This window comes from Podarcis bocagei (assembly GCF_964188305.1).
Source record: "Podarcis bocagei genome assembly, chromosome: 1".
Taxonomy (NCBI): Eukaryota; Metazoa; Chordata; class Lepidosauria; order Squamata; family Lacertidae; genus Podarcis; species Podarcis bocagei.
The window spans coordinates 10,955,294-11,027,138 of record NC_138125.1 but is presented as its reverse complement, the minus strand read 5'-3'; the positions used below and the strand labels follow the sequence as shown (position 1 = coordinate 11,027,138).

Genomic DNA, 71,845 nt, shown 5'->3' with positions numbered 1-71,845 from the left:
GCAGCAGCGGCCATGGATGCTCTCACAGGATGCTCTCTCGCTGCTCCCGCTTGGTACAAAGACTGGCTCCTCCTCGTCCTTTTCTGAATCTTTTCCAGCTCTACAATATCCTGCAATACCCAAAACTGTACATAACATTCCACATGCATTGAAACCATAGATTATCCCATTGGCAGTTTTATTTTCAGTCCCTTTCCTGCGGATCCTTAGCTCAGCCCGTAGAGCATAATAATAATAATAATAATAATAATAATAATAATAATAATAATAATAATAATAAAATTTATTTATACTCTGCCCTCCCCGGCCAGAGCTAGGCTCAGGGCAGCTAACACTGGTAAAATTACAATAAAAACATAATGGGGGGCAATTTAAAATACAGGTTAAAATGCAATTTAAAATGCAGCCTCATTTTAAAAGTAGCCCATAGATCAAAACCATAAGGGGAGGGAAACATAAGGGTCAGACTGAGCCCAAACCAAAGGCCAGGTGGAACAGCTCTGTCTTGCAGGCCCTGCGGAAAGATGTCAAGTCCTGCAAGGCCCTAGTCTCTTGTGACAGAGCATTCCACCCAGTCAGAGCCAGTACTGAAAAGGCCCTGGCCCTAGTTGAGACCAATCTAACCACCTTGCGACTTGGGGCCTCCTAAATGTTGTCATTTGTGGACCTTAAGGTCCTCTGTGGGACATACCAGGAGAGGCGGTCCCGTAGGTCAAAACCAGCACCTTAAACCTGACCCTGTACTCCACCAGGAGCCAGTGCAGTTGGTAAATCAAGTCAGAGAACTGCAATTGCAGCCGTGGAGAGCTCTTTCCTAGGTGTGGGGCTTGGCCGGAGTGCAGCAGTCACACCTGGCACCATCACTGCCACGTAGAGAGGCTTGGGGAGGCAAATTTGCCCCCTGGGTGTGAAGTTCCTAACCCCCTTAACCAACATACCCCAGGGCCCCACTGAAAAACTATGACCGATCCTGCAATGGGCCTCTTCCAACTGTCTTCAACGTTACAGCCAAGAGAAGATTCGGGAATGTGACTCACTTTCTGTGCTAGGAAGCAGCAGAGGTGGCTATGATCAGCGCTAGCTTTTCAAAACCCCGGAAATGCACGGTGGTTTTTGTTTTAATTGCGATTTGTCCAATAATTGTTCAGCGCTAAACGTTGGCCTGGATGGCAAGTTTTCCCAAGATGCTAACAAACGTCAGAAAGCAAACAGGCAAGGAATTAAACAGTCTGTTAATGTTACTGCTTGGGTGTTTAATGGATTGGGCTAAAAAAGATCGGCTGATTGAAAACACTTTCAATAGGCTCAAATTGTGCCAATGATTGTCAGGCAGCTGATCTTTAAAAAATAAATAAATGCAATATTATTATTATTATTAAAAATGGATATCATTGTTAATGCAATCGAAATTAAAAAATAGTCCAGTAGCACCTTAGATATCAACTAAGTTTGTTGCTTATTCCTAGAAGAAACTTAGTTGGTCTCTAAGGAGCTACTGGACTACCGTATTTTTCGCCCCATAGGACGCACTTTTTCCCCTCCAAAAATGAAGGGGAAATGTGTGTGCGTCCTGTGGGGCGAATGCAGGCTTTTGCTAAAGCCTGGAGAGCGAGAGGGGCCGGTGCGCACCGACCCCTCTCGCTCTCCAGGCTTCGTGCAGCTGTCCGCAAGGCGCGGGAGCCCGGTGCTGGGCTCCCACGGCTTGCGGAGAGTTGCCTGTTCTGGGGGCTGGGGTTTGGGGAAGCTTGGGCTTCCCCCCTTTATTTCCCCCCCAAAAAACTAGGTGCACCTTATGGGACGGTGGTGTCGTATAGGGCGAAAAATAGGGTATTTTTTAATTTTTTATTTCGACCAACTGCGTCAGACCAACACGGCTACCTACCTGAATTGTTAATGCAAGTGCTTATAAAAAGTGTTCCATTGGCAATCGGCATCTTACAAAGGATTATGCAGTCCATTTCATATGTCACGCTGCAGGAATGCCTCTCCTGGGACTCAGCCTACATGTCTCTACAAACAAAACTTGTGTCTTGCTTCAGAAACCCTCTTGTTGTTGTTAATTAAATTTGTATTTTCAACCGAAGATCACAGGGCCGATTGCAACATAAAAATACAAAGTGAGAACACAAAATACATAATGAAATACAAGCAATAATCCCCCTCTCACAAATGCATTGTATATTTTACCCATACGCAGATTTAATTCCTAGAGTAATCAGTTCATTATGTCCTTAGAGTAGGGTTACCAGACGTCCCCGTTTCCTGGGGACAGTCCCCCGGATTTGCGAATAAGTCCCCGGACAAATTCCATCCCTGGAATGTCCCCGGATTTCATCCAATGTCCCTGGGAAACACAGTAGCTGCAGTCTCAGCAGCCCGGAGCAGTTGGCTCTAGCTGGTTCCAGGAGCTGCTTGGAAGTCCCCATGTGATGGTGGTGCAGGGGCTCAAAGGTGCAGTTTCCAGGCTGCCTCCACCTTCCCTGACCCCAACAACTAAGCTGTGAAGGGAGGCTTCATGCTGCCTATCGGAGCAGCCTCCCAACTCTTACTTGCGTGCAAGCAGGAGTGGGGTGCGGATCTCTCAGGCAATGGGAAGCTTCCCTTCCCAGCTGAGGGATTCCCACCCCCTCCTGCTTGCACACAAGTAGGAATGGAATTGGGGCTGCTCCGATGTGAATGGAGGCCTCACGCTGCCCAAGCCTCACCACCACGCTCTCGGCCCTCCTCCACCTTCCATGCCTGACCCACTGCACACCACTTCCCCACCACCACCACCACTGAAGAATCAACAACTCAGGGTTCTGCCCAGGCTCACGGAGAAAGGAGATAGAAGCCTGGGAGGAAGGGGGAACGTGGTGGTTGAGGTCAAGGCAGTGGCCGCCTCTCTGCCACCACTGCCATCGCTACAGCATCAACGAATGTGTAGTAATTAATTAATTAATTAAAGTGTCCCCGGATTCATTGAAAAAAATCTGGTGACCTTACCTTAGAGCCCACATGTAGCCCTGGTATGAGACATAAAATAGGGCTCTGATAGAAGACCCTCTTTCCCAGGCAAACCTCTCCTTGGTGCAACCTTGCCCAGCCAAGTGCCTGTGTTGTTGTCGTTTAGTCGTGTCCGACTCTTTGTGAGCCCATGGACCAGAGCAGGCCAGGCACTTCTGTCTTCCACTGCCTCCCACAGTTTGGTCAAACTCATGCTGGTAGCTTTGAGAACACTGTCCCACCATCTCGTCCTCTGTCGTCCCCTTCTCCTTGTGCCCTCCATCTTTCCCAACATCAAGGTGTTTTCCAGGGAGTCTTCTCTTCTCATGAGGTGGCCAAATTACTGGAGTCTCAGCTTCAGGATCTGTCCTTCCAGTGAGCACTCAGGGCTGATTTCCTTAAGAATGGAGAGGTTTGATCTTCTTGCAGTCCATGGGACTCTCAAGAGTCTCCTCCAGCACCAGAATTCAAAAGCATCAATTCTTCGGCGATCAGCCTTCTTTATGGTCCAGCTCTCACTTCCATACATAACTACTGGGAAAACCATAGCCTGTGCCTGTAAGATGTATTATAAGCAGTCAAGTACATCACTTCCTGTTTGCCCAGAGTGGACACACAGGGGGATGTTACTTCAGCCAGGAGGACTTCCTGTCACACCTGGTCTGAAGCATCCTCCCGCTGCGTGTGACCAGGTAGATGGGCATGACCCTGGGAGACCCCACGAAAGGGCTGGTCATGCAGCCATCTCCCTCTTTGACTCTTTTGCTGCTCTCTTCTGATACTGAAGCTTTTGCTGTCTGCTGGCTCTCGGCCAGCAGTGCATGGGCTCAATCCCCATACGGGATGAACTCAAACTCTAATCTGTAACCATAAGCTAAAGCCTGCCTTCAGGGAACTTCCTGTGAACTGAATGTAAGTAAACTTATCAGTATTTTAAGGAAAGACTGTTGTGTCTTTATTCTTTTTAGGAGGGATAAAAGGGGACTTGCCAGGAACACAATCCAATCTGAACAAAGCCAGATTGGATTGCTTAAGTAAAGAGATTCAAACGAATCTACCAACTAGCTTTCTTCTATATACAGTGGTACCTCGGGTTAAGTACTTAATTCGTTCCAGAGGTCCGTACTTAACCTGAAACTGTTCTTAACCTGAAGCACCACTTTAGCTAATGGGGCCTCCTGCTGCTGCTGCGCCGCCAGAGCACAATTTCTGTTCTCATCCTGAAGCAAAGTTCTTAACCTGAAGCACTATTTCTGGGTTAGCGGAGTCTGTAACCTGAAGCGTATGTAACCCGAGGTACCACTGTACTGGGGAATATATTCTGCTATGCACTCACTAGCGTGAGTGAGGAAGGATAATATTTAATCAATCTATCCTACTATCCACAACATTCCCACAGTGCCAACTTCCACATGGCTTGGACTACAACTTCCATGAGTCCAAGCCATTTGGAAGTCGGCACCAGGGCTGGGGGAAGGCTGTATTGGAGACCCAAACCGCTGCTTTCCAATCTATAACAGCATGATGCCCTCCAGGGGCTGTTGGGACTACAGTTCCCATCATGCTTGACCACCGTCCATGCTGGCAGCATCACATTGGCTATCCCTGCCAACACATTGGCTATCTCTGACCTATAATCACAGCCAGGGCTGCGACCTATCACCCTCCACCAATTGTAAAAGCCCTTGCTGCCTCTTGACAAACTACAACTCCCAGGATTCTTTGCAGGGAGTGTGCGCTTTAGATTCATGGCGTGCATGTAGCCCTTAATGGCACAACCTCAATTTGCCAGTATGTGATTTAATCCCACCCAAAAATAGCAACAGTCTGGAAGTGAGTAGAGAGGGAGGAAATGGGGCAAGGCAAGCTGGGGCCTCTCGTTCTGGCTCGGCCACTGTTGCTTGTTTTTATTCTTTGCAGTCCAGTGGATATATTTAGCAACTGGCTATCTGTCCCATTTTGCCTAGGAACAGCTCCAGTGTATTTTAAGGCCGGTTTCGTCTTCTGCATGACTGGAGAATCTCTTGCAGAGCTTTCCAAGACGTTCCCACTGTGTCACATTAGCAAGGAGGTTCCTGAAGGATTTCACTGTATAAATGTCACCCAGACACGTTCAGGATGTAGTTTCTTAATGCAGTCAGGATGGATAAAGGTGTATTTTGTTTTTTTGTTTTGGTTTTACTTGGTTTTACTGAAGCAGCAGAAAGGGAAGGAAAACATGCTTTTGATAAGTTAAGGGTGCTAAGGTGGGGTTTTTTTGAGCTAGTTTCAGCAAAAAAAATTATTCTGGGACTTGCTTTGATTTTTTAAATGTATAATTTAACAAAGTAATAACAACAACAACAACAACAACAACAACAACAATAATATGCACCCCCACCCACAATACCATTCCATTGTAACTATCCCAGCTCCCAAAATTCCAACACCTCTTGCGATGGTTTGACCGCTTTCCATTTTAACAGTACAAATTGTACAAACACTTTCCATATCTCCTCAAAATCCTTCATGTTCTCCTTCCTACCTTAACAGCACATGTTAATTTATTATTAATGACTATATCCCACACATCTTTATACCAGTCTTCCATTTTATATTCAAGGATAAAGGGTTTTAATGAGGCTCTGGGTTAGCAAGCAGACCAGGAAAGCTGCTTTGAGGGTTTTTGGTTTTTTTCTACAATCAAGCGGAATATAAATTTAGTGAAACAAACAAATAATAAAACACAGCCTCTTGAGGATTGATGCAGATTTTGAAAACTGCAAATAAAATGTGGGAAGCTTAGCCATAGGCACCAATGCTTCTTCTTAAAAAATAATAATAATTAAGGTTTACAGAGAAAAAATACAAAACTTAATATCTCCCTCCCCCCTTTTTAAAAAAACCAAACCAAAACTTTTAAATACATACAATAAAAACACAAAGGGGGGAGGGGGGAGAAAGAAAAAGAAAGAAATATGAAAGAGTAGAAAAGAGGTTAAAAGAGAAAGATAGAAAAATAAGATTCAGAAAATAAAGAACTTCCAGTTATTTATCAGTCCGCTATATAAAAAAAAAATTCTGTCTGCTAGATAAAAATAATATTCACTTCATCCGATCCATTATAGCACCCAACAAAGTGGTGACACTTCTGAACGCCATTTGCAGGCTATGCCTCCATAATTGGAGGCAATAATATTTCTTAAGATCTTTTGCCTGGTTCCTTGTAACCTCACTTCCTGCAGGGAGGGAACTGACAGAAGGCCGTCAGAGACGGACCTCAGTGTCCAGGCTGAATGATGGGGGTGGAGACGCTCCTTCAGGTATACTGGGTCGAGGCCGTTTAGGGCTTTAAAGGTCAGCACCAACACTTTGAATTGTGCTTGGAAATGTACTGGGAGCCAGTGTAGGTCTTTCAGGTCCAGTGTTATATGGTCTTGGTGGCCGCTCCCAGTCGCCAGTCTAGCTGCCGCATTCTGGATTAGTTGTAGTTTACGGGTCACCTTCAAAGCATGTAGTCCAAGCGGGAGATAACCAGAGCATGCACCACTCTGGCGAGACATTCTGCGGGCAAGTAGGGTCTCAGCCTGTGTACCAGATGGAGGTGGTAGACAGCTGCCCTGGACACAGAATTGACCTGTGCCTCCATCACAGCTATGGGTCCAAAATGACTCCCAGGCTACACACATAGGAAGCGCTGTTCCCCTAATGCACTTCACAAGGAACTGTTGCTGGATTGATGCCTGGACCCGATGATACAAGGATCTGGAAGGCTTGCCATACTTGAAATGTAGTACCAGCTGCTCCTGCCCGACAGAGTGCCGCTAACCCTTTATTTAATTCATATCTTTTCCAGCAAAAATTGGCTCCCCAAACAACTTACAATGAAAATCCATATAAAGCTAAAATAGAAATGTTATGTGTTGGTGTGGGGGGGGGTTGCTGTTGCGGACACAAAACCGGCTTCCTGGTTCTTCCCTCTGGGAAAGGGGCAGAGCAGCAGATGGAGGTTGGAGCTGGTAGAGAAGGCAGTCCTTAGGAGCAGCCTTTCCTTCGATCTGCAGAGTCTCCTGCTCCCTGGCAACTGATGGCATCGTCCAGATGGCACTGGCTCTTCCCTGCAGAAGGAGCAGCAAGTGAAGATGCCAACTCACAAAGCAGTCCTCCTATTGATCTGCAGGCTCCTCTAACTTAGGGATGAATATATCAAGTACCGTATTTTTCGCTCCATAAGACACACTTTTTTCCTAAGGGGAAATGTCTGTGCGTCTCCCCAAATCAACACAGACTGTGGAAACTTCACACTGGACTTCAAGCATCTGGCATTGTGTGCCTCCCCATTCTTCCTCCAGACTCTGGGTCTTTGGTTTCCAAATGAGATGCAAAAGCTGCTCTCATCAGAAAAGAGATTTGGGGAGCCATGTCATCAGCTGGTGTTGGTCCACTGTGCTTCATTAAGTTCAGGGTCAACGCAGTCGTCTACCAGGAGATTTTGGAGCACTTCATGCTTCCTTCCGCAGTGTCAGACTAGGCCCTGGGGCTCAGCCTGGAAGCTCACTAGGTGCATATATGGGCCAGTCCCCATCTCTCAGCCTAACCCACCTCACAGGGTCATTGTGGGGGATTAAATGAGGAGGAGGAAAGCCACAAATGCCACTTTGAGCTCCTTGGAGAAACAGGTGGGATATAAATATATTAAAGAAATAAATGAAATTGAGATCCTACTCCCTAAGCGACAGATTCCACCTCCTGTCTTTGCCTCGAAGGTCGCTGAAATTGCCAAACCAATTTGTAGGCACAAATCGCCCACAAAATCAATCACTTGAACCAAAGTGGTTTGTTGATTTTGGAGCTCCTTCTAAGGCTTTCGAGGTCTTCCTTTCCCCTCTTGGCCAAGTTGGGTTAAAACTATCCAGGCTCTCGCCGCGATGGCAGCCAATGGGACTGTGTCACACCCATTGGCCAAAGATTGCTGTGATATCAGAGCAGTTTATCCAATAGCATTGGGGAGGTGGGGAAAGCAGCAAGGTCAGAGGTCAAGGAGAGCACTGCAACAGTGGTGTGGTCAGAGGAGTGCAAGGTGGAAATAAAAATGCATCTTGCAGTTTTCTGGAGTGACTTTAGAAGAAAGTTAATAGGAAACTGCCTTGTTTACTCTATGCAGACAATGCGGTTATATTGTCCCAGACTCAGATGGGCCTTAAAAGAGCTCTTAACAGCTTATCCCAATATTGTAGAGAAGAGAAACTAGCAGTGAACTACCAAAAAACAAAAATCATGGTTTTCTCTAACAAAAGGAAAATATACAGATGGAATTTAGACAATCAGGAGATTGAACAAGTGACATGCTTTAAATATCTAGGAGTGATATTCCAAGCATCAAGGAAGAAGTCTGCCCACATAAACTACAGCTCCTTTACAGCACAAAAAAGTACAACAGCAATCCTAAGATTCCATCGTACAACGGGAGGAAATTTCATTCCTGCTACAATTAAACTATTCGTGGCAAAACCAACAGCACAAATCCTATACGGCGCACCACTCGTCTCCCTCTCTAATCTAGACCCATATGAGAAGATACAATCAGGTTTCCTTAGATCACTCCTGCAAACACCTAAATGCGTCCCAAACGCCGCCCTACGACTGGAAGCGGGCTTATACAGCATTAAAGCCAAAGTATGGATAAGAACCTTATGCACTTGGCTAAGACTTAACAACTCGCCGGTTGGACTGCTTTCCCTGATGCTTCTCGACAAATTCCAGTCTAGCTGGTTGAAGGGCATCCTCAGAAAACTGGCCACATATGGTCTCTCCCCAGAGTATTTATTAAGTTTAGAAAGGGGAACGGCCAAGAACATAATCAAAGAAAGACTCAGGGACATTGAAACCCAAAATGACTTTAACCAACTTCCGATAACTTATAAACTTCTATACAATTCCCAAAGGCCCCATCTAGCAAACTATCTCAAAGTTCTAGATAACGCTAAACACCGATGGGCATTTTCCAGGGCCTGCTTCAATGCTCTCCCTTCAGCTCTTCTAGAGGGAAGATACAATAAAACACCGATTGAACAAAGATTATGTCCCTGTAACAGCAATGAAATCGAAACCATTGGGCATGTCATCTTATACTGCCCATTATATCGAGACTCAAGAAAAGAGCTGATCGAGCCGATTCTGAGGAAAATACCTTGTAGCACAGACGACACCTATATCAGACACCTCTTAGCTGACCAAGAACCCGAAATTAACAGGCCCGTGGCAAAGTACTGTTACATTGCAACAAGAATAAGATGAGCAATGATGTCTACAAAGGAGTCCAAACTGTAAACATCGAAGGAACGATATTAAACAGTAGCGACTCCTGAATTGAATTTTAAAAACTTAAAACTTGAAACCTGGCCATAAATATAAGCACCAACTCTGAGAATTGGCCATATTTTTACTGCTACTTCTAGCACAATATTACTCTTAATGTCATATTTTATAAATTGTTTCCTGGTCATTGACCGTATTAAAGATATTTGATTTGATTTGATTTGCCTTGTTTACACCATTGGCCCATCTAGTTCAGTACTGGCTACACTGACTGGCAGCAGCTAGTCAGGGTTTTAGCAGAAATATACCTAGGAGAAAAGGTAGATGTTTAATAGTACCCCACCCTTTTTGCAGTAGGAGCTGGTATGATCACCTCTTCATTACTCCTTCAAAGATGATCAGGCGGTGGAGATGAACTTCAGAGTCCTACAGAGAGAGCGGTACATATTTTGGGAGCAACAGTGACCTCTAGTGGGAAAACCTCTGAGCACATTACAATTACAGTGGTACCTCGGGTTACAGATGCTTCAGGTTACAGATGCTTCGGGTTACAGACTCCGCTAACCCAGAAATAGTACCTCAGGTTAAGAACTTTGCTTCAGGTTGAGAACAGAAATTGTGCTGTGGCAGCCCCATTATCTAAAGTGGTGCTTCAGGTTAAGAACAGTTTCAGGTTAAGAATGGACCTCCAGAACGAATTAAGTTCTTAACCCGAGGTACCACTGCACAGGGCTTAGGGGGATTTCCTAGACTTTAATGAGAATCTGGGATAAAATCATTTCCCCAAGCAGGAAGCAGAGCGTGCCCATTTTTAAAATGTTATTCTCGCAGGAATGCTGAGAAAACACACTGAAAACACAGCGCTGAGGTCTGCAACAACAGACTTTCTTCCTTGCTTATAATGAATTCATATCCAGGCCTTTTCCACATTAAAGCTTCGGTTGTGCGATAATAAATGTTCCTATTTGCGATCCGAAATGTGGTTATAAAATGCTTAACTGTCCTGATCCAAGAACAGATATTTGGATGGTGTCCAACTAAATAACGCTCAAGAATAATTGTCTCCATTATATTCTTTATTTAATAAAAGATATTTTTAAAAAATATACCATGGTGGCTTACAAGACTATAAAAGCATAAAACCATGCAATGAGTCTACTCAGAGTAGGGCTAACATTGAATGCAGCCCTTTAAAAACATCTGAAACTATGTGGGTAATTTAGTTGTGATTTGTCTAAAGCATGAACGACTGCCACAGGACTCGAGTGTGGATAGTTTTAGCTGGTTTGGGACAAATTGAGCTTTAGCCGGATTGGGACAAATGTGCTAAATTCGGGAACAGAGCAATCCAAACCCCCTTTGTGTAGGGAGATTCACCAGGGAATGTTGAGATTCAAAACAGGAGCAATTAATTGCATGTTTATTAGAAATTCCAATTAAAACAATTTCCTTTAATTCAACAGAACTGATAAACTTGTTCAGTGATACCAGCTTGTCAAAGTCTGATATTCATTTATAGCTCCAGTGTCCCACTGCCATACCCTTGCCGCGTAGCACCCGACTAAGTAATCCCCACGAGGGGACAGTACTGTCCATTTTGGCCACCACTGCCAGAAAATGACTCAAGCTCCAAATACCTGAAAGACCCTTGCAGGTGCTAGGACTGACAGAAGAGGCCCTCTTTGTTTTCCAGAAGCTCAGACACTCAGGGTGTGTTGGCATAAGACAGGGCCTTCTCTGTGACAGCCCCAAAGTTGTGGAACTCACTCCCCAGAGAGGTGCACCTGGCCTCTTCCTTGTACAGCTTTTGAAGAACATTGAAGACACACCTCTTTATTCTATCTTCAGACTAATAATAATAATAATAATAATAATAATAATAATAATTTATTTATTATTTATACCCCACCCATCTGGCTGGGTTTCCCCAGCTACTCGGGGCGGCTTCCAGCAAAATATTAAAATACAACTGTCAGGGGTACAGGGACAGAGGCACAGGGAAGGCAGGAGATGGAGAGCGATGGAGAGGAATCCCAGGACAGCGAGGAAGAGGATGACAATGACGCAAGGGATTCCATGAGTCTCTCCAGCGAATCAGAGGATTCCCAGAAAGGGGCGCCTGCGCTCAGGGCAAGGGGATCCCTAGGGGGAAAGTGTCAGGAGCGGGGGGCCAGCAGGGGACCCCAAAGCGGCAGCTGGGAATCAGGGCCAGCCTCCCCACCAGAGCGCAGCGAAGGGGGGGGAGGTTCCAGTGTGTCAGGGGAAACAGCTCCGGCAGCAGAGAAGGAGGAGGGGTCAGAGCAAGCCATTCTCCCGGAAGGGGAGGGGAGTAGTGAGGGGAGTAGCATAACTGTCAAAAGGAAAGTTAGAGGTTGGGCGCGCGCGCCAAGTTCAAATGTGGAGGCGCACGGAAGTACAGGGAGCCCGGAGGAGGAGCCAGGTCCCAAAGCCCGCAGGAGGGGGGAAGAGCAGTCTGAGGATTCAGCGTCAGGGGAATCCAGGAGGAGCGGGACCCCAGCGGGCAGAAGGACCCTGCGGAAAAGGAAAGAGAGAAAGAGGTGGAGCAGCGTAAGCCTCTTAAACTGGTGTAGGGGAGGGACTGATTCAGAGGGGACTTCTACCGTCTAAGGTTAACAGACGTGGGGGCTGCGCGCCTCGCTTGTGGAACTTACTATGAACTGCAATAAACATCCTTGTATATAAGAAGAACTTGGCGTTGGTCTTTGGTGACCTGAGACCTGAGGCAGCCCTGACAACAACAATTCATCATCATCTTAAAAGCTTTCCTAAACAGGGCTGCCTTTAGATGTCTTCTACAAATCAGATAGTTATTTACCGTATTTCTTTGACATCTGGTGGGAGAGTATTCCACGAGGGGGCGCCACTACCGAGAAGGCCCTCTGCCTGGCTCCCTGTAACTTCACTTTTCGCAGTGAGGGAACTGCCAGAAGCCCCTCGGCGCTGGACCTCAGTGTCCGGGCTGAATGATGGGGGTGGAGACACTCCTTCAGGTATATTGAAGGAAATATATTTATTTATGGTTCACCTTTTTCCCTGACAGGACTCAAGGCAGCTTACGGATAAGAGCAATAATCACTAGAAGCATGGGGGGGGGGGTAATTGGAATATTTTAGGACCCGTCTTAAAAAGCATCTTAAAAAGCAGAGACATCACCTTGCCAACAAAGGTCCATCTAGTTAAAGCTATGGTTTTCCCAGTAGTGATGTATGGAAGTGAGAGCTGGACCATAAAGAAGGCTGATCGCTGAAGAATTTATGCTTTTGAATTATGGTGCTGGAGGAGACTATTGAGAGTCCCATGGACTGCAAGAAGATCAAACCTCTCCATTCTGAAGGAAATCAGCCCTGAGTGCTCACTGGAAGGACAGACTGTGAAGCTGAGGCTCCAATACTTTGGCCACCTCATGAGAAGAGAAGACTCCCTGGAAAAGACCCTGATGCTGGGAAAGATGGAGGGCACAAGGAGAAGGGGATGACGAAGGACGAGATGGTGGGACAGTGTTCTCAAAGCTACCAGCATGAGTTTGACCAAACTGTGGGAGGCAGTGGAAGACAGGAGTGCCTGGCGTGCTCTGGTCCATGGGGTCACGAAGAGGCGGACACGACTAAACAACAACAACAGGACCCATCTTATTTTTGTAGTTTCAAGTTGTTTTAAACTTTTTAATATTGTGGCACCTTAGGGTAATAAATAAGAATAATCATAGTAATAATAATAATAAATGCATCGTGACTCGGAAGAAGGGGGTGCCATTTGCAGCTCCCCCTCGGGGAGCAAAAGGTGTTGAGTCAGCCCTTACAGAGGGAGAACTATTTTATTTATTAAATTTGTATCCTGCTCTTCATCCATAAATCTTGGGGCTGTTCACAGCATAATTGGGGAAGACTAAAGGGAATCATGGTCAGAACAAACCAAGGAAAGAGTGTTTTCCACCCATAGGCGCCGACTCCATGGGGCTTGAGGGGGCCCGAGCCCCCTCAAAAATTCGTTTGGGGGGCTCCGCCCCCCCAATAATCTCCGACGCCCCTCCAGCAGAGCGCCATCGCCGCCCCTCCCCCAGCCCAAAATGCACAGGGTCGGGCTGCATGCCTCCTGCCCTCCCTCCCGAGCAAAAGCTCCACCCAATTTCCGCTCCGGAGCTGATTAATAGGCGCAGCACGCTCTCCCCTATTCGCTCACGAGGAGGCGGCGCCACTTTATTTGCATATTCATGAGCTTATTTATTATTCATGAGCTTTCCCGGGGCCCCCCCCAATATTTTTTATAAGTCCGCGTCCGTGGGTGCTGCAGTGTCCAAGAAGGGGTGGTCTGGGTGTCACTGAGCTTGCATGATGATATAAAGGGCCTAAGCAGAGAGTCAGCAGGTATGGTTCTTCCGTAAATCATCATCAGAATTCTTCTTGTTAACCAACCACAAACCGCGTAGTTCTGTCTCTTTTCCTGATGGTTTTAAAACTGACTGGGTGTTTCTCTTCAGCCTCTGCACCACCACAGCTAGAAGCCACCAGCCATCCCACCCCTCGACTCAGATTTCCGTAAGCATCAGTTTCATTAAAAGAACTGGGCTGTATCTCTGTTCGTTGGTGGAAGGAAGATGAAATATACTCAGAGTCACAAAGTGATTTCATGCTCTTTATTCAGCTCATAGTGGTGAGGAAGAATGAATGAAAGTCATTCTGAAAGGCATTCTGAATCCTATTGTTCTAGGACCAATCAGACTGCTGCAATTTGGATCCTATTGTTCTAGGACCAATCAGACTGCTGCAGTTTGGATCCTATTCAACTCAGTACATAACAGAAGACATTGCCTCCCTCTCCTGTTCCGCCGACAGATTCCTCCCATGAACAGGCAGCTGTGAATTTCACCCAATATCTGTCACCTAGGTAAACAAAAGATTTAGAGAAACAGTCCTCTACAACTCTACAACTCAACAGTCATGGCAATGTATTCTAGCCTGCTGTAGATCTTTCATATTCCACCAGGGGGCTTTGCAGCACAATAAATATTTCTGCTTCGGAGATCACTGTCGGTGGGGCCAAATCTTAAAATCGACTGCTCACAAGTTTAAGCAGGAAATGGAAGCGTGGAAAGCAAAGTGCATGTAATTCCATGTGTATATTCTCTTATTAAGACTCTATCATAGCTGTCAACTTTTCCCTTTTCTTGCGAGGAATCCTATTCGGAATAAGGGAATTTCCCTTTAAAAAAGGGAAACATTGACAGCTATGGGCTCTATAAAGGACATGGTTACTCTGAAATCAGCATTTGAATTTTTACTTCAATATATATTAATTATATTCTAGCGAGGGAGGATAAACAGTGAAGATAAGAGCAAGGCTGCATACGCACCATAAATTTAAATCCGAACTACTCTTGCTGTCAGAAAGTTCTTGGTGTTTAGCTGGAATCTCCTTTCTTGTAACTTGAAGCCATTGGTTCGAGTCTTACCTTTCAAAGTAGGAGGAAACAAACCTGTTCCCTCTTCCATGTGACAGCCCTTTAGATATTTGAAGATGGCTATCATATCTCTCTCTCTCTCTCTCTCTCTCTCTCTCTCTCTCTCTCTCTCTCTCTTTCTTTCTCTCTCTCTCATAATACCATACTAAAGGTAAAGGACCCCTGGATGGTTAAGTCCAGTCAAAGGCAACTATAGGGTTGTGGTGCTCATCTCGCTTTTCAGGCTAAGGGAGCTGGCGTTTGTCCACAGACAGATTTCTGGGTCAAGTGGCCAGCGTGACTAAACCACTTCTGGTGCAACAGGACACTGTGACAGAAACCAGGGCGCACGGAAACGCTGTTCACCTTCCTGCCGGAGCGGTAGCTATTTATCTACGTGCACTGGCATGCTTTCGAACTGCTAGGTTGGCAGGAGCTGGGGCAGAGCAACGGGAGCTCACCCCGTCGCAGGGATTCAAACCGCCAACCTTCCGATCAGTGAGCCCAAGAGGCTCAGTGGTTTAGACCACAGCGCCACCCGCATCCCCAAACTATTCTCATGAAACCTATTGGAACATATGAAACAGCCATATGCATTCAGTTCGATATCGCCTACACTCTCTGCCAGCAACCCTCCAGGGTTTGCAGGCAGGAGACTTTCCCCAGACTTACCTGGAGATAGCAGGAATTGAACCTGGGACTTCTGGCATGCACAGTACACGCTCTGCTATTTAGCCGCAGCCCTGGGCCTTCGGAGCAAACTTTGACCTTCAGGCTATCAGTCCAAATTTGCTATCTTGCCTGATAACAATCTTTGCAACTGCTGGCTGTTCCTGCATTCCAGCTTTAATCACTCCAACACTGCTGGTGCATTCATTGTGACTCAACTCCACTGTCTCCTCCTCTCCTCCCCGTTGCAATCTCTCCCCTTTTACATCCCAATCCATCTTTGAATGTGGCTTCTGCTGCTCCGGCTCTGCCATCCGAAGACCTCTGACTCCCAGGAATGGCGCCATCATTTCTGCCTTGCTGCCCCCATTTGCTTGGGACTTAACTCCCAGAAAACCTGCACGGTGCCCACTTCCCTAAATGGTAAAGGTAAAGGACCCCTGACAGTTAAGTCCAGCCGCAGACGACTCTGGGGTTGTGGCGCTCATCTCACTCTATAGGCCAAGGGAGCTGGTGTTTGTCCGCAGACAGTTTTTCTGGGTCATGTGGCCAGCATGACTAAGCCGCTTCTGGTGAAACCAGAGCAGCGCACAGAAACGCCCTTTACCTTCCCGCCGGAGTGGCACCTATTTAACTACTTGCACTTTTGACGTGCTTTCAAACTGCTAGGTTGGCAGGAGCTGGGACTGAGCAATGGGAGCTCACCCCATCGCGGGGATTCGAACCGCCGACCTTCTGATCGGCAAGTCCTAGGCTCTGTGGTTTAACCCACAGCTCCACCCGCATCCGCCCACTTCCCTAAGTCCCTTCAAAACCCCTCTTAAAACCAACTTTTTCCATGGAGTCTTAAATACAAGCCTTTAGTTCTCCTGGTAGTGAGTTGGTAATTACAGCACCCACTCACCTCTGCTTCAACTTTCCTCTCCATCTTCTGCTGTCTCCCTGTGTCAGATTGCAGGCTGTAAGGTCTTGGGGGCAGAGACCTTCCCATGTGTACTAGGAAAAACCCCACGCATTCTGATGGTACTCTGTAAATAATAAACAATAACTGCTGTATGTATACAGCGCTCTAAGGACGACTCATTTATCCACAACCCTTTCCCCAATCAGAACAACGAGAACTCAAGAATCGTAGACTCTTGACCGGAAAAGTCCGTGACCAGAGGGAGGAGGAGCACCAAGAGGAATGGAAGAAATTCAAAGACTATATAGCTAAATATCTTAAGATAATATCATTAGAATTACTTGCAAGTACCAAATAGGCCTAGGATTTGAAAATGTGATGTGTAAAATATTATGTTAAAATTAAAAATGAAAAGAAAGTAAGATGTTAATTGACCAAGTAAAGTTTATGGGAAAATAGTTTTGGAAAACTGTTACAATGGTTTATGTGGAAACTCAGACAGGGGGATTTGAGGAAGTCAACTAACAATGTTGAAAAAAGTGGAATTATTATAATCAGGATAAATGTTTGTTTGTTTGTTTTGTTTTGTTTTTCTTTTTCCTATCTGTTTGTTATAAATTTGGAAAATTAATCAAATTTTTTTAGGGAAAAAAAAGAATCGTAGACTCTTGGAGCTGAAAGGGACGCTGGGGGTCATCTGTTCCAAGCTCGATGAGAGAGGCAAAGACAGCCCCCTTGATGAATGCCTTCCACCCAGTCTCTGCTTAAAGGAGCCCAACGTCTCCCAAGACAGTTTTGTTCTACTGTCACAGCAACTCTCCCTGCTATGACGTTCCCCCTAATGATTTTTTTTTTTTAGCTTTTTCGCTGACATCTTTTAGCTAAACATTTTCTTATCTGGCTGACCTTTCATTCTTGTCTCAGGGTTTGCAAAGCTCCCCCCCCCCCCGCCCATTTGATGTTCGCTTCATTTCATTTAGGAATCACCATACAATTTAGCAATAAAAACGTCACTAATAAAAACAGGTAAAAATAAAATAATAATAGTAAAGGCAGACCCGGACAAGATTCTCCACTTGTTGGAAAAGGAAGTTCCTGGGTCGTTGCTGGAAAGACAACAAACAAGGATTTTACTGAGAATCAATCTATGCCTAAATGAATACCTTAAAAGCCAAGGTTCGAGGACAGAAATCTGGCTGAGTCTGGAATAATCTTGTGAAGTGAAAGGATAAGAAAGAGGGATTTATAGATGCTAGGATAGAGATGATAAGGAAAACAGGAAGATACAATGAGAGGTAAAGGAGGTGCTGTGGGATTGGTGGAAGCCATTGTTTGTTTTCCTTTTTAGTGTTTATATTATTAATTTGTAAGATTTGGATTTGTTTTCTTATATGCTTGTTTTTGTGTTTTGTGTCTTGTTATTTTTCGGGGGGGGGTTGTGTTTGTGGAAAATACTAATAAAATTTATTATTATTATTATTATTATTATTATTATTATTATTATTATTATTATTATTATTATTATTATTTAAAAAAGAGAATCAATCTATTGAGACCACTCCCTTCTTTAGAAAGAAATCGTGGCTCTCAAAGAGCTCAGATGGTCCTGTAGGTGAAGCCACACTAAAGAAATGTCCACATTAGTGTCTCAAAACCCCCCCCAAAAAGCCCAACTCCTATTCATGCCATCTGCGCATGAGCTGTCATTGGAGCATGAGAACTGGCTGCCTCAGATCCAGCATTGCAGGGGGTTGTAATAGGAGTACTTGGGGATCCCTTCCAACACTACAATTCTATGAGTCTAGGTACAATGCCTGTCAGGGAGCTAGACAGTGATTAAATCACACTGAGTACATGAAGATAATGCTTTATCAGAAGAAACAAGGTGAAATATACTCGGAGTCGAGAGTGGATTTCATGCTCTTTATTCAGCTCATAGTGGTGAGGAGGAATGGAAGTTCCCCCAGAATGTCTGCCTTATATGCATTATTTACACAATGGGCCCCACGTGATTGGCTAATTCTGGGATTCTCCTGTAGGCCAAACAGGTTGCGGATTCACTTCCACCTGGAGCTGGATTGGGTGGCTCCTGTGGACCAATCAGACTGCTTCATTCTGGATCCTATTGTTCTAGGACCAATCAGACTGCTTCATTCTGGGTCCTATTGTTCTAGGACCAATCAGACTGCTGCATTCTGGATCCGATTGTTCTAGGACCAATCAGACTGCTGCATTCTGTATCCGATTGTTCTAGGACCAATCAGACTGCTGCATTCTGAATCCTATTGTTCTAGGACCAATCAGACTGCTGCATTTTGGATCCTATTCAACTCAGTACATAACACAAGGCCTGCACAGGGGAGTCAGTCCTAATGAGCACAGCAACTCTTCTCAGTAGGCACTGAGCCTGCGATGCAGTTGGGGAGGCTGACGTTCCCCGCCTTCCCACAGCTGCCTAAATCTCCTCCTCCTCTCCTGGGTCCTTCCCAGGCAATCTGAGACGACGCCGACACGCCTGTCGCTGCTTCTCCCCCTTCATGCCTGGTTCTGGGAGACTAGGGGAGAGGGGAGCTTGGAGACAGCCAGGCTTCTCCACCAGCCAGACCCATCTCTGCCTCTTGAACTCCCACCCCTCCTCTGTCTCCAGCCAGCGCATGACAATATAGTTGCCACAGTGTGTGCAAGATCCCATGATCTACGGATAAGAACTTTTATCCGTGAGTTCCTGCTTATTCTTCTACATGAACTGCTTCCCACAAATGTCTCAAAGCAATTGCACAATTGAAAAAAGCCAGCAGCAAGAACAGTTGCACTATTTCACATAGTAAAACGATTGCGACAGTTAAAAACATGTCTTTGCATGCAAAAACAATGTCAAGTGCAATAACGGGCTTGAATAAATAACTTCACTTCAACGGCTTCTTGAAAAAGGAAAATTTTCACTGGGCACCAAAAAGACAACACAAGAAGCACCTTTCTGATGTGCATTTTAGTTTGTCATTTGTTTTATTTAACACAATGCACATACTGCTTGATTTGTACTAAAACCTTTAAGCGGCTTACACAGATTCAAAAGCCAGCGGTGGGAGCACCTTGAAGCCAGAGTAAACCGCAATGTGTCCGCAACCTGACAGTGCACTGCAGTAGAGGGAACTACATTGTAAGGAAGGAAATGGAGAATGTGAAGATCAGCGAAGTCAGCAGACCACAGCAGTATCTGCACAAAAATCAGAAAACTACTCTGGTCTTCTTCAATGACCACGGTGCCAACCACATCGCTCCACTGTGCTTTTTGCAAATGCAGTTGATATTTATGATGGGGAAACCTGTGGCCCTCTGGACGTGACTGGATTACAGAGAGCCAGTGTGGCGTAGTGGTCAGGGGGTCGGTCTAGGGCCCAGGAGAGCAGGGTTCGAATCTCCACTCAGCCATGAAGTTCGCTGGGTGACCTTGGCCCTGTTCCTGCCTGGCTACCTTGCAGGGTCATTGGTGTGGATGCAACGAGGAGGGGAGAGAACCCTGGAGGAAAAGGCAGTAGGTACATAAATGCAAGAAAACAGATAAATAAAACCAGTGAGTCTGATCGATCCCTGACCATTGGCGATGCAACAGCAGGTGGGGAACTGTCATGATGGTGAAGAGAAGAAGAGTTTGGATTTGATATCCCGCTTTATCACTCCCCTTCAGGAGTCTCAAAGCGGCTAACATTCTCCTTTCCCTTCCTCCCCACAACAAACACTCTGTGAGGTGAGTGGGGCTGAGAGACTTCAGAGAAGCGTGACTGGCCCAAGGTCACCCAGCAGCTGCACGTGGAGGAGCGGGGAAGCGAACCCAGTTCACCAGATTACGAGTCTGCCGCTCTTAACCACTACACCACATTGGCTCTCCAGTGTGAAAAGGCAACATGGACAAATTAGCCGTCCCCTGAGGTTGAATTCATGTGAAAGAAAATCTGCCTCATAGCTTCTTCTGCCTCATGCGTTCCTTGGCCTGCTAAGCACTTAACCTCTGAAGGACAACATGCCTGGGACTCCCCCCCCCCACGCATCAACTGTGCCACATCGAAAGAGCCATTGTATACCTTTCAGAGCGTTAGAGTTGGCAGCATGCACAGTGACTCTGTTGCATGTGAATCCTGTCATACGCTTCAGCCGTTTCTACGGAACAGTTCACTGAGGGGCCACTTACAACTGAAGCACAGTCATATCATAGAATCTCAGAGTTTGAAGGGACGTGGGGGTCATCTAGTCCAACCCCCTGCAATGCAGAGATCTCAGCTGGAGCATCCATGACAGATGGCCATCCAACCTCTGCTTGAAAACCTCCAAGGAAGGAGAGTCCACCACTTCGTATGGGAGTCTGTTCCACTGCCGAACGGCTCTTACCGTCAGAAAGTTTTTCCAGATGTTTAGTTGGAATCTCCTTTCTTGCAACTTGAAGCCATTGGTTTGAGTCCTACCCTCCAGAGCAGGAAAAAACAAGCTTGTTCCCTCCTCCATGTGACAGCCCTTGAGATATTGGAAGATAGCTGTCCTATCTCCTCTCAGTCTCCTCTTTTCCAGGCTAAACATACCCAGCTCCTTCAACCGTTCATCATATGGCTTGGTTTCCAGACCCTTTATCATCTTGGTCGCCCTCCTCTGCACACGTTCCACCCTGTCAACATCCTTCTTAAATTGTGGTGCCCAGAATTGGACGCAGTATTCCAGGTGCGGTCTGACTAAGGCAGAATAGAGTGGTGCTATTACTTCCCTTGTTCTGGACACTTGACTTCCATTGATGCAGCCTAGAATAGCGTTAGCTTTTTTTGCTGCTGCATCACTGTGGATTCATGTCAAGCTTGCGGTCCACAAAGACCCCAAGATCCTTTTCACATGTACTGCTAGTAAGCCAGGTGCCCCCAATCTTATATTTGTGCATCTGGTTCTTCCTGCCTAAGTGCAGAACTTTACATTTGTCCCTGTTGAAATTCATCTTGTTAGCTTGCACCCAGTTCTCCGATCTGTTAAGGTCATTTTGAATTCTGATTCTGTCTTCTGTGGCATTAGGTACCCCTCCCAGTCTGGTGTCATCTGCAAATTTGATGAGCATCCCCTCAATTCCTTTATCCAAGTTATTTATAAAAACGTTGAACAACAACGGGCCCAGGACAGAGCCCTGCAGCACCCCACTTGTCACTTTTTCCCAGGATGACGAGGAACCATTAATGGGTTCAGACAGTCAACCAGCTACAAATCCAGCTAACAGTTACGTCATTCAACCCATATTTTACCAGCTTCCTCGCAAGAATATCATGGCGGATTTTGTCAAAAGCCTTACTGAAATCAAGATACACTATGTCCACAACACTTCTCAGATGCACCAAATTTGTAATTCCATCAAAAAAAAAAAGAGAAACAAATCAGATTGGTCTAGCATGACTTATTTTTGAGAAACCCGTGCTGGGTCTTACCAGATTTTTTTCAATGAATCCGGGGACACTTTTCAACTTCAATGGGTTTTGTATGGGGAATGATTTGTAAATCCAGGGACTGTCCCTGGGAAATGGGGACATCTGGTAACCTTACCCCAAATGTCTCTGCCTGATTATTGTCTTCCAAAGCAATTACTCTATTTCGAACTTAAAAATGGAGCGTAATGCTGGTGGTCAACAAAAGAGGTTTAAAGTCTGTCTCAAGGCAAATCTTTAAAAATGTAGTATAAACACCAACAATTGGGAAACACTGGCTTGTGAGCGCTCCAATTGGAGAACAGCCTTTACCAAAGGTTTCATGGACTTTGAAGATACTTGAACTCAGGACAAAAGGGAGAAACGCGCTAAGAGGAAGGCATGCTTGGCAAATCTGCCCCATGATCAACTCCTGCCCAGAAACCAATGTCCCCACTGTGGAAGGACGTGTGGATCCAGAATTGGCCTCCACAATCATGGACTCATTGTTAAAACCATGTTTAATGAAGACAATCTTACTCAGCTATGAGGGATCGCCAAAGAAGAAAGCATCCCTGGTGTTGCTCTCTGCACTTTCCTCTCCTAGCCAGTTTTTGAGAGATAACATATTTATCTAGCAGGATTTATGTTATGTACTGAAGTTCTCACCCTGGGCCAGCAGGGGGATACTGTAGATAGTTATGCAAATAAGGGATCGAAAGTGACGTTGAGTGATTGGATAGTTTTAGAAAGTTGTTACAGTTACGTTGTACTGGAGCTCTATATAAGCAGGCTGGCTGACGAAGGTGGGATGGATGGACAACAGAACACAGCCAGATGCAGCCACCCTCGGAGCGGAGCTGAATCACGGAGCTGAAACACCAAGCAAAATCACTGAACCGAACCAATTCAGAGCTGACTGTTCTGGCTAGAACACTGTGTTCCATCCATCGCCTCCACATTGGCATCGGAACCATGACTTCACTTGTGCCTCTACCGCCATTTGCACCAGCCTCTGAATCATGGGACCCCTACCTCACTCGGTTCGACTGCTACCTCCAAGCCAACAAGCTGACGGAAGTATCACAGGAGCGTAAGCAGATCCAGGGGACTTGGTTTCAACGCCACCTAGGGTCGCGCCACAGCCTCAGCAAGAATTGGGCGCCCCCCCCCGGACTTGGGTACCGGTCCCCGGCGGTCTGGCAGAGTTTCCAAGCGCCCAACTTATTTAAAGGACTATGTTGTTGGACATGTAACACTGTTGGTTTAATGGAAGTATGTGAAATGTAACCGATATGCTTTTGTGCCTAATTGAACCATTACGTGTAGTGCTTCATATAAGGAAACCATTATGATTGTAACTAATGCCTTATCTCAGTGGGGAGGGGTGTTATGTACTGAAGTTCTCACCCTGGGCCAGCAGGGGAATACTGTAGCTGGTTATGTATATAAGGGATCGAAAGTGACGTTCAGTGATTGGATAGTTTTAGAAAGCAGGCTGATTGAACCCTTCAGTTCAGTTCTGTTCTGGCCTGTGAATAAACAAGAGCTGTTTGAAGAATCGCTGTGTTGTCTGATATGTTCACCCACAACTTAACTATTTACATACAGCTTTAATCACAAAACGAAATGCCTAAGCAGTTTACATAAAATATTCATTTTAAAATAGTGCTCAAAGCAGAATTTTAAACAGTAGACATAACAAAACTATCAAAATGCAAATTACATAAACATTTTTAAAAGACAAATATACATGATAAAATCATATGTCTGGGCAGGGCTTGCCTAAACAGGTTTTTATCTTTTTTAGCAGGCAAGCCAAAGCAGTGCAGCAAAACCACCTGCCTAAAATTAATACTGAGGGCCATCACAGAGGGGTCAACAAATGCTTTTTTTATATAATTCTCTTGCTTGACAATCCACTTAATGCAAGGCAGTCCAGCCTCTCAAACCAAGTGGGCTTGCAAGGACCCTTTGATGTACAGAACCCGGGCGCCGCGCACTGAATTAAATCTCCATATCGTTAATCAAAGTGTTTGCAGTACAGTTAATAATAGCTAATATATGCAATTACTGTATTTCAGAGTAAGCACTGCCAAACATAACCAGTCCCACTGTGAGTATGTGCTGAATCAGGTTGCTAGGCTGTGATCCATTGAAGAGGATCAAAACTTTGTACGTGAGCTGGACCAGGGTTGAGACCTGCTCAGGTCAAAATGCAGGGCAAGCCTCATGTGTGCCTACTTGTGAGCAAGCGTCCAGTCGTGACCGACTCTGGGGTTGCAGTGCTCATCTCGCTTTATTGACCGAGGGAGCCGGCATATAGCTTCCGGGTCATGACTAAGCCGGTTCTGGTGAACCAGAGCAGCGCACGGAAACACCGTTTACCTTCCCGACAGAGCGGTACCTATTTATCTACTTGCAGTTTGACGTGCTTTCGAACTGCTGGGTTGGCAGGAGCAGAGACGAGCAATGGGAGCTCACCCCATTGCGGGGATTCGAACCGCGACCTCCTGATTGGCAAATCCTAGGCTCTGTGGTTTAACCCACAGCGCCACCTGCGTCCCTCACCAAGACTTACTCCTGAGTAAATGCATCCCAGTGTAAAGGCTGTCCACCAGGAGCCTCTGAGGGAAAGTACTGTTGAAGGAGCGTCTCCACCCCCATCGTCCGGCCTGGACACTGAGGTCCAGCTCCGAGAGCCTTCTGGCGGTTTCCTCACCACAAGAAGTGAGGTTACAGGGAAGCAAGCAGAGGGCCTTCTCGGTAGTGGTGCCCTCCCTGTGAAACGCCCTCCCTTCAGATGTCAAGGAAATAAACAACTATCTGACTTTAAGAAGACATCTGAAGGCAGCCTTGTTTAGGGAAGTTTTTAATGTTTGATGTTTTATTGTGTTTTTAAAATTCTGTTGGGAGCTGCCCAGAGTGGCTTGGGAGGCCCAGCCAAATGGGCAGGGTATAAATAATAAAGTATTATTATTATTATTATTATTATTATTATTATTATTAGTCAAAATTTCCTTCCTTGTAAGTTGAAAGGTGTTAACGCATCTTAGATAAAGGTAAAGGGACCCCTGACCATTAGGTCCAGTCGTGGCCGACTCTGGGGTTGCGGTGCTCATCTTGCTTTACTGGCCGAGGGAGCCGGCGTACAGCTTCCGGGTCATGTGGCCAGCATGACTAAGCTGCTTCTGGCGAACCAGAGCAGTGCACGGAAATGCCATTTACCTTCCCACCGGAGCAGTACCTATTTATCTACTTGCACTTTGACATGCTTTCGAACTGCTAGGTTGGCAGGAGGAGGGACTGAGCAATGGGAGCTCACCCCGTTGCGGGGATTCGAACCGCCAACCTTCTGATTGGCAAGCCCTAGGCTCTGTGGTTTAACCCACAGCGCCACCTGCGTCCCTTAACGCATCTTAGAGTGGCACATTAACTTTTATGCCACACTGCTTCTCTTATGAGGCTTCTGGTCTCTTGTGATGCTTTAGTTAGACATAGAACCATAGACTAATGGAGGTATTGTATTTAATGAGGCTTTGGGAACAACAGGTTGCTGTTCCCTGCCCCCACGGTGATGGAACGGCTCTTATTGCCTAACTCACCCTTCGCAGCAGGAATTTCTGCATGTAGCCGCCTGTAATGTATACTTTGGTGGGGGGGGGTCATGTGAGGAGATGGCTTTCTTTGACTCACAAATGTTGAAAGGTCCCTGAAAATGAGTTGCCACATGTCCGAAGGGAAAATCATGTGAAAATCAACATCTCTCCCTTGCGGTTCCCAGTTCCTGTTCTTTCTCTAAGGAGTTCAAGTTGGCATGCAGTAAGTTGTCCCGCTGACTCGTAAAAATGTATCTTTGGGGTCGGTTAGGCTGAAAGAGAAGGACTTGCTGAAAGCTGCCCAAGAAGTCTCCACCATACATTTAAAGCAAATAGCTTCCCCTCCAACAACTGCCGGAACTGTAGTTTGTTAAGGGTCCTGGGAATTGTAGTTCCATGAAGGTGTACTACAGTTCCCAGGTGCTGGAAAGGGTCTTGAATCCAACTCTCCCTGGTCCAAATTCACACTATGTTCACTTCTAACAGTTGTCTTCAACCTTTTAAGACTCAGCCAGGGCTCATCTTTAACTTCAACCTGCTACAAAGATCCCGTTTTATTTTTTAACCTCTTTGCCCCATCTTTCTATGCTTTCCCTCTGTCTCTCTGCTCTGCTCTGTTGTTGTTTTTTTTATTATTATTTCTTCTTTCTCTTAAACGGAAAATATATTACAGTCGTACCTCGGATCCCAAACGCCTCGGTACGCGGACATTTTGGTTCCCGAACGCCGCAAACCTGGGAGTGTTCCAGTTTGTGAACGTTCTTTGGAACCTGAATGTCCAGTGGGACTTCTGTGGCTTCCAATTGGCTGCAGGAGCTTCCTGCAGCTAACCAGAAGCCGCGCTTTGGTTTCCGGACGTTTTGGAAGTCGAATGGACTTCCGGAATGGATTCCGTTCGACTTCCAAGGTACAACTGTAATAGACATGACTGATGTGCCATTAGTGTACAAGCTAGCCAGTGTCCTAGTTTTGGCTCTCACTAAATACTAGCATAGGGACGCGGGTGACGCTGTGGGTTAAACCACAGAGCCTAGGACTTGCCGATCAGAAGGTCGGCGGTTCGAATCCCCGCAATGGGGTGAGCTCCCACGACTGGACCTAACGGTCAGGGGTCCCTTTACCTTTAAAAACCAGCATACACACCAAAATTGCAAGGATATTCCAACTTAGGTTATTGCATTTATTTACACATATATGCAACCTGAGCCTACAATGGAGGGGTGCACAGGATTCACGCCCCAGGGAGGTCTGGCTCCCTCCGTAAGTGCCACACTGGATTCAAACAGACATCAGCCACTGCTCTGGTTCTGCTTTTGCCTTTGTGCTTGCCACATCACTCCTGCTCCTGACCCACATTATCACAGAATCACAGAACTGTAGAATCAGAAGGGACCCGGGGTCATCTAGTCCAGCCCCCTGCCGTGCAGGAATCTTTTGCCCAACGTGGGGCTCGAACCCACAACTGTGGAGCGACAGGACCCCACCTCTTTGCAATCTTTCCCTTTCATGTTCTCCTGCCCTAATGGGTCATTTACCCCCAGGCAGACACTTCACACCAAAGGCAAGTCCGGGCATAATGAGCTTTTGATACATCGCTGGAAGCACCAGCTTGGCTTAATTAGCTATTGACATGTTGACCACATGATTTGGAAGTATCTAGTACACAGCTTAAATGCGCACAGTTCTGACCTAATCTTCTTTGGCGATCCCTTGTAGCTGAGTAAGATTGTCTTCCATGAACACGGTCTTAACAGTGAGTCCGTAAGTGACTGTGGAGGCCAATTCTGGATCCACATGTCCATCCATGGGGGGGACGTAGGTTTCCAGGCGGGAGTTGATCACGGTGTGTATTTGCCAAATGTGTCTTCCTCTTAGCACGTTTCTCCCTTGAGTCCTGAGTCTGAGCGTCTTCAAAACCCATGACACCTTTGGTAAAGGCTGTTCTCCAACTGGAACGCTTGCAGGCCAGTGTTTCCCAATTGTTGGTGTTTATACTACATTTTTAAAGATTTGCCTTGAGAGAGGCTTCAAACCTCTTTTGTTGACCACCAGCATTACACTTTCCATTTTTCATTTCGGAATAGAGTAGTTGCAGTGGAAGACGATCATCAGGCATCCGCACAACATGACCAGTCCTAATACACAGGGTCTCGATATGTTTCCACATTCCTAGGTAAAGGTAAAGGGACCGCTGACCATTAGGTCCAGTCATGGCCGACTCTGGGGTTGCAGCACTCATCTCGCTTTATTGGCCGAGGGAGCCGGCGTACAGCTTCCGGGTCATGTGGCCAGCATGACTAAGCCGCTTCTGGCGAACCAGAGCAGCGCACGGAAATGCCGTTTACCTTCCCACCAGAGCGGTACCTGTTTATCTACTTGCACTTTTTGACGTGCTTTCAAACTGCTAGGTAGGCAGGAGCTGGGACTGAGCAACGGGAGCTCACCCCGTCGCGGGGATTTGAACAGCCGACCTTCTGATCGGCAAATCCTAGGCTCTGTGGTTTAACCCACAGCGCCACCCGCGTCCCTTTTCCGCATTCCTAGCCTTAATTAAATTCTAGCCCCAAGGACAGCCCTGGAATTTCGAAAGCCATCCTGGCTTCTGATTTGATCCCAGAATGTCCCTATTTCCCCTGCCAGTGTTGTGGAGCTCAGGGAGGAGGAAGAGCAGTACTTGTGCGGAGTTGTGACATCGGCAGCAGTGGAAACTGTGAGGCAACATTCCATGGCCTTTCCACAGCTGCCGCCGCCGTCCTTTTCCCTTGGGCAGCCCAAAGCGGCTGCTGGAGAGCAGGCGAGGAGGAGGGGAGGCTGCAGCCACCAAGACCCAGCCCCATGGGATGTGCCGGCTCTGAGGTGGAGGCAGAAGGCAGGCCACCCTGGGCAGGAAGAAAGGGGGAGAAGAGCTCAAGGAGTCTTGATTTTTTAAAAAAAGAAATGCTTTGTGCATCCTTGGGTGGATCTACGCACAGAAAAAGAACACTATATACAGTCAGAAATTAAATCGGTATAACAAAAGGAAGAAAAAAAACACTGGGAAGTTGCTTAGGAAATTTTCTTTGCTCTCTGGCGCCATCTGGTGTTGCATGTTTATCACGCATTCAACTAATGCGTGATATTCAACTAGTTTCTTAACTAATGTGAGTTCCGGGTCTGATCTTGACCCTTTCTGGAAATTATTTATTGGTGCATGCTTTTCTTAAAGGATTAAAGGGTTTTCTCAGGACAACGGAGGGCTTGTGTTCTGTTGGTGTGGTGCTCGTGACACTTGCCATTCTTCTGACAGGAAATGCTCTGTGGGGGGCGGGGCGCAAAAAAGGGGGAGGATCAAGAGGGCCAGTTGAGGGGAGTGAGAAACGTCCCTATTTTCTTTTCTTTTTTTAAAAAGATATTTATTGCAATTTTTAAACACCAAACATATAAAATACCATCACCACAATATAACAGACAAGAAAAAACAAAGAAAAAAGAAAAGTACAACAAAGACAACAGTCCGTAAATCATATTTCCATAACCTTTGGACTTCCTCACATCTCCCTTTCCTGCGTTCTCAATAATAAAATTATAAACAGCAATTTATTACCTTGTTTCAATTCTTATTTTGTAATTCTCAAATATTATGTCCCAAACTTTAAATATTTTTATCAGAGTACTAAACTGCTTAGTTTAAACATAATATTACTTCAAATTTCAACATTTTCTTAACCATCACTTATTCTCATATATCTTTCCACTAAATTGCTGATGCCATGTTGTTTACTATCGTGCATTTTCTCAACATTCATACAGCTTATAATGCTTTTGTAGATAGTCTTTAAACTTTTACCAGTCCTCTTCCACTGTCTCTTCTCCCAGGTCTCGAATTATGCCAGTCATTTCAGCCAACTCCATGTAGTCTATCAGTTGCGTTTGCCATTCTTCCAGTGTGGGCAAATCTTGGGTCGAGAAACGTTTCTATTTTCATCTGAGGACTGTTGGAGGGTATGCCACTGGACCCAGGAATTTAAGGGTGTCTAGCCCCCTCAACTCATAATTGCATTACCCACCTGTGAGTTCCATTATTACTGAGAATAAAGGTTCCATATAGGCTCAGACGAGCCAGACATTTGCTTACACTGGTGGCAGTGGGAGACCGTACGCCTCAATATTTGTATAAGAAATAAAATCCTGCCCTATGTCGACGGTGGTGATGTGGGCATCCAAACTCTGCCCTTTAGATACGTTGAGTTTATGAGGTAACTTTTGAAGAGGGGCAATTGGCAAAACCCTTGAATACCCGCACTCCAAATTATTATGTGTTCCTCCACCTTTTTGTGCGGGAATAATGAACCAACAGGGAAGCACAGATTCTGGCCCCTCTGAAGAAAAAACCCACACCAAATAAAATTGGCAAATAAATTGGAGGCCTGAATGGAAGACCTGTAGCACGGCTGTCAGCCAAAAGCAGGAGCAAGTCTTGAAGCCGTCTTCAAAGGAAGGGAGTGACGAGAGCATGAATGAGAGGCAACAGGAGAAGGCTTTCCCAGCTGCAGCTGCGGCCTCGCTTGCTACCCATAAATCCTCTCTTTTTGTAATGTTCTAATAACTACCCTCGCGGGTGCCGCTAATTTAAGTAAAACTGCTTAAATTGAGGCCTGGAAGACCAGCGAGATAATGGCGCTTAGTGATGCCTCATTGACCTGGTGTGATATGAGCAGCGCTTAGGGGGCCTGTTTATGGGAACGGTGTTCGCCATGGCAACTATGCGCACCCATGCGCGCGCATGGAGAAAGAGCAAATATTTCTCACGTTTGCCTCTTGTCCCCCTTCCTCTCAGGGAGGCCTCCAAGGGATTGACCCACCTCATCCTCAACCCTGCAGGGCAGGGCAGCAGATGACCTAACCTGGGGAGAAAACAGTAAAGATCTGATGAAGAGAGCACAGCAGAGGTTATATTTTCTGAGAATCCTCTGGAAAAATAATCTCTCAAAGGACCTGTTGATGGCTTTTTACCATTGTGCAGTTGAGACTGTATTAACTTATGGTCTCCGTGTGTGGTTTGGGAGCTGCACGGTCAGGGAAAAAACAAGGCTGTCCAGGGTTATAAAGACTGCAGAGAGAATAATTGGGTGCGCTCTTCCCACTTTGGATCAAATCTATGCTTCCAGGTGTCATAAGAAAGCTGCAGAGATAGTGCAGGATAGTGCGCACCCCGGAAATGATCTCTTTCAGCTTCTGCCTTCTGGAAGAAGGTACAGGGTTATAAAGACTAGGACTAGCTGCCTGAGAAACAGTTTTTATCCAAATGCGATTTTGGTTTTAAATGCAGTGTAAGGTAGTCTCTATGGGAGTATATTGTATTTATTTATGGGGTATCGGAGTTTTTAGGGAGTTAACCAGGCTGGGATAGCTGGGATAGCAGGCTTGTTGGTTTTTGAATGTCTGATGTAGATTTTTTTCAATTTCGTTGTTCTGTATGGGACAATGACAATAAAGATTATCGTATCGTATCAAAAGGGAGAGGTTTTTCATGCAGGGCCACACCAGGTTGAGTCAGGATTTGAACTCAGGTCTCACACAATCCTAGAGTGGAATCCTAGAGCTGAAAGGGATCCTTAGCCTCATCTAGTCCAACCCCACCGCAAGGCAGGCATCCCGTCCCTGGGTGGGCTCAAGCCACCAAACTTCTGGTTAACAGCCAGACGCGCTGACGCCTTCACCACAGTCACAGAAGCACTTCCCTTTCATCCGCCAACTGCAGAAAGAAAGAGGATACATCGCTGAAAAAAAGAGGATGTGTATTTGCGCAAGAATCACATACCCTGATTTATAATCAATCCGTGCTCAGTTGCCCAAACGGCTTGTGCTTAGGGCATGAGCGAAACAGGGGCACAACGAGAAAAAGCGAGAGAAATTTCTGAAATAATTTGTAATATTGCAGAGTTGGAAGAGAACACGAAGGCCAACTAATCCAACCCCCTGCAATGCTGGACTCTTTCACCTATATGAACTCATGAGTCTGAGATTTAGAGTCTCATGCTCTACCAACTGAGCTATAATAATACTACTACTCAGTGGTGTAGCGTGGGTTGTCAGCACCCGGGGCAAGGCAAGTAATTTGCACCCCCTAACCCGTGGATTTGCGCCCCCTAATCCTAACCCCCAGATGTTGCGCCCGGTGCGGCCGCCCCCCCCCTGCACCCCCACGCTACGCCACTGCTACTACTACTAATAATAATTTATTATTTATACCCCGCCCATCTGGCTGGGCTTCCCCAGCCACTCTGGGCAGCTCCCAACAGAACATTAAAAACACGATAAAAGATCAAACATTAAAAACTTCCCTAAACAGGGCTGCCTTCAGATGTCTTCTAAAAGTCAGCCAATTGTTTATTTCCTTGACATCTGGTAGAAGGGTGTTCCACAGGGCAGGTGCCGCTAAAGAGAAGGCCCTCTGTCTGGTTCCCTGTAACCTCACTTCTCATAGAGGGGAACCGCCTGAAGGCCCTCAGAGATGGACCTCAGTATCCGAGCTGAACGATGGGGGTGGAGATGCTGCTAGCATGACATTTGATATTTAAAAAAACACCACCATGAAAAAAACAACAAAACGGATCTCTTTTAGGCTTCCTTACACACCTTAATCCACACCCTTGTCCCACTGAAGCATTGAGTCTTTAACATCAACTTCGTTGGACTGGTCATGTTGTTCGGATGCCTGATGATCGTCTTCCAAAGCAACTACTATATTCCAAACTTAAAAATGGAAAACGTAATGCTGGTGGTCAACAAAAGAGATGTCTCTAAGCAAATCTTTAAAAATGTAGTATAAACACTGACAACTGGGAAACACTGGTCTGCGAGTGCTCCAATTGGAGAACAGCCTTTACCAAAGGTGTCATGGGTTTTGAAGACGCTCAAACTCAGGACGAAAGGGAGAAATGTGGTAAGAGGAAGGCACGCTTGGCAAACCCTCACCGTGATCAACTCCCGACTGGAAACCAAGGTCCCCACTGTGGACGGACATGTGGATCCAGAATTGGCCTCCACTGTCACTTACTGACTCATTGTTAAAACAGTGTTTATGGAAGACAATCTTACTCGGCTACGAGTGATCGCCAAAGTAGATCTCCTGCCCTCTGTTTTTATTACTTATCCCCACCGAAAACAGGAGATAAGTAATAGCCAGGAGGATATACTAACATATTTTGAAAAAACATACTAACATACATAAAAAAAATGTCCTATGCTGCCGTTTCATGGTCCCGGTACAAATTCTGTTCAAAGCTTAGTTAGGGGAAATGTAAAGGGCACCCTACAATTCTGAATTTGACTTCGGACCTGAAGCTTGAGATTTTTTCTTTCTTTTGTAATGCTTGGCCCACCCCTGGAATATGTGAAGAAATAAGCAAGCACCTCTGAGCATGTACAGAGTGTTTTTCTTTCCCTACCACTATATGGTTGTTGCACACACTTAAGGGTGCCTTTGGAATATGCTTGACACCCGATGAAGAAAAGGATGAGACTGGTGTAGCTGTGTGGGTGGCTGGAAGAGTCTTATCAGCTCTTTCCCAAGCTTCATAGCAGAAGTGAGCTTCAAGTTGCAAAGTGACTTTGCGGATCACGTGATCCCCCAAACTCCTCTGAACAAAACTTTTCCAGTAAGCTCTGTTCTCCTCGCCTTCAGATGTAGACACACCCTGGACTGGGGGAGCTTGGCTTTGAGCCTTCGCCATAAAACGGTTTTGCATTTCATCTAGATATCAAAGCTCCCGATTGTATCTATGCACATAGCACATAGCAGAAGAGTGGCGTTTAAGAGGCAACTCTGACTTTCACCAGCTAAAAAACCAACAAACAAAATCTTCTCTGAGGTCTGGAAGCGTGAGAAATGGAATCTGATGCTTATCTATAAGTTAAGCCATATCACGCATCTTTGGGAAGGTGAGAGGAGTTATTTTCTTTATGCCGCTCTTATAATTTTTTGGCATTTAGCTCTTTCTTTCTTTCTTTCTTTCTTTCTTTCTTTCTTTCTTTCTTTCTTTCTTGTTCCTTTTAATTGTTTCAGTTATCTTGTAAACAGCCCAGGAAATATGATCAGAGGGCAGTATTAAAAACAAATAGTTACAATAAATAATACTTTTGGCACAGTGGATGCCTTTTTGGAAGAGAAATACTCCAACAGAGAATGTCTACGTGGAGGAACCCGAGATTGTTTGAGAAGTACAGGATTTGCCGTTCATGTTTATACATATAACTTTTGCATTATTTTTTCCTTTATTGTAGTATTTTTTCCTGCTTAAGAAAACTTTGAAATTCATTTTATTTTTTCTACTTACTAATTTTTTACTTTTTTTAAAAAACCCACACACAGACACAAAACCCTGCTTTGTTGGCATCTGTTATTATTATTGCATCTCACGCAGTAGCCCATATTCTCCTTGCTTATCCCTGCACCTCTCCCCTTCCTCTGTATTTTCTCTGTGTCAAAATTATGACTGTAAACCCTTTGGGGCAGGGACCATTTAAGAACCTATTGATGGCACCTTATACATACATGCATGTATACATAAAATACTGCCCCCCCACCGCCGCCGCTTTCATTATGTAGCAACCAAAGGTGAAGTTTGGTCTTTCAGTGGCACTCAGTGTGAGTCCAAAATTTGCCCCTCCCTCCTCTTCTTGCCTCCCATTCTGTACATGCACTGCATTATACTGCGGCAAATCAGGATGAATGGTCAATGGGTTGTCTGCAGGCCATTTTTCCAGCAGGAACTTGCAGAAACTCAGCTCCGGCACGTCTCAGGTGGGCGCCATTGCCATCATTAGAAAACAATGGAGGTGTTCACAGTGAGCTCCGACACCTCTTTTCTCTAGAAAAATAGCACTGGTTGTCTGGAAGCGCTCTCATTCCACACAGTTCCCACAAAGAGCAATTAATGCACAATTTTGGGGAACAACAGCTGCAAAGTGTAGGGCAAGTGGTTATTCAAGGCACTGACAAACAAAAACACCTGCAAGCCGAGAAGAAGAAGAACAGGTGCAAAATACTGCACTTTGTTTCATGGGCAACAGTGACGTCTCCACAACCTTTGAGGAGAAATCTGCAGACGGTGTGCAACGAAGGGCATGCGCTGCACAATGAACAAGGTCATAGTGACAGTGTGCAAGGTGGGGGCAGCAAGAAGCAGCTGGTCTTTGAGGCATATTGATCCCAGGCTGTTTGAAGCTGGAGTTGAGGATTAAATGACTCTCTGATGTTATTTTCCACTCAGCTACCACCTTTGTGTTTAGCAAAGCATAGCGCAGGTGGGGAACATTTTTCAGGCTGAGGTCCATGGCCCTTTGGGTCAAGGACCGCAATACCTCAAGGACCACCTCTTTCCGTATGAACCCACCCGGACCCCGACATCATGTTTTGAGAGCGCATTAAATGACAGTATGGACGAGCGTTATGTTTGTGCATTAAAGTCGCAACATGCGCATAGGGAGACGCAACATACGCACAAAACCTATTGAGACCACAGGTGTCATGATTGCCAAGGAGACAAGCCGCTTCTCAAACTGAAACTTACTACCAAAGGAAGCTTGCTATCCACATTAAACAACAGAATGGGATGTGCCTGTTCTTGGAGTTCAAAGACATATTCCAGCAAGGCAAAAACATTCAAGGAGGGAGCAAGATACCGTATTTTTTGCTTTATAAGACTCACTTTTTCCCTCCTAAAAAGTAAGGGGAAATGTGTGTGTGTCTTATAGAGTGAATGCAGGCTGCGCAGCTATCCCAGAAGCCAGAACAGCAAGAGGGATTGCTGCTTTCACTGCACAGCGATCCCTCTTGCTGTTCTGGCTTCTGAGATTCAGAATATATTTTTTTTCTTGTTTTCCTCCTCCAAAAACTAGGTGTGTCTTGTGGTCTGGTGCGTCTTATAGAGTGAAAAATACGGTAGGTGTGGGGGTGTTTAGGGGCGGTGGCTTGGAGAGGATGGTGAGGGTGCTAGCCTGCTAGGGGTCCTAAGGGCCAAGTACGGGAAGGAGCCTGGGAACTGTGGTTTTGCAATTGTAGCAGAGTGCCCAGCGTCCCATTGCACAAAATTATCAGTCCTAATGCAATGGCCAACAAATCACCTTGCCAACAAAGGTCCGTATAGTTAAAGCTATGCTTTTCCCAGTAGTGATGTATGGAAGTGAGAGCTGGACCATAAAGAAGGCTGATCGCCGAAGAATTGATGCTTTTGAATTCTGGTGCTGGAGGAGACTCTTGAGAGTCCCATGGACTGCAAGAAGATCAAACCTATCCATTCTGAAGGAAATCAGCCCTGAGTGCTCACTGGAAGGACAGATCCTGAAGCTGAGGCTCCAATACTTTGGCCACCTCATGAGAAGAGAAGACTCCCTGGAAAAGACCCTCGAAGCTACGAACATGAGTTTGACCAAACTGCGGGAGGCAGTGGAAGACAGGAGTGCCTGGCGTGCTCTGGTCCATGGGGTCACAAAGAGTTGGACACGACTAAACAACAATGCAATGGCTTAAATCAGCTCTAAGTTTGTAGTGTTAACGAGGTCCTGGTTTTATTGCCGCTTTCCAGGCATGCATCTTCTGATTAGGCAACGCTGCCGGCATCGTAACTATAGATTGTAAAAGGGATTTGTGGCGGTGTGGCCTGATTCAATAACAACCAGAAAGGAAATGGATGCAAATATCACTTGGAAATTTAAACAAAGAGATTCGTTATGGATTGCCAAATATCAAGTTAACCAAGTTAACCTTTCTACCTTTATTTTCACCCTATACTTAAGAATTATTTGAGAGGCAGACTGGTATTACCGTCTTACGATATGGTTAAAGGTACAGTGGTGCCCCGCAAGACGAATGCCTCGCAAGACGGAAAACCCGCTAGACGAAAGGGTTTTCCGTTTTTGAGCTGCTTCGCAAGACGATTTTCCCTATGGGCTTGCTTTGCAAGACAAAAACGTCTTGCAAGTGTTCCGATTTTTTTCGCTCCCCCCCCCTTTTCTAAGCCGCTAAGCCGCTAATAGCCTTTTAGCCGCTAATCTGCTAAGCCTTTAATAGCCGCTAAGCCTTTAATAGCCGCTAATCCTTTAATAGCCGCTAATCCGCTAATAGCGCTAATCCGCTAAGCCGCTAATAGGGTTGCTTCGCAAGACGAAAAAACCGCTAGACGAAGAGGCTCGCGGAACGGATTAATTTCATTTTGCGAGGCACCACTGTAAAGGGACCCCTGACCATTAGCTCCAGTCGTGACCGACTCTGGGGTTGCGGTGCTCATCTCGCTTTATTGGCCGAGGGAGCCGGCGTATAGCTTCTGGGTCATGTGGCCAGCATGACTAAGCCGCTTCTGGCGAACCAGAGCAGCGCACAGAAACGCCGTTTACCTTCCTGCTGGAGTGGTACCTATTTATCTACTTGCACTTTGACGTGCTTTCGAACTGCTAGGTTGGCAGGAGCAGGGACCGAGCAACAGGTGCTCACCCCGTGGCGGGAATTCGAACTGCCAACCTTCTGATCGGCAAGCCCTAGGGTCTGTGGTTTAGACCACAGTGCCACCCACATCTGCCCACTTCCCTAAGTCCCTTCAAAACCCCTCTTAAAACCAACTTCTTCCATGGAGTCTTTAGTACAAGCCTTTAGTTCCCCTGGTAGTGAGTTGGTAATGCTTTCGAACTGCTAGGTTGGCAGGAGCAGGGACCGAGCAACGGAAGCTCACCCTGTCATGGGGATTTGAACCGCCGACCTTCTGATCGGCAAGTCCTAGACTCTGTGGTTTAACCCACAGCGCCACCCGCGTCCCTTTTAAGGGAAGTAATAGTAGCTCTCTATTCTGCCTTAGCCAGACCACACTTGGAATACTGTATCCAATTCTGGGCACCACAATTTACGAAGGATATTGATAAACTGGAAAGTGTGCAGAGGAGGGCGACCTCATAGGGTGATACCTGTCTATGTCCTACTCAGCACTCAACATCTGCTGCCTGGAGTAGCTGTCTCAGATTACCCAACAAAAGGACCTTCTTTCTATATGGCGCCTTCTTTCTATGTGGCGCCTTCCCTGTGGAACACCCTCCCACCAGATGTCAAAGAGAACAACAACTACCAGGCTTTTAGAAGACATCTGAAGGCAGCCCTGTTTCGGGAAGCTTTTAATGTTTGATGTATTATAGTATTTTAATATTCTTTTGGAAGCCGCCCAGAGTGGCTGGGGAAGCCCAGCCAGATGGGCGGGGTATAAATAATTAATAATAATAATAATAATAATAATAATAATAATAATAATATTTTGACAGCCTTCTTAAGACAGAGTCCTGATCTTATTGCAGGCTGCAGTATTGTTTCAGCAAAGTTCATGTTACAACTTGATCCTGTGCGTATTTACCTGGAAGTAAGCCCCACTGTGCCCAGTGGGGCTTACTCCCAAGTCAATACAAGCAAGTTTGCACCTTTAATCCTCTTAACTAAGGGCTTTTCCAAAGGACGTTGACTTTGGGCTAGGAACGCACACAAGATACCAGGCTTGTGTGGAACCCAGACAGCATTCTTCAAAGAGCTTGCAATGTGGGGCTATCCAAGCACTTGTAATCCAAGCTTCTGTTTCTACTACAAGGGCATTAAATTTCCCTAGCGTTAATGCTGCAGTCATTCGCCTCCTGGACTTGTGAGCAAAGCGTGTTTAAATAAATGAGACTTATTCCAAGGAAGCAAGCATAGGATTCTGCAGTGCATTGAGCAAATGCACTGTTCCACTAACCAGCATATATGTCAGGGCAGATGTTGGGAGCAAGTCAGCCATAACTCACAAGGTGCCAGTGAACTTAACTTTGTGTTCAAAGAAACTAAATAGTTCAGGCCTAGTGAGCACAGCAACTCTTTCCAGCAGGTCTAACCCCAATGAGGTAGTTGCAAGGACTGAAGGTCCCTGGCTTCCCACAGCTCTCTAAGTCTCCTCCCACCCCCTGTACATTCCCAAGCAATCTGAGACTCTGTCGCCTTGCCTGTCTTTGCTTCGCCCTCTTCATACCTCTTTGGGTCTGGGCGACCAGGGAGGAGGGGAGCTAGTTGCAGCAGGAGGGGGAGACCTCTTGCCTTCTTGACCACCCTGATTCATCTTGGCCTCTTGGTCCCCCTCCTCTCCAGCCTCTGCTTCTGTCTCTGATTCTGGACCACTCTCTGCCACAACCTCTTCCTGCTCACTAAACCCTGTTACCACTTCATCTTCCAACACCAACACCTCCCTGTCTGCTCCCTCTTCTCACTCCGACCATTCATCGTCCCACCACCACTCCCTGGGCTCCGAGCTGTCTTCCCATGGGGGTTTCCCAACTGGTGCCTCCCACTCCTCCTCTGTCTCCAGCCAAAGCATGACATTATAGTTGCATCAGTGTCTGCAAGATCCCATAATCTACAGACAAGAATTCATTTCTGTGAGTGCCTGCTTATTTTCCTACATGAATTGCTTCCCACAAATGTCTTGAAGTGATCGCACAATTTAAAAAAGCCAACAGCAAGAAGAGTTGCGCTATTTCATATAGTAAAACAATTGTGACAATTTAAAACACATGTAAAGGTACCCCTGACCATTGGGTCCAGTTGCAGATAACTCTGGGGTTGCAGCGCTCATCTCGCTCTATAGGCCGAGGGAGCCGGCGTTTGTCCACAGACAGCTTCCGGGTCATGTGGCCAGCATGACTAAGCCACTTCTGGCAAACCAGAGCAGTGCACGGAAATGCCGTTTACCTTCCCGCCCGAGCGGTATCTATTTATCTACTTGCACTGGTGTGCTTTCGAACTGCTAGGTGGGCAGGAGCTGGGACCGAGCAACGGGAGCTCACCCTGTTGCGGGGATTCAAACCACCAACCTTCCGATCGGCAAGCCCTAGGCTCAGTGGTTTAGACCACAGCACCACCTGCGTCCACCCCCCAAAATGTACACATAAGTAAAGTTATGTTTTATTATCACATTTCTGTATTGCAATAGATTGTTATAAGGTGTACACTCCTTGTTTCTTCAGCTTGTAAACCACCTTGGCTATTGTAAGATAGAAAGACGGTATACGAATTAAAAGCGATGATGATTTTTGTGTGCGAAAACAGTGTCAAATCCAATGACAGGCAACAGGCTAGAATAAATATCTCCACTTCAAAGTCTTCTTGAAAAAAAAGGAAGATCTTCACTGGACATCAAAAAGACAACAGAGGCAGCACCTTTCTGATATGCATTTTTTGTTATTGGTTTTATTTAACACAATGTATGTACCACATGATTGTTGTAAAACCTCTAAGTGGTTTACAATTGATATTAAAATTATAAATAAAAATAGTAAAACAGCATTTCAAAATAATTAACAATATGAGGTACTAATGAAACACATTGATATCTCTTGCCCAAACAGAAATGTTTTAAGCAGGTGATGAAAAGAGCACAACAAAGGCACCCGCTTAATGTCAATAGGCAGGGAGTTCCACTGTCCTAAAAGATTGTTTTCAGAGCTGTGAATTAGGTGGTACAGTATTAGTTCCACAGATCGAAGCCGTAAGCTGAACATTTTTTTGGTGAAGGGCGTTATAGAAATATGTTGAACAAACAAACCAGCAAAGTAACTTTTAACTAAAGCGAGCCACGAAAGGCAGGGAACTAAGGCTATGCACACATTAGTGGCTCGAAAGACAGCGAGGTGATGTCTCCTTCCAGTTTCTTAAACTTCTGTACATGCCAGGGAAGGGGCAGAGATAACTTCGCCAGTTGCCCATTACCTGATTTGTTTCCCTCCAATTCACTGCAGCTGTCATCGGGGCAAGTCGCCGGCTGCCTGAAATGCACGCAGCTCGGGCTGACCTCTGCTTCCGAGGGCGGAAGCTGATTTGAAGGAAAGGGCATCAGACAGGAGAGACAGGATCCAGATGGATCGAGGCTCATGTCATGCGTACTTTGGCTTCAACCACCAGTTGTGGGAGCGGAATGAAGCTGGAACGAACATTGACCTGTGTGCATAGGCCAAGCAAAGAAAAGGGGTTGGGTGGGCATTTGTTGATTTTCAAAGTGGAAAACATTTGCCAATTGACTGAATTGTAGGCTGTCTGATACAGTGGTACCTCAGGTTACATACACTTCGGGTTACATATGCTTCAGGTTACACACTCCGCTAACCCAGAAATAGTGTTTTAGGTTAAGAACTTTGCTTCAGGATGAGAACAGAAATCGTGCTCTGGCAGTGCGGCGGCAGCAGGAGGCCCCATTAGCTAAAGTGGTGCTTCAGGTTAAGAACAGTTTCAGGTTAAGTACGGACCTCCAAAACGAATTAAGTACTTAATCTGAGGTACCACGGTATATGATTTGTGGATTTGCAAAAAAGAAAAATGGGGGGGGGGGGGAAGGTCCCTAGGTAAGAAGCAATGCCAAAAGTTTGCCTCTTCCATATGCAGAAACCGAATATGCAAGACTGAGTAATAATAGTAATAGGAAGATTTTTTTTTTTTATTTGCACCCTGCCCACCTGACTGGGTTTTCCCAGCCACTCTGGAGTGTCAACAGATGCCGAGATGCTAACATTTCCTGTACCTTGCCCTCAGCCACAACTAGGCCGGGCTGCTGGGAGGGAGGCAGACACTATATCCTAGTCATAGTCTTACAACAGCTGGGCAAAGTCCTCAGGCAGTCTCAGGAAATGGAGGTTCACCTTTTACACTGAGGCAGAGAAAGCTTACGCCGTGTTCAAAACCTTTCATATACACTATTTGTGCATTAAACACACACACACACGATTGGTCTTCAAAACAGCTTATAATTAAAAGCCACACAAAGGTAATTTATAATTACACTAGTATTATCATAATTCATAATGTCAGAAACATATTTGTTCTGCCAAGCATTTTTACAGAATTCATTTGACTCTGTGTTCATCATTTGTTTGGGATTTCATGATTTTATAATCTTACATTATTTTAAATTATTTTATTGTTCTCCTGGTCTTGTGGGCCACGTTCTTTGCTGTCCCTGACTTGTGGAAGGCAGAAACAGGATTGAAGAGGACCTTAACAGATTGGAGAACTAGGCGCAACCTAACAAAATGAATTTAAATAGGGACAAATGTAAAGTTCTGCGCTTAGGCAGGAAGAACCAGATGCACAAATATAGGATGGGGGGCACCTGGCTTACTAGCCGTACATGTAAAAAAAGGATCTAGGGGTCTTGGTGGACCGACCACAAGCTTAACATGAGTCCACAATGTGATGCAGCAGCAAAAAAAAAAGCTAATGCTATTCTAGGCTGCATCAACAGAAGTACAGTGGTACCTTGGGTTACATACGCTTCAGGTTACAGACTCTGCTAACCCAGAAATAGTACCTCGGGTTAAGAACTTTGCTCCAGGATGAGAACAGAAATCGTGCGCCAGCGACGGCAGCAGGAGGCCCCATTAGCTAAAGTGGTGCTTCAGGTTAAGAACAGTTTCAGGTTAAGAACGGACCTCCGGAACGAATTAAGTACCGTATTTTTCGCTCTATAACACGCACCCGACCATAACACGCACATAGTTTTTAGAGGAGGAAAATCCGTAGGCATGCCACCCGTAGGCATTCCCTCCATAACACGCACAGACATTTCCTCTTACTTTTTAGGAGGAAAAAAGTGAGTGTTATGGTGCAAAAAATACGGTACTTAACCCAAGGTACCACTGTATAGTGTTTAGATCAAGGGAAGTAATAGTAGTTCTCTAGGTAAAGGTAAAGGTACTGGTATTTGTCCGCACTTTGATGTGCTTTCAAACTGCTAGGTTGGCAGGAGCTGGGACAGAGCAACGGGAGCTCACCCTGTCGCAGGGATTTGAACCGCCAACCTTCTGATTGGCAAGCCCTAGGCTCTGTGGTTTAGACCACAGCGCCACCCACATTCCTATTTTGCCGTAATTAGCTCTCTATTTTGCCGTAATTAGACCACACTTGTAATACTGTGTCCAATTCTGAGCGTCACAAGTTGGAACATGTGCAGAGGAAGATGACCAAGATGAAGAAGGGTCTGGAAACCAAGCTTTATGAGGAACAGTTGAAGGAGCTGGGTATGTTTAGGTTAGAAAAGAGGAGACTGAGAGGAGATATGATAGCTATCTTCAAATACAGTGGTGCCTCACAAGACGAAAAGAATCCGTTCTGTGATTCTCTTCGTCTAGCGGTTTTTTCGTCTTGCGAAGCAAGCCCATTGACGGATTAGCGGATTAGCGCTATTAGAGGCTTTTAGCGGCTTATCTGCTGATCAGATCAGCTGATAAGCGGCTTAACGGCTTAGAAAAAAGTGGGGAAAAGGAAAAAAAAAACAGCAGGAACTCGCAGGACATTGTCGTCTTGCGAAGCAAGCCCATAGGAAATTCGTTTTGCGAAGCACCTCCAAAACGGAAAACTCTTTCGTCTAGTGAGTTTTCCGTCTTGCGAGGCATTCGTCTTGCGGGGCACCACTGTATCTGAATGGCTGTCACATGGAGGAGGGAATAAGCTTGTCTTCTCCTGCTCTGGAGGGTAGGACTCGAACCAATGGCTTCAGAATCTCCTTTCTTGCAAGGAGATTCTAACTAAGCATCAGGAAGAACTTTATGACAGTAAGAGCTGTTGTGGAGCGGACTTCCACAAGAGGTGGACTTCCCTTCCTTGGAGGTTTTCAAGCAGAGGTTGGATGGCCATCTGTCATGCATGTTTTAGCTGAGTTCCCTGCATGGCAGGGGGTTGGACTAGATGACCCTTGGGGGAACCTCCCAACTCTAAGATTCCATTATTCATTCTAGGACCTGGGAGACAATTCCATAATTACAGTATTGTTGTTGTTGTTTAGTCATTTAGTCGTGTCCAACTCTTCGTGACTCCATGGACCAGAGCACGCCAGGCACTCCTGTCTTCCACTGCCTCCCGCAGTTTGGTCAGACTCATGTTTGTAGCTTCGAGAACACTGTCCCACCATCTCGTCCTCTGTCGTCCCCTTCTCCTTGTGCCTTCAATCTTTCCCAACATCAGGGTCTTTTCCAGGGAGTCTTCTCTTCTCATGAGGTGGCCAAAGTATTGGAGCCTCAGCTTCACGATCTGTCCTTCCAGTGAACACTCAGGGCTGATTTCCGTAAGAATGGATAGGTTTGATCTTCTTGCAGTCCATGGGACTCTAAAGATGTTGCGCTTCAGACCATATTTTGCAATCTCCTCTTTCACCCCCATTAAAAGGTTCTTTAATTTCTCCTCACTTTCTGCCATCAAGGTTGTATCATCTGCATATCTGAGACTGTTGATATTTCTTCCAGCAATCTTAATTCCGGCTTGGGATTCATCCAGCCCAGCCTTTCGCATGATGAATTCTGCATATAAGTTAAATAAGCAGGGAGACAATATACAGCCTTGTGGTACTCCTTTCCCAATTTTGAACCAATTGGTTGTTCCATATCCAGTTCTAACTGTAGCTTACAGTATAGGAAACAGCTATTTACCTATTCCCCCCATTTTTTTTTAAAAAAAAACACTTTAAATTCTATTTGATTTATTTATTTTTAAATCTCCTTTAGCCCTGCTTTAATCAATCAATCAATCAATCAATCAATCAATCAATCAATATGTGGTGGGAGGGGAGAAGGGTAAGGAGCTAGCGAAGGGCTTCTGTCCTTCTGCGCATGCGCGGCAGGCGCGCCGCCGCCGCGCGCTCCCGATCTCTCCCCTCCCTCCCATCCTCGGCGGCTCCTTTCTCCTTCTCTCTCTTCCCTCGCGCCCACGTTCCAGCGGCTCCAACCGCCTCTCCGGCGGGAGGGGTGGGAGGGGAACGAGGCCACTGCGCGTGCGCGCTCCGCCTGAGTGGCGGCGCCTCCTCGGGCGGCAGGCGGGACTTGGGCGCTGGAGCCGAGGGAGGGAGAGCGGAGAGGACCGGCGGACGGAGCAACGGACTGACGCGACGCCGGGACGGAATGACGGGTAGAGCAGCCCTGGCCGAGCGCCCCCTCCCCTCGACGCCCTCCCCGTCAGGACCGCGCCCCCACCCCACATTTCTTCTCCCCCCCACCCGCCCGTCGCCTCTCCCCCCCTACCCCCCCACCGAGGCGTTTTCCCAGCGCCTGAGGTAACCCCCGATACCAAAGTCAGGGCCTCCCCCCACCCCACATCCTCAGCCCCATCGCCTGCCCTGCCCTCCCCCAGCCCCACTTTCCTCGTAAAACCCCACTAATCTCCCTCTTTCTCGCCTCCCCCCCCCAGTTTCTATGGCTTTGGGGGGAGGAGGCAGCCAAAGTCCTTTGGAGCAGGAACCCCCCATAAGCCCAAGCCCCCCCCCCCCAATTTCTCCTCTCCTCCACCCCCAGGGGATGGGCTCCTGACTTCTTCCCTGGACCCCCCCCCCAAACCTTTTTTTTTAAAAAGGGTTATCTGTTTTTTTTAAATAGGTGCTTGTATATATGCATGATGTATGTATGAAACCTCTCTTGACGCTCTTCCGAATCTCTCTCCCCCCCAGTGCAGCACCCCTGATTTTGGACTCGCCTTCCTAAGCCAACAGCTGCCTCCTCCTGGCCGGAGCCCTTCAGGATGTCCTCCTTGCGCCGCCTGGCCGACTGCCTGCAGGATTCGGAGAAGGTCGCCGCTTTCCAGAGGCTGTGCGGCGTGCAAGCGCCCCCAGAGTGGGGGGCTGCCCTTCCTCTCCCCCGGCCCCTGGAGCCCGGGGCCCCTGTGGCCAACGGCAACTGCCCGGCCACCCAGCCGGATGGCGCGAGCGACGGGAGGTGCCGCTTCCAAGGCCCCTGCAACGTGGGCGAGAAGGGTGACGTGTGGCACTCGAACGGGGTGCTCTCCGGGGGAGCCTGCGGCGGGGTGGAAGCCCAGATCAAGCCTCCGAAGAAAGAGGAGAAGCCTGGGCTCGGGGTTCCCAAAAAGCAGCCTCGTCGCAACTCTCTGACTGGGGAAATGATATGCCAGGATTTCACCATCCGCAGCCCCTTCCTCTATTACCTGTTCAGCCTGGGCACGGAGCTGGGCAACGAGCTCTTCTACATCCTCTTTTTCCCCTTCTGCATCTGGAACCTGGATGCTTGGCTGGGCAGGAGGCTCATCATCGTTTGGGTCTGGGTCATGTACCTGGGCCAGTGTACCAAGGACCTTATCCGTTGGCCCAGACCTGCATCCCCACCCGTGGTCAAGCTGGAGGTTTTCTACAACTCCGAGTACAGCATGCCCTCTACGCATGCCATGTCGGGCACTGCCATCCCAGTGACATTACTGTTGTTCAGCTATGGACGGTGGCAGGTAAGAGAGCCCCCCCCCCCCCCCGTGTTTAAGGTGTTCAGTCAAGGTTGCTGTCTTATCGGTGGAAATACAAAATAGTACTCTTTTAAAAAATCATTTTATTCAGTAAGTGTTAAAACAAAAGCATTGCTTTACAAAAATTATCCAGTAGGTGTTTAGATAGTTGGGAGGCTTGATCTTTATATAGTACTTCCAGGATTAGAACGCTGACAAACTTGGTAGGTTTTTTTTAATGGGGACAGTATGCCCTGCTGAGTTACAAACAGCAGGATCTCTTGTTAAAGTTTCATTTTGTTAACTGTGAGTTATTGTATCTTCTGGCACTAGCATGCTTTTACTCTGTGGGAGTTAGGCTGGAAGTCAGGTGATTTATATAGGCCACAGAAGGATTTGAAAATAGAAATGTGTGTTTGAAGTCATTTTCGATTTCTTCAGTTAGCAAAGTAAATATACTTTCCACAAGGCCTATCTGTATTAGAATCTTATAGCCATTTACAGACTTGCGTAGACTAATAAAACGCCCCAGTGTTCCTCCTACTTCCTCTAAATATCTCTAGTTTTGAACTACATTTCTAGACTGACATGCAGTAACTTCTGATTTTAATTGTAGATGAAGGCTGCAGCCCTTTGCAAAATTACTTGGAAATAAACTGCCTTGAATTCCAGTTAGATTCCTAGCTTAAAGAAGCCCTGATTTGAAACTACAAAATGGAGAGTGCAAATTTAACAATTCTATCCTATTTTTTGGATGTAAATCTCGCATCCAGTGGGGCTTCTAGGTGAGTGTGCATGGGGTTGTATCCTGCTTCCAAGTAAACCGCTACATGAGTGCACTGCAAGTAGTTTGCAAACTTTCGCTATGGTGTCACTCCAGTCACCACTAACCAGTCACATGAAACAGCTAGTGGCCCTGGATGAGAAAATTCACATATGTATCTCTGTCAAAAGATTGATTTTGGCAGTTCACTGGTGCATTGATAAGCATCTGTTGCAGGTATGATTGTGTTTCCGGATGCATACATGCTTTTGCATCAGCTGATTTCCTTTAGGTTTTGAAGCTTTTGAGTTTCTGCCTCCTTCAGAATACAGTGGTACCTCGGGTTAAGAACTTAATTTGTTCTGGAGGTCCGTTCTTAACCTAAAACTGTTCTTAACCTGAAGCACCACTTTAGCTAATGGGGCCTCCCGCTGCTGCTGCGCCGCTGCTGCGTGATTTCTGTTCTCATCCTGAAGCAAAGTTCTTAATCTGAGGTTCTATTTCTAGGTTAGTGGAGTCTGTAACCTGAAGCGTCTGTAACCCGAGGTACCACTGTGCACTACAAAATTTGCGCTTCATTTTTATGTTGCCTTTCATGCTATGGGTCCATAAAGTAACTGTAAATTATTGGTAACCATCTGCTGGAGTTGGCCAAGCAGTGTACCAGCTGGAGAACATCTTGGAATAGAGATTATGCCATTTTCTTGCTACTAATTGTGTCACATTTCTGGACAAAGTTCTTCTTTTCAGCCATCACGATGTTCCTTAAGCCCTTTGCACTCATGTTTGTTAATTTTCCCAAGGTTTTCTATCTGGTGTATTCTGGTACTGTTAATATATATATATATATATATGCTTCCTTAAAAAAAAACCTAGCACCCCTATCTGTGCTGGTCATATCCTGTTGTTATCTAAGACAATAAGAAGCTCAGCGAGTGATGACTGAAAACATGCAAACCTATTGTGAAGACCTGTTCTGTGGAGGCTATTTCTTTCACAGATGTGCAACTCCTATAATATTGGTTAGTGTAAAAAACCCTCAAACCTTTCCCCTTCTTCCACCTGTGTTGCCCACTAGTTGTATACTATTTTGAGTAACTGGGTTTTCTACCCAGCTATAGTAGGGTTATCTTGCACAGTACGCGTGAAAACAGTCTGAGAAATATCCAGAATAAGGAAGGATTATGGCAATTGGAATAGAAGATACTGTACTTTGATGCCACATAATGCATTTTAAATTTTAAATTTATTTAGTTACTTGGTTGTTTACATTTATATAGCATTCTTTCCATCATGAAACCCAAGGTGACACACACATTGTTCCCAGGAGGTCTCCCATCTGGCAAATATGGACCAGCAAAACTAAAATGTTAAAGTGAATAAAGGATTTGGGTCGTTACTCTTCCCTAAACTGGACTGTCTGTTAATTTTGTCTAATCTTCCGGGGAAATGCTCTTAAAGGGAAGGTTCTTTGATAGAAAGTGAAAGGTTTTAGTTTTGGATTATATGGTTAATAGTTCATGAAATCCTGACGTGTTTCCATTGTCCATGAGTACCTACTTCATGAGGATTTCAAGCTGTACAAGGAAAGGAGTGCATGTGAGACATGAATCTGATGTGAGCAAACTTTAGAGAGGTGATTATGTTTACATTTATAAAGTACTAAATATATTCTAAGCACCATGCAGATATTAAAAGACTATATAGTATCTACTGCAAGCTCACTACTGAATAGGCACAATAGAAGAGGAAAGCAAGCAGGTGCTCTTTTTCTGGCCAGTGGATGGGGCCAGATTGGTTTCTCCCTTCTGAGTATGTTCTTTCTGAGAGCAGGGGGTGCAGCTCCTCAGTGGCCTACTGTTTACATAATATAGTATAATACAATACAATACAATACAATACAATATAATAAATTCCCTCTATTTTCGAAGTCCAAGTGTAAGTGCTGTTGCTTGCATACCCAAATTGGCGCCACTCACGCACAAGATGAAGATTATCAACATACTTTGGGAGACCTCCAGGTTTACAGAAATACAAAAGATTGTCAAGGAAAACACTGCAGGATTTTATAGCCAGTGATCCTTGACCCTACAAGTTACTAATTTTTCATTTCTGTGCTGGGCAATTTAACAGATGCTGTAGATTGGCTTAAGCACAGTCAAAGGAAGTCAGGTCACGATTGGCACTTGTGCTGTTGAAAGCTGTCCAATTTGTTGTTTTATTTATTATAGCAATTTATATCTCACCTTCCCTGCAGGGAGATCAAAGTGGGGTATAAGTTTTTCTCCCTCCCCATACCATCCTCATAACAACCATGTTGTTATGGTTGGACAGGTAGGTTGGACTGAGAAATGGTGACTGACCAGCTGTGCTTCATGGGTGACAAGGGGTTTGAACCTGTGTCTCCCATGTGCCAGTTCAACATGTTAAACACTACACATTGCACTGCCACTATGAATAAAATGATCCGGTATTGGGCTACCCCAATAATTTTAAGGGGATGCGTACTTCTTAACCTTTTTTTCCTCGTTTACGTGTTTGAGGATTCCAGACAATTGAGCTCAATACTTTTGAAAATTACATAAAAGATATAGAAAATTCTGCTCCAAAATAGTTGATTTTAAATGCAACATTTTGAGAGTTTTTTGATGACTACTTAAGTAGACAGTGATATCTTCCATTATTTATCTGATCCTATTCTAATTTAGATAGAACTATAGAGGAAGTTTGTAGTCCCATGCAATGATTTGCCCGGCTCTAATGCCAATCTAGAGTTTATTCCCAGCTAGTCAGATTGGGTTTTCTCATTACATGTTGTTTTGCTCTATAACTTGGGTGTCAGCTGTGCTCATGTTTGCAACATGAACGGTTGGCACAAAAAAGTTGAAAGCACTTGGATTTAATTCTTGATTTTTTTATTTTTTAAAAAAGTCTGACCCTGGGTCATAAACATTTGAGATGAAGTGTTTCCTTAGGAATACTTCTGAAACTATTGTTCTGTTATTAAAAGCTGTTGGCAGTAGCTCAGCCTAGAAAAAGAGGAACTCTTCAGGGAAGCTTTTCTTCTGTGCCTCCAATCAAGATTGCAAGAGGATGTAATACACAAGGAATTTCCTAACTACAAATGGTCTAATTGGCAACATGTTTGTTAAAAGGGGAGGGGGAAATACCACTCCAATCAATGGCTTGATGAAGAAACTTACAATTAGACTATTTTCCACTTGAGCTCTCTTAGTCAAGATTTCTGTGAATGCTGCCAAGTTGCAGCTTCCTGTTAAAATGTTTTAAAATGTTGATCTCAAACATAATTGAATAAAAAAGCAAATGCCAATAATCTTTTAAGTAACTGAGACTGCAATCCTAAGCACACTTTACTGGTGGTAAGCCTCAAATGAACATAGTGGGACATACTTCTGAGTGCATGTGTAAGATTGTGCTGTAAAATAAGTTTCAACTTTTTCTGATTCTGATCTATAGAGCTTCTCACTAGTCTCACTCCATGTGCACGTGGGGATTACACCACAACTGTCCTTTCACCACAGTAGTCATGCACCTGCATACATTAGTATGCACACTATATGCAAAAAAACCCATAAGGATTGCCTCCAAAACAGGTTTCTATTAATTTATTTTATTATTGTATTTTGAGGTATTTATATACCAGGTATCATAGAGTCATACAATTGGAAGGGACCCAAGGGTAATCTAGTCCAACCCCCTGCAATGCAGGAATCTCAGCTAAAGCCACTCATTTATACTCTGAGAGTGGCCTACAAAGTTTCCAAACTGGCTGTGAAAGACACATGTAGGTGGAACAGCTGCTGGCTGTGGGATAACAACCAGATTAGAAATGACTCCTTGATGAGATTTTTCAGTGATGACACTCCCTGTAGGGTGGATGATACTTTTTCATATTTTAGGAGAGTTTTAAAAGGATTTCCAGGATTCCATCACTAATTTAATGGATATGTTTGTGTGCATCTTTCTTTTTCTTCTATATTCATAACTGTAGTGGTTTCTGCTTAAAGACAGAATACGGTAGTTACAGCAACTTGTTTCTGAGAATACAACAGTTTTGGATTCACTACAAGCCCTGTCAGTGGAAGCACTTTGCAAGCACTTCCGCTTCCCCCATGCTCCCTAAAGGTGGCTTGGTGGTGGTAGGGAATTTCAGGAGAACCTCCAGAGCATTGTGTGGGTAGAGCAGGGTTCGAAATTAGCTGGGCGCCAGGCGCATTTTGTGCCTAAATATTCTCCATTTGCCAGCACCTCAAAAAGACTGGGTGCCATTTTTTGTGCCTGGCTGACACTCAAGGATTACTGAAATGTATGTGCTTTGAAGCCTCAACATATATGTTAAGGATAGACAATATGTTAAGGAGTTTAACAATAAAGAGCAGAGTGTTTTAAAAACCAATATTTTTATTGGTACCAATATTTTTATTGTCAACACCAAATTAAACATGTATTAACAATTTCTGCTAAAAATGTGATATTAACAATGTGTCACTTACATGAATTGCTTATCAAAATCCATGCTTATCAAAATAATAAATAAAAAGTGTTGCGGGGGGGGGGGTGACTAGACGTTCTGTTTTGGTGCCTACAACCCAGGTCCCAGGAGCCATTTGGCTCCTAGCTTTCTATCCCAGCATCTAACACTGGTAGAATATGAAAGGTTCACAATAGTACAAGATTCTTGCTCTCACTGACAGTCTGGGAAACAGTTGTTAAAAACATGCAGAAACAGGAAGTGAAGTCTGTCAAGGTGTGAGAATGTTACTGTTGGAAATTAAAGTTTTTTCCAGTTCTTCTAAGTTATCGCAGTTAACAGACAGGCTGTTTTGAATGTATGTTGGCTATGTGTACTTCTTATAAGTTATCGCAGTTAACAGACAGTTTGTTTTGAATGTATGTTGGCTATGTGTACTGCTTTATGCATACTGCTAGGAGAGAGGTTCTACCGGTCTATTGTGGCGGTGTCAGATGAATCCTATGAGACTGCCATACTTTCACTCTAATTTATTTGAATAGCTATTTGCTGTCGTTAGTGGTAAAATAAAAGAGTTGACAGGTGTATCACCTGAGGGCTTTCAATGATCCAAGGTGCCACATGGCTAGCTGGATCAGGTGATAAGGGCTAGACTAGAGGCAGTGAAGTATCTGGAAACAAGGGTGGCCAGTTCAAAAATTCAAAATAAAAATGTTTCATCAAATATCACAGGAAGTAATCTTTTGCACCTTTGAAGCCAATGAATTCATATGCAGGGTATAAGGAGTTGCTTTTTTTGTTTTGTTTAGAATATTGTACTCTTCCAAAGGTGAGGATGAGAATTCGACATTTGTCCTGTTCAAAGACACTGTTTTTCCTGTGAAAAAATTCATTTTTGTGGATGGGGGAAAGGGTTCTGTACACAAAACTAGCTTACAAAAGAGCCAAAGCACACATGAACATCACTATGTGTACTGCACTAGGTAGTTGAGATGTCACTACCCTTTTTATATAATTCATACTTTTTCTGGCTGCAACATTATGAAACAAACAAAGCCACAGTATGTCCAAAACAGAAAAAAATAGCCCCCTGAATTTAATACTAATAAAGATCCATACTACTGTACAGACCAAAATGCAAATACTAGCTGCATTACACAGACTCACTTCTAGATCGGTGGAGGCCAACATTTTTAGTAAGTGTGTCAGAAATGAAATCTAAAGTAAGCAGTAGCGAAGTTTGGCTGCACACTACAAGTGCATATCTCAAGGCTGGAATGATTTTGTGTCCTATCTACTGAACCAGTGAGCAGTAGCAGTACAATTTTGGGTGAGGCAGGTAGGAATGTGGAGTTGACTTTATTCCAGAGCCAAGTCCCTGCTCTTTTCCAGGAGTGGCAGGACACCTTGTGCTGCTTATGATAACCATACTACAAACAGTCTACTACTGTTATGTCAGGAGGTTCTAGCTTCCTAGTGCCATTGTGAGGGCATTCTTGTGCAGAGAATAGGCAGGAAGGCAGTGCTGAGCCACCTCATCATTCCTTCCCTGCAAACGTCTTCCCTATAAATTTTGACCTGTATTTTTACTGCAGCCTGCGACTAGAAATAGGCTCCGGTTTAGGAAACACGGCAGGGGGACAATAAGAACAGATGATTCCTTTCCACACCAGCCAATTCTCCCTTGTAGGTGCCCTCCAGATTCACTTCACCTCAGCAGACATAGGCTGGGGAGCCTGTACAGCTGAAGTAACATCTAATTCTTTCCTTGGATATTCCTTGTTCTCCTCACGAAATTTCAGCTTCCAGGGCTCCCTGGTTTAAACAATGGCATGAAAACCACGTGAACATTGCAATACACTGTCAGAACTGCAGTTTCTTTTTCAAATCTTTAGAGAAATGGCTTCTGTAGAAACTGAAGCTGTGGGGAACTGGCAAATACTGTTTATGTGATAGAGGAAATTAAATGATGAATGAAATGAAACCAAGGCTTGGAAACATGCCACACGTTCTGTGACAGCTTCCCTTTTGAGGCTTTGCAGTGCACCGTAGCAAACATTATTCAGCGTTAGAAGGGTGTTGTATGCATCCAGTCTTGTACAGTGCAGCATCTACAATATTGTGGCTAACAAAAGCATTTGTGGCTCTTTGTGGGATATAATGTAATAGAGTTTGAGGACATGCAAAATATATATTTGTTTTAAGTTTGGCTCAGGGCCCCTTGTTTTACAACACTTGATAATAGACATCAGTGAAAACTGTTCCCTAAATAGCTTGGAAGAATTTGGTATTTTTGTTCTTCCTCTGTACCGTAGACATCAACTTGGCAAAATAGCGTGGTTGGATAAAATCATAAAGATTGGATATTATTGCAGGAAAGGTTTGATATTATTGCAGCAAAAACAAAGCACAGGACAGCAGATGTTCCAGGAGATGTCCTGTCTACAATTTACTTATATTTACTTATTTTTGAAAACCTCCTTGTTGGTCCATAGCATTTGCTGCTATCCTATTTGCAAGCCGCATACAACACAGCAGGTCATTTCCAAGTATAGGATCAGGCTGTTGTAGTTTTTCTCCTTGCAACATGTGTACCGTATTTTTCGCCCCATAAGACGCACCGGCCCATAAGACGCACCTAGTTTTTTGGGGGGGAAATAAAGGAAAAAATTTTTATTTCCCCCCCAGGTGCGCTGCGCTACACCAGGAGCTTGGGGCGTGCGGAGCTCAGCGCGCCCCAAGCTTCTGCGTGCAGGCAAGGTCTCCGCTAGCGTGGGAGAGCTGGGCGCCTCTCCCAGGGCTAGCGGACCCCTGCGCTAATCCAGAAGCTTGGGACGAGCTGAGGTCAGCGCGCCCCAAGCTTCTGCGTGCGCGCAAGCAGTCCGCTATCCTTGGGATAGCCGCGGGGCTCTCCCAGGGCTAGCGGATCGCTGCGCTACACCAGGAGCTTGGGGCGTGCTGAGCTCAGCGCGCCCCAAGCTTCTGCGTGCGCGCAAGCAGTCCGCTATCCTTGGGATAGCCGCGGGGCTCTCCCAGGGCTAGCGGATCGCTGCGCTACACCAGGAGCTTGGGGCGTGCTGAGCTCAGCGCGCCCCAAGCTTCTAGGTGCGCGCAAGCAGTCCGCTGCCGCCCTAAGCCTCGCGCACCCGGTGGGACCTCCTGCCGGGTGCGCGAGGCTTGCAGACACTCGCCCGAAGCAGGGAGAGCCCTCCGGAGGGCTCCCCGTGCTTCGGGCGACAGGCTGCCGCCCCAAGCCTCGCGCACCGGGCGGGACCTCCTGCCGGGTGCGCGAGGCTTGCAGACACTCGCCCGAAGCAGGGAGAGCCCTCCGGAGGGCTCCCCGTGCTTCGGGCGACGGGCTGCCGCCCCAAGCCTCGCGCACCGGGCGGGACCTCCTGCCGGGTGCGCGAGGCTTGCAGACACTCGCCCGAAGCAGGGAGAGCCCTCCGGAGGGCTCCCCGTGCTTCGGGCGACGGGCTGCCGCCCCAAGCCTCGCGCACCGGGCGGGACCTCCTGCCGGGTGCGCGAGGCTTGCAGACACTCGCCCGAAGCAGGGAGAGCCCTCCGGAGGGCTCCCCGTGCTTCGGGCGACAGGCTGCCGCCCCAAGCCTTGCGCACCCGGTGGGACCTCCTGCCGGGCGCGCGAGGATTGCAGGCATTCGCCCCATAAGACGCACCCCGATTTCCCCTTCATTTTTGGAGGGGAAAAAGTGCGTCTTATGGGGCGAAAAATACGGTAGTTAGGGTGTAAGAAGTCTAAGAAAACTTAGGGTAACATTCACAGAATCATAGAATTGTAGAATTGGAAATGACCCCAAGGGCCATCTAGTCCGGCCTCCTGCATTGCAGGAATCTCAACTAGATCACACATGACAGATGGCCATCCAACCTCTGCTTAAACACCTCCAGGGAAGGAGAGTCCACAACCTTTCAAGGGAGTCCATTCCACTGTCGAACAGCTCTTACTGTCAGAAAGTTCTTCCTGATGTTCAGTCGGAATCTCCTTTCATGTAACTTGAATCCATTGCCCTTTTCTATATGAAAACCTCTTAGGTTCAGTCCCTGCTAGCTCTGGCTCCTGTGCTTTTCATTAGCCATTGTTTACAGTTGCATGGGCAGTGTCTGTCTCCCCCACTTAAGTGAGATAAGGTGGTTATAATTTCATTAGCGTAGTGGATAGTGTGCCCTAGTCTCTGATAATCCAGCTTCAGAAAACCTTGTTAACAGGGAATAGGGAAACAGATAAGGTAGGCAAGAAGAATAAATGTTTACAGGACTTTGTCTTAGTGTTCCCTTGGCTATTTCTTTCTTGGAATGCAATCTTTGTTTAAAGAAACAAATATATAAAAAAACACACCAGTTTGCTGATATATAATGCATATGGGGAAGAGGTTCGTGTTAACTGCTGTAATAAAGCTCATGATAAAAACTTTATAGGTCCAATTTAGATATAATCCTTCTTAATTTACAAGCCACAGTTTTGTGATTGGGGGAGCTCTGTGGATTTGACTTTTATCTCAGGTTTGTGCACTTCTGCTCCCTTCTTCTTGGAGTAGCATTTACTAATGTGCGGTGGTGTTACCCTGTTGTAAACAGCTGCTAAACATACTAAACTATTAAATTAACTTTTAATCCTGGTTTTAACCTCTTGCAAACATAAAAGTAGAGCATAGTTCATCTTGATCAAGAATGGGAAGGTGAATATATGTGGCAAGGTAGATGAAAATCAGTGACTTTTTTTAAAAAAATGACTTTGAGTTTTAAATTGGCTCTATTATTTAAAGGGATTTTTAAAATTAAAAGTTGTAAATGCTAAACATATCCTAATGATAATAATATGAAATGTGGATCTAAACGTGTTGGTCCTACTGTGTACATCTAAAGTGGTTGATGCCTCTACCAGAGACATTAGGCAGGTTCACACAACACTCTAAACCAGTGTTTCCCAACCGATGTTCCGCGGCACACTAGTGTGCCGCGAGACGTTGCCTGGTGTGCCGTGGGAGGGAGGCGGGCGAGTCGGGCGGCGAGAGGCAGGGCGGCGGCGGTATCTCCTGCTGGATGCAAATCCAAACATGGCGGGCGCCTCCCTTGCTCCTTTGTAGGCGGACCATCGAGAGAGAAAGAAAAGGAGGCGAAAGAGCGAGAGAAGGCGCCTGCGCGGAAAGAGGAGCGAGCAGTGCGCCTGCGTGCCGCGGCGCCCGAGTGCAGTGAAATTCCGTGAAGAGGGGAGGGGGGGCTGGAAAAGAGAGAAAGGAAATATTTTTCATTTTTTTTATAAAAAAAAAAAGGAAGAGGGAAAGCAGAGAAAAAGCGGCAGAAGCTGAGGGGAAGGTTTCCGTGAGGGAGAGAGAGAGAGAAACGCGGGGCTGGCGGGACCCCTCCTCTTCCGCCACGCGTCGCCCGCCACCGCCTCAGAATCTCCTCAGGAGCGGCGGCGGCTGCTCCCCCTCGCCCCCTTCCTCCCCCCCAGCCCCCTCCCAACCCCCGGACGAGGGACGCGAGGCGGCGCCGCTGAGAGGACGGGAAGGCCCCCGGCGGCGGGGTCGGCTCGAGCAAGGAGGGGCGAGCGCTAGCCGGCTGGCTCTAGCCCGGCAAGTGGAGGAGGAGGAGGAGGAGGAGCACGCCGTCGCTTCCACAGCGGCCGCCCCACACTCCCCTCCCCGGGCACCGGCGGGGAGAATGACGGAGCTCCAGTCCGCGCTGCTACTGCGGAGACAGCTGGCAGGTCGGTCCGTCCGTCGGTCGGGGCAAAACACACCACAGCGCAGGCAGAGGCAGGCAGGCCCGTCTCTCCCTGCCCCCCCTCGGACCTGGCCGGCCTGGGGTTTGCACCCCAAACATTCATGTCCACCCCAGCTACACAAGCCACACCTTGCTCTCAGTTCGATCTGTCAAATAACTCATCTATCATTCACATAAAGAACCTAGTCTATCCTCAAACGTCAGAATGTACCTCCTCTCTAGCTTCCCCCACTTCATCTAGGCACTTTCAGCCCTTACTTAACCCACCCCAGCCTGAATAAAAAAAATTCCTTCCAGTAGCACCTTAAAGACCAACTAAGTTAGTTCTTGGTATGAGCTTTCGTGTGCATGCACACTTCTTCAGATACACTTCTTCAGATACACATGTATCTGAAGAAGTGTGCATGCACACGAAAGCTCATACCAAGAACTAACTTAGTTGGTCTTTAAGGTGCTACTGGAAGGAATTTTTTTTATTTTGACTATGGCAGACCAACACGGCTACCTATCTACAACTGGAACCACCCCAGCCTGCTTACTCTTCCTTCATTTGCTATAAAAACTAAATACAGAGAGAGACTGAGAGCTGTTGACGAAGAGCTACGTGTGTGTCTTTCTTCAATTCCAGCCAGAATATCAGCTTTGTGTTCAGCCAAACAGGCCCAGGTTGCGCACTGAATAAATTATTTTATAATTTTTCATATTTCTGTTTACTTACTATTTCATAATAAAGTAATTATAAAATACTTTCTTTGTGTTTATTTGATTCCTATTAAAGAGAGTTACTTTATATATAGTCAATATAGGCACAGAGTTAATTTTTTAAACATTTTCTAATGGTGGTGTGCCTCGAGATTTTTTTCATGAAACAAGTGTGCCTTTGCCCAAAAAAGGTTGGGAAACACTGCTCTAAACCAAACCTTGGTTTACTGTGAGTGCACAAGTGAACATGGGAAGGAGCTTCCAGGTGCAGGTGCTTTGCTACTCCCTGGAATGAGGTTTAACTTGGCATGTGGTCCTAGTTGGGACTCATGATGACTCTCTTCTCACTAATCATGAGCTGTGGACAAGAACAAGCAATCCACTAGGTGCATCAGTATGAGAGGGCTGTGATCAGTGGATCCCACCCCCCAATGAAGGGTAAAGGGAAATCTCCTCTTAGGTGACCTGGGAAAGTTGGTGAAACACAGCACCCTTTGAACTGCAGCTGATTTCCAAACCACAGCTTGCAGCATGTAAGCTGAGTCACGTACTGCTGCTATTTGGACTTTACCCAAAGACAGAGGTAGTAAGTGAAACTGTTGCCAAGTAACACTTAATTTGTTTCATATATTTTGCCCACCACCTGATTTCTGGGTAGTAAATTTGAAAAATGTATACACGCTACAGTGGTGCCTCGCAAGACGAAATTAATTCGTTCCGCAAGTTTTTTCTTCTTGCGAGTTTTTCGTCTTGCGAAGCACGGTTTCCCATAGGAATGCATTGAAAATCAATTAATGCGTTCCTATGGAAACCGCTTGCCAGGCTGGCGGTGCGGAGAAGGGCTTTTCTCCCCACCGCAAGCCTTCAGGACAGGTACGGGAACAGAGGGGAAGGGGCGCAGCGCTTCTCCTCTGTTCCCGGGGCTTGCGGTGGGAGGAGGGTTTTTCCTCCCCACCGCCAACATTCAGAACAGCATTCTGAATGTTGGCGGTGGGAAGGAAAACCCTCCTCCCACCGCAAGTCTTCAGGACAGCCATCCGAAGGCTGGCGCGGGGAGAAGGTCTCTCCGCCCCACCGCCAGGCTTCGGGAGGAAGCCTCTCCGTCCCACCGCCAGGCTTCGGAGCAGCCTTCCAAAGGCTGGCGGCGGGAGGAGGTCTCTCCGTCCCACCGCCAGGCTTCGGAGCAGCCTTCCGAAGCCTGGTGGCGGGAGGAGGTCTCTCCGCCCCACCGCCAGCCTTCGGAGGAGGTCCGAGGACAGTGGGGAAGATGCGCTGCGCTTCCCCGCTGTCCCGGAGATTTCCCTATGGGCTTTCGTCTTGCGAAGGAAGCCCATAGGGAAATTCGTTTTGTGAAGCGCCTCCAAAACGGAAAACCCTTTCGTCTAGCGGGTTTTCCGTCTTGCGAGGCGTTCGTCTTGCGGGGCACCACTGTACTTGTTTTCATTTCAAAAGAGCCAGTTACAGTACTGCCGTCCTAAAAGCCATTCCTCACTGCGTTCTATATTGAACAGAGAAGCAAGTATGCGTTTGTTTTACATCCAATTAACATCTACAAAGCTGTGTGTAAAGGAAAGAATGTTTTCTCTTTAGCTGGTGTCTTATAGAGAAGACATTCCAAAGTTTATCGTGTGATATGCATGCCCACCATAAGTTTGTTACAGGTGTTCTGATTGGGGGCCAGTATTGGATGGCAAGCCCAATTTGCCTGCTTAATGAGTAAAAGGGCTCTGGATTATGCCAATAATATAAATACTTGAGGCAAGTTGGAGCTCTCTTTTTGTGCTTACTTTGCAGTGAGCAAAGCTGAAAAGTTTGATTAATTTTATTTCTGCTGAGTGTATATTCACAGCAGTTTCCAAAATTTCATTCATACTGGGCATGTTAGTTATCTTGTCAAAAATGTATAATATTTAGTTGTTTCTGGCAATGTTAAATATTCTTGAAAAGAGTGACTCTAAGTAGAGGCTAAATCTAAATGAGTATCTTGCAATCATTTTTTGTGGAAGATTGATGCAAACAAATCCAAAAGATTCAAGGAGGTGTCTATAGTATAGAGTATGTAATTAAAATCACTCTTGCTGCTCGTGATGATGCAACTTTGGGCTATAGCTACACCATTCATTTTTATAGAAATGCATCCCTCCTGCAAACTGTCGCTAGTATAATCTAATAGATGCCATGGGAGTAATGTTGAAGTTCATGGTAAAACTGGATTCTTATCAGTACTAACTTGTAAATAATTTGCTATGGTGTGCTATTGAATTTTATTACATATGTGATAAAAGTAAAAATAAAAAGTTGATTAACGTGTTTGACCTCTTCCTAATCTTTTATATTACCTTTAATTTTTATAGCTTTATGCTTTCGTGAGTAGGATAAACACAAACCAACACTGCGTTCTGTTCACCCATTACCATCTGTAAATAATTTCTGCTTGAAAGGTCACAAGAAATCTCGAAGAAGGATTCATTATGTTCCTTTCCTTAAGACATAGCTTTGCCAATTTAGCTGAAAGAGTACAATTTGTTATCCACAACCGTTTTATTCTCTGCCAGGAGTAGCAAAAAACATGTGCACTTAGATATTTTGTTGTGGATATTATAGGAAGCAGGTGAAAATTCTTACTTTACTTCTGCTTGTATTTTTTTAAAATGACTGACTTTTGTATCCTAGGGTTTTGTTTTATTCATGCACCTGCACTGATAAGCAAGTCACAGCTTCATGCTGTGTTAGGGGATTTGGACTTTGATTGTTTTCCACATCAGAGCCAGACATTGCTTCATAATCTAGCCCAGTGGAAATAAAATGCTGCTACTAGAAATACAGCCTTTTTTTTTTTTTTTTGAGATGCCCAAATCATGTAACTTTACCTTTCCGGTACCTAATTTGGCTGGTGCCCTTACTTAGCTTTTAGGTATCTGAGGAAGTCTGTCCTGCTTTTTCATGCTGCAGTGCCTTTTAAATAAATGTGGCCCTTTTCAAAGTGTCATTTGTCATTTACACAATGACTGGAATTTCTAGCTGATATATGTGTGGTATTCTTGTATTTTACTGTTCTTACTGTAATTTGCATTGAAGCTATTCCTTCGGTAAGCAGGCTTTACATATTTTAAATAAATATTCCATTAAAATGACTTTATGATAATGGTCTTTTAAATACCTAATTGTATTTTTATGGATATGAATGTGGATATGTTTTTAGTTTATTGCTGGTTTTAATTTTCTGAAATTTTAAAATGGATTTAACTAACAATGTTATTGTTTCATTCTTTACAAAAAAAGAACAACAGCTTTAAGGCTTTTTTGTTTTGTTTTTTACAATCAAGCAATATATTTTATGAAATTACACAAGTAAATAAATAACACTCCAATGTCATCTCCCTTTTCCTCTCCTCAGTATCCTTTGGCATATGGGCTGGTTCTTGCCATCTGCTGGTGTTCTCTGGTTTGTTTTAGCCGAATATATATGGGGATGCATTCAATTCTGGTAAGATAAAGTTATGTCATTCACACACACACACACACACACACACACACACACACACACACACACACACACTTACTTTAATACAAGTGGTGTTTTAGGTTTTATCCTTCTGATGTGTTATTTTTAGAATGTATACACTTCCTTACTTCCTTTCATTTCAGTAAGAGTGCACATACTTTGAGCTGAGATGTGGGCCTCATTTGCAGTTCCAAGTGATCAAATTTGACTTCTCTTTCTTGGAAGACCTAATTAAATTTCCAAGTATCATTGAAATAATATTATAGAAACAAAGCATGTCAAATGTCCTGCTTAAAACAGGGATCAGCCACTGAAGGAACTTGAATAGGTCTAACTCCTGAAAGGATGTGAAGAGCCCGGTATATAATGGGGGCAAGGGCATTCAGATTTGCCAGCAGGGCTGCTTTAAGGACTATGAGTCCTTGACCTGCTATTCCTGCTTGCTTAGAGTGTTGCTCCAGCAACACTAGCAGTTGACATGGGCTTTAGTCAGTGATCATGTTGAGACATAATGCTAAATCATGAATGGAGGTTATGTGAATGAGCTTGCCCAAGCCTCGGGGTCATGTACAGTACTCGCTTCTTCTTTACTTGCATCTGCAACAGAAAATAAACATATGCATTTTTCAGCCATCTTTCTGAAGAGCCAAAAAAGGCTGTATGGGCGGGCAGGAGTGTTGAGTGGAAGCACCATGTTTTAGACCAGTGTTTCCCAACCGGTGTTCCGCGGCACACTACTGTGCCGTGAGACATCGGCTGGTGTGCCGTGGGAGGGAGGCGGGCAAGTCGGGCGGCGAGAGGCGGCGGCGGCGAGGATCCGCGTCGAGCCGGGGGCGGCTCCGCGGTGGTGGTGCCGAGCGGCGGGGCAGCGCGCGCAAAAGGGAGGAGCGCGAGACAGCGGAGGAGGAGGAGGCCGGCATGTCCGGGCAGCAGCAGCAACAGCAGCAGCAGCAACTCCCGGCGACGGCTCCTCAAGCCCCGCCGCCCCCTCCTCCGCCCGCTATCGCCGCCACCACCACAACAGCCGCCGCCGCCTCAGCTGCCGCCGTCCCTCAGTCCCTCGCTCTGCTGCCTCCTCCCACCCCGGCAAGGGGGAGGGAAAAAACTTTCACTTTTGTGCGTCCCTCCCGGCGTGACGCTGCGCGCTGACGTCACGGGGCGGGGCTTTAATGGTGGTGTGCCGCGAGATTTTTTTCCGGTAAACAGGTGTGCCGTTGCCCAAAAACGTTTGGGAAACACTGTTTTAGACAATACACTTTTAAAGTACAACTTCCTTCTGGCACAGCAAAACAATCCCTTTCAAGTTAGGCCAGGCTACTTCTGTTGCAAATCTTAGATAAAAAGAGGAAAGATTCCCAAACCACGAACGTTGTTTCAGCTTGCATTTCTGTGTATGAGCAGCACATCTTGTCCATACATATCCTTCCCCTCTTTGATCTGCAATCCACACAGTCTGTGTACTTGGCAGCTGTTCTCAAGGGTTCTGCAGTTCTTCTGCCACTTCCCTGTTCTCCATTTGATATCTGGGGCTCTTGCTGGTTTCCTTCCTCAAACAAATAAACAAATAAAACCCACCCACACCTGGTACAACTACTTGCAACAGAATTGAGCAAAAATTTGTATTCTGATAATGTAAGCATGAGAAAGTGAGGACATTGAAAAGGTTTATCTAAAAACCTAATAAACCAGATTTGGGATTCTGCATTCTAACTAGAGAATCCTCCTGCTTCATATTCCTTCGTGGGGACCCTTTTTCAGCATAAGGGCAACCTTTCAAGGGCCAGAGACGAAAGTGAGTAGAGCAACTAATGTTAATTTTACCTCTGTACAGTAGGCTGGCTTGCACACTAGCTCACATAGAATCATAGAATTGCAGAGTTGAAAGGGACCACGAGGGTCATCTATTCCAACCTCCTGCAATGTAGGGCTCTTTTGCCCTGCGTGGGCCTCGAACCCACAACCTTGAGATTAAGAGTCGCATACTCTACCAACTTTAGCTATCCCAGCTGCATACTCCTCCCTGTCTTCATCCAGACACACGAGAGGCATTATCAAAGTACAAGGATACATTCCAGCCAGGCAAAAATACTGGAAGCAAGGCCGGGGAGGAGTGTGACCTGGGGAGAATTCAGAAGACTAAGTAGAGAGGACTGGAGGGCCACATTTGGCTCCTGGGCTAGAGGTTGCCATTCCTAATTTACATAGGCAATACCTTTTCAGAGACGTGAAAATGCTGTTGTCCACCTGTTGCACAACTGTCATGCTGGCCAGTCTCTTCTATTTCTGTATCTGGATGTATCTGCTAGCACCGAAAGTTTTCTCTCCAGAAAAGCAGCCAGCAGTTCTGTGCTGGAGGTGCATTTAGGATGAACAGCATCACTGCAAACTTGGGTGGTGATTGTGGCATTATTGAAGCGTTGCCCCCCCCCTTCTTTCTTGTACCCATGTTCCTTTGCTGTACTAAAACATTCTGGGGGGAGGGAAGTTTGAAAAGCACCTGTCCTATGAAACCACCATATTGTTAAAATAGTATTAATCTGTTCTCTCGCCCCCCCCCCTTTTACAACAGGATGTTATCGCTGGATTCTTTTACGCTCTTCTCATCTTAGCTGTCTTCCTTCCACTTGTGGACCTAGTTGACAGCTTCAACTTAACCTGCACGTACGCGCCCCTAATTATCATCAGTCTCCATCTTGCCTTGGGGATTTTCTCCTTCACTCTTGACACTTGGAGCACCTCGCGAGGAGACACTGCTCAGATCCTGGGCTGCGGTGCCGGCGTTGCGTGCGGCTCTCATGTTATCTACATGCTGAACATGACGCCGGATCCTTCGCCGGAGATGCTTCCCTTACTGCCTCCCTCCCTCACCGTGACTCTCTTTGGAAAAGCCATGCTGCGGTTGCTGATTGGAGTGGTGATTCTGTTGCTCACGAAGTGGGCCATGAAGAAAGTCACCATCCCACTGGCCTGTAAAATCTTCCGCATCCCTTGTGACGATATTCGGCAGGCGCGGCAACGCATGGAGGTGGAGCTGCCTTATCGCTACTGCACCTATGGAATGGTGGGGTTTGCGCTGACTTTCTTGATTCCCTGCCTGTTTCACGTAATGGGTCTGTCCTGATGCTGGTGTTTTTTCCTTGGCATGGGAAGGGAGGCGAACAGCGGACATTGTGAGAGAAGGTTCACCGTTTGAGAAACACAGAGATGCGCTATCGCGCTGCCTCTGCTGAAATGTACAGGGCAAGCAAAGAGAGCTCCAGTCTTCGATCCTAGAGTTAAGAGACCTAGAAGCCTCAGGTCCCTGAGAAATGCCATGTCTAGTCTTACTGTTGTAACAAAATGTAAACTCTGTGTATGTGTATGCATATATACTGTCGATGCCTCAAACTTATAAACGTACCTCTCTCTTTATTTGGACATGTATAAAACTGGTTATGTTTCTAGTTGATCCAAAAGTTTGATTTGTGGTCAGTTCAAGCCATTTCATACTAAGTTATTTGTTTCTTCGGACCACAAACTGCTCTGGTGGAAAAGCTTGTTACCTCAGCACTTCCAAATGTTTTGCGTAGGAAGGAAGCTGTTCTAATGGACCAAAATTTTAATGAGAGAACCTGGTATTTAAGAATCTTTTCCATATTCTAAAACATCGTTAATTTGTCAATACAAACCAGTTACATTCAGGTACTGTAGCCTTTTTTCTTTTTGCTTGATAATTGTGCCTTTCTGTTGCTAAATTAAAAAAGCACCATATACTGTGATGTATATAAAAAAGCCCACAACTATTTTAAATTTTTACTAAATTAGGCAGATATTTTAAAATGTAACTAGCCACATAACTAATGAAAATAAAGATTTATCTTCTGTATTAAAAGTTTGAAAACCAATTGAGCTGAAATTTACATTGGTGTTCGCTAGCTGTGAACCTGATGCTTACTTGCTTTTTATAGGTATTTTTAAAGTGCCATGTATGCTGTTGGAAGAACATATATTTTTCTGCTGTCTTAATTTATAATATAGTTATGCTATATCCAAAAGAGAGAGAGAGTGCTGAAAATTACAAATTCGAACCATGTGTATGTTAGCGCCAAACAATTAATTCCACATCATTTTCTTCAGACTCATTTCAGATTGATCAGTTTTCTTAATGCTGGCTTTGGAAGAAACCTGTCCAAAACTTGCATATTATCAGTTAACTCTTGTTTTCCAAAAGTATTAGATAGCTGCAATACAGTGTCAAGAGTGATCACTTAAATGTGGCAGACTCTTCTGTGGAAGTTGGGTGCTTCGTTATGGACGTTGTGTCTAAAGTTGCGTTGCCCAATAGAGTTGGCACACCGAGTAGAACTATGGCAGGCTATTCTTCTGGCAACTTATTGGCAGCAACGCCTTCTGATGTGGCTTGCTCTCTCCAGGTTCTCTGGAGACAAGCCTGATATGCGATGCTTGGAGCTGCACGGAGGAAGACTGGGGAGAAGAGTGTGTTTGCTGTCTCACAGACTAAGTTGGATTTGCGTGAGCTAATAACTCATAAACACTGAAGCACTTTTAACTTGTTTATAGTGTGTACATTTAATATATGGGGGAAGAAGTGTGATGACAGCAAGCCCTGCCTCAACCTATCTGTGCAGTTCTTAGGCACGTACAAACTATGCATTAATAAAATTACAGTAGCAGACCTCGACAACAATGCACTTATCTCTTGGTGACATCCCTTTGCTGTTCATAGAAGAAGTCGGAGCACTGAATTATTTCCCTGTGACATTAATTTCATTTTGGCGCTGTGATTTTTTTAAAAATTAAACTTGGCTTACGCAGTCCACACCTGTTAAACAACAACAGGTCATTTCCATCTTGACTACAATATGTGTTCTAACTTCCAGTTAACACAAAAAATGCAGGTAGCTGTGCTGGTCCATTAGAAAACACCATCATACAGTAATACTTTTGTTTGGGACCGGGCCAAAATGTTTCACAATATTGTGAGCACGGTTTTGTGCTCTCCAAAACTCTTTCTCAGTCTGGATGTTACACAAATCCAGGATGGGAGAAAAAGTTTGGGCATGAGATTGCCTAAAGACTGCAGCTTATAACATTCTTAAGATGGAACACGGGCTGAGTTATGTAGCAGACATGATTTAGCCTCACTGGGTGGCAGATGGATTGCAGGAATTCTCCAGGCTCCTGGGACATGGAAGCAATCGTGGCAATTCCCCACTTTTTAGAAAATCGATAACTCTGTTCTGAACCTTAATTTCAGACAAAGCATAGATGTTTTGCAGTCTTCCTGAAATGACTATACTGAACTCTTAGCTTGAGAGAAGGAAAGCATTAACTGTCTTTTGCTCCGATTCCTTTGCAGACGAGAATTTGAAACAGGATCCTTTATTATGAATGCAAATTCTGTTTTATGAAAGACACTGTCTTTCTCTATAGTAGCTGCTGTAATTATTTGATTGTATTCTGATATGCCCATTTGGAGATTGCTCCAAATGTACATTACGACGAGGACCTGTTACAAATGGCCAAAATACTGATCTGGATTCAAAGAAGTTATTCAAGCAGTTTCATGAGCCTGAGAAGTTATAATTTGATGGATGATCCATCAGCCGTTTGACGTGAATTGGGGCCAGGTGCTCAGTACCCAAATTTCCATAGGACTAATGCAAGCTCTTTGCGTAAACCTAAGCAGCTCTTTGAATCCTGACCACTGATTGTTTGTAAACCACTAATTTATCATTTTAAATAGCTGCTGTTGGGGAATATTCACTTGGTACTGCTGCACTTTTAAAATCATTTGCTGCATTCCTTTCCACACAGTGGGACTTCTGAGTAAATCTGCATAGAATTGCTCTCTTCATATAGTTATTTGCTGAATGTGCGTTGGAAGAAAACATTCAGTAATTGTACAATCCTCTGCTTCACTTGACAGTTCCCAGCAATCAGCTGAGCAACAGATAAGCATTTGCTTGCATCCTTGAATACTGCATTTAATCTTCAATGAAAGCACAGCAGTGAGGGAAAATAATGTTTATAGACATCTTTTTTTTGTTACAGTCGCATTGACTTTTCTCCAATAAATAATGTTAATGTAAGTACAGTAGTTGAAAGGGCTAAACAGGGAAGGACTGTTGCAAGTAAGATGCTTGCAATTGGGGGGGGGTTAATTTTTCATGCTGTTTTAACAATTTAATGCAGAAAGAAATGGTTTTGCAGAAAGAGCTCATTTAATTGTGCATAAACTAGTGTGCAAATCATGTTCTCCAAAGTTTGAAAAGCATGCACTGTAGTATATTCTACTGTTACTCTGTATATTTTTTTACACTGCCTGTAGTTCTCTTGAAATGAAATATCGCGTCCAAATTTTAAATTTAGTCTGTATTATTATTCTGTTTAAGTTGGACTTGAAAGCACTAAACACAGATCACGAATCCATCTATATAATTTCAAAATAAAATGAAGTTCCAGAATCTGGTTTTTTTGAACTGCCTGGCTGTGTCCCAGTTTCAGTGGAGAGTGTAACACAAAGGCACTCAGCTAAGCTTTCTAATGAAAAAATATCATGTGATCTGCAACCCAGTTCTGTGGTTATTACTATTCCCCCCCCCAAAGTTTCATAAAATTTTTTCCCTTTGAAAGCTTCTGTTGAACAATACATAAATGAATAAGGTTAATAGCTTTTATAATAAATATTGGCAGTAATAAAACATAACAACAACAACATTCAGCTTTAAAAAGGTGACAGGACAGTTCACACATGTTACTTTGTCAGCTTAAAACATCAAGAGTGTGTGCCAGCCAAGTGCCCTGGAGAGATTTTCTTTCCCAACCTGTTGCACCTCAGAAGATAAGGGTGCCTGGATGAGAACCTTGAATTAAGACTGATCTCGGGGACTTTGAATGGGTCTGAATCTGTATGGGCTTTTAAAGGTCCAAATGGCACTCTGATTAAGCCTGGCAATGAATGGGGAGCCCAGGAAGGCGCTTCAAAACAAATGCTATCTGGTCATCACCCGGCTTCCATTATGACTTGCACAAGCGGTAGCCTCAGGGCCAAGCTACTCATGTGGGGGAATGAGCTGGCCACCTCAGGCTATTGATTTTGGGTATCATGACAGGTCAGCAAGTGGTTTGCTAACTGTTGTGTTTTTATGGACTGGGAGCATTGCTTATCGGGTTTTCTGCCTCGGGTGCCAGAATAACTTCACCGGCCTCAGATTCTTACTATACGCACCTTGACCTGGGAAGGAGGACGTGGGGCTTTTGGATGCTCTGCTGAAGGCAGCCAAACACCATTTTACTCTTAATACCCCTTCCCCCAAGGTGATAGTCCAATGTTGACCTAAAAGACATTATTACCTATGGTTTGTTTGCTAGCCAAACGCAATCCCAATAAACCTGTAGGATAGAATGAAATAAAACTGCATTTTACTGTGCTTTGTGGGGGGGGGAGGGGGAGGAATTGATGTAATCTCAGTGAACGTGTCCTGTCCTATAAAGAGATGATCAAATGTTTTTGCACCTGACGTGGACGGGGCTGATCGTGTTCCTCTCCGTTGTAAAATAATTTGAAAGAAACCAAAATGTGCACATAATTGATTTGGGCAGTCTCCCTGCCTGAGCTGACAGAGGCGGTGCTGAGGACTCCCAGACTGCTGGTTGTTCTGGAGGACTTCAACATCCATATCTGAAAGTGGGAGATATTGACATCAGCCGCTTGTCATGATCAGATTATTCCCTGTTCAGATTTAGGCGCTCAGCACCTTTCCCCCTCTGCAGAGACAGGAGAACTAGGATGGTCTGCCCTTGGTGGCTGATGGATCAAGTGGGTTTCCAGATGGCTCTGGGGGATTTTCCAGCTGATGCAACTGGCTCTCCTGTCAAAGCCCTGGCTGACCTCTGGAACATCCGAATGGCTCAGGCTGTTGACATGATCGCCCCTGAATGCCCTCTCCCACTTCGTGCAGCCCTTTTGGTTCCCTGGTATACTCCAGAGCTTAGCGAGGAAACAGGCTGGGAGACGGTTCGGGTGTGAGTAGAGCTGGGTGCTCTTCCCATTTCCCCATTCTTCTTTATTAACTTTGTCAGTCACTTTATACCACCCAAGGCAACCCAATGCGACCTACAACCAAACAACGGACCTCAATACTTTGCAGCTATAGAGAATACCCAACCCTCATTGGTCTGTCCCCCCCCCTTTGCTCAAAAATTTATTAGTACCTTTGCAAAGCTTGGTTGTGCCTCTTGCTGTGGCTCTGTGCTATCAGTACCCACCACCTGAGTTTGCTACTAGAGGGAGTTGTAACACAAACCCCTTGGGTAGCATGAGGCCAAGTCATCCTCATGGGAATATTAGATGTAGAGATCTAAGTGAGCCACATCCATCGATTTCAGTGGGTATATACTCAGAGAATAACCTAGGGAGACACAAGCTGTTGTTTGTGCCAGGCGTTGATGGGTGCGTTTTGTGTAAAGAGAGGAAGTGGAGCTCTTGGGGAAATGCTATAATAAGGCCAGGAGCCGCGTGAGCCTGTTTTCAGCAAAAATAGAAGTTGGGTCTTTCCTGGTGCTAGAAGCCCTGACAGATTTATTGCGAAAGGAGCTTCTGTCAGCTCGACTCGCAATGCTCAGATGCATGAGATGCATACGTTCCCCTCCCTGTGTGGCTGTGTATTATGTCATCTGCCAACGGAGAACGCTTCTGTGCATCTGACAAACAAGGCAGCTTACGCGGCAGTCAAGACTGTTGATTGTTCAAGTGCCACAAGACTCTTGCTGGTTTCGCCATAGTAGGGAGCGGAGCCATTTCATCAAGACCTTCACATCTGTGAGTTCAATTGAATGCAAATTTTTCATTATCACATGTGGAGCTTGGGTAGGATTTCTTCTATGAAGCTGATGATGAAATGCGTGCATAATATCAAGTTTTTCAATCTGCTGGGAGCCAAATAATTGTGAAACAGGTTCCATGTCTCCCAGAGGGCTTTTAGGGCTTGCCATTCTGGAATGCCAACCCCTCCATGTCAATTTTGCATCCCTGTTTCCTTTTGAGATGGCTTGGCTTCCTGGCGTTCAGAGAGCAGTAGCTGTTGTTACTTGTTGAAAACCCACTGGGAGCACCTGCGCCTTTGAGCATCTCCCATACAATCATCATCATCAGCAACATAATTTTATTATTTATACCCTGCCCATCTGGCTGGGTTTCCCATTATAGATTTGCAAGGGTACCAAGGGTCATCTAGTCCAACCCCCTGCAATGCAGGAATTGCAGCTAAAGAACCCCTGGCAGATGGCCGTCCAACCTGCTTTAAAACCTCCAATGAAGGAGCCCTCATGCCTCCTTCCCAAAGCCCAGTGCCTTTGGGAAGGCAGCGCAAGGGCTGGAGGGGCCAAGGCCCACCAAAAAACACACTGAGGGCCGCCTCTTGGATTGCCCTGCAGTTGATCAAGGGTGAGGACATCCCACTGGCCTGCCAGGTGTTGCAAACACCATCTCAGGCCATTGGCCATACCTGTTGGGACTGATGGGAGCTGGAGTTCTGTGACAGCTGGTGGGCCAAGGCTTTGGTCAAGTGCAGGGTGGTCCAATGTGTGGGCTGAGGGCCGCATGTGGCCCTTGAGGCATTTTTGGCAGCCCTCGGCAACATTTGACACCCCCTCTAGCCTGGCGCTGCCTTCCCAAACCCGGGTAAGTGAGGCTCTGGGAAGGTGGTGTGAGGGCTCTGACAGGGTCTTTGGAGTCCTCCTGCCTCCTTCCCAAAGCCTAGTTAGTCTAATACCAACATTAAGCAAAATAGAAACATCGCCACCTGACCCCTCCCATCTCCCCCCCTCCACCGCCTTTTCTTCCTAATGTTTCAACAAATGAAACTGATTTGTAAAAATGTTGCATGGAAAAAATACAAGAGACGTTACACATACCTCTGTAAAACAAGAAAATCTTTAATAAAAATAAATTTAAAAAACCCCAAAGCCTATTTAGTGCTTTTCCAGCTTTGGGAAGGAGGTGGGAGGGTGCTAGGACCCTGCCAGGACTGAGGGAGAGGGAGGAAGGGGCTCAGGGAGGCGGCAGAGAGCCCCTTGCAGAGGCATGGCAGGTCTGCACAGGTAGCTGGCAGCCCCCGCCTCCCCCCCCCAAACCCCAGCCCCGCACAGATAAAGGGCTTCCCTCTTGCAGTTGAGACCATGGCAGTTCTGGATCTCTGCAGATTCCGCCTCGTTCTTTGACTATCAAACCTAAACTTCACTTTCTGAATCAACTGCTGAAAACTTGTCGATAAAATCTTTTCAAGTCTTCCCTTTTTCAGGACATGCCTGGACGTCCTCACCAACCCACCCGCCCTTGCATAATTTCCAGGTCACCTTCAAAGGTAGCCCCACGTAGAGTGCATTGCAGTAGTCCAAGCAGGAGATACTGTATTTTTCGCTCCATAAGACACACTTTTTCATCATAAAAACTAAGGGGAAATGTCTGTGCGTCTTATTTTAACCTTTAAAGCCCTATACGGCCTAGGACCCTCGTACCTGCGGGACCGCCTCTCCTGGTATGCCCCACAGAGAAACCTACGGTCTACAAATAATAACACCCTCAAGGTCCCAGGCCTCAGAGAGGTTAGGCTGGCCTCAACTAGAGCCAGGGCCTTCTCGGCTGCGGCTCCAACCTGGTGGAATGCTCTGTCACAAGAGACTAGGGCCCTGCGGGACCTGACATCTTTCCGCAGGGCCTGCAAGACAGAGTTGTTCCGCCAGGCCTTTGGTCAGGGCGCAGCCTGACTCCCTCCTCTGGCAACCTGCACAGAATTTTGCTTAATCGGTTGCCATCAATTTGATTTTAACTAATTTTTATAATGAAATATTTTTAGAATGTGTGCTTATTTGATTGTTTATTTGATTGTTGTTAGCCGCCCTGAGCCCGGCTCGGCTGGGGAGGGCGGGGTATAAATAAAATTTATTATTATTATTATTATTATTATTATTATGGAGTGAATGTGTGGTCCCTGGAACTAAATTGTCGGAGTGCGGCATGCTCCTGAGCTGCTCTTTGGGGCTGGCGGGGGA

General features: G+C 45.6%; 1 protein-coding gene across 3 annotated transcripts; it reads left to right on the top strand.

Moving 5' to 3' along the window:
- The first annotated feature begins 33,009 nt into the window (after positions 1 to 33,009).
- Positions 33,010 to 67,257, top strand: SGPP1 (sphingosine-1-phosphate phosphatase 1). Of its 3 annotated transcripts, none has more exons than XM_081193343.1 (4): positions 33,010 to 33,264; positions 44,805 to 45,589; positions 60,683 to 60,772; positions 63,360 to 67,257. In XM_081193343.1, the coding sequence occupies exons 2-4, from the start codon at positions 44,876 to 44,878 to the stop codon at positions 63,909 to 63,911; spliced, it is 1,356 nt and encodes a 451-aa protein (XP_081049469.1). In that variant the 5' UTR covers positions 33,010 to 33,264; positions 44,805 to 44,875; the 3' UTR covers positions 63,912 to 67,257. The 3 variants fall into 3 exon arrangements, with proteins under 3 accessions (XP_081049469.1, XP_081049468.1, XP_081049470.1); XM_081193342.1 differs by lacking the exon at positions 33,010 to 33,264 and adding an exon at positions 44,123 to 44,269; XM_081193344.1 differs by lacking the exon at positions 33,010 to 33,264 and adding an exon at positions 44,167 to 44,269 and having other exon boundaries at positions 44,810 to 45,589.
- The last annotated feature ends 4,588 nt before the right edge of the window (positions 67,258 to 71,845 follow it).

Excerpts from the sequence above, each read along its gene's own strand:
- SGPP1 (XM_081193343.1), top strand. The coding sequence starts at position 44,876 with ATGTCCTCCTTGCGCCGCCTGGCCGACTGCCTGCAGGATTCGGAGAAG. Across the intron at positions 45,590-60,682 it reads TCAGCTATGGACGGTGGCAG|TATCCTTTGGCATATGGGCT; the intron begins GTAAGAGAGCCC and ends TCCTCTCCTCAG. Across the intron at positions 60,773-63,359 it reads TGGGGATGCATTCAATTCTG|GATGTTATCGCTGGATTCTT; the intron begins GTAAGATAAAGT and ends CTTTTACAACAG.